The following is a 72,089-nucleotide window of genomic DNA, read 5'->3' on the forward strand; positions in this document are numbered from 1 at the left end:
TCACTAATAACCCCCGGTGCACATCGCCGGCATTCGCATTGTTAATAATTGCATATGCATTAACATATGCAATTATTAACGCCAAAGCGAAGGCTGGCGATGTGCAGCGGGTTCCCCCCTCCCTCCCTGCTTGTTCCTTACCCGGCTGTGTGATGGCTCCTTTCCTCCTCCCTGCACTCGGAAGCTGTGCAGGGAGGAGGAGATCACTGGTCCGGGCAGCACAGCAGGAGGCTGCCCGGACACAGGTGAGGGGGTTGAGGCGCTGATCGGCGGGGGGCGCGCGGGACGGCGGGGATGCGAAGGGAAGCCCATAGGCTTCCATGGGGTTACGCCATCTAGAACTGGCGTAACCCCCCACAGTGAAGCCCCGGCGGTGGGGCTTTGCTGCATATGAAAATGCGGTAAAACCCCCGAAAACTGGGTTTTTACCGCATTTTCAGCTTGCTGAATCTCGCCCTTAAACAGATGGATCTATTATGATGTTCCTTGTACACCTTTAGTCTATTAAGCAGAACTACTCTACATAAAAAAATAATCTACAGTACATTATTGGACCAATATATCCAACAGTATATATGATTGGATGGATTTAAGGATACATACTAGCTTCTATAATATACCGCTGATTACACCTGTCTTACATTAACATACTACACTATGGTTTTTTTTACTATGACTGGCATATCTGTGTCCACAGATGGATTGGGTGATTGGAGCCCCCCATGTGGGACATTGTTCTGATGGAACTGCATATGGATAGTGATGGAACTCATCCATCAGGGTGCCTAGCCATGAGATGAGAATTTGGCTCTGCAGCTGGTGCTGGGATGGAAGGAAAAGAGATTTGGGTAGTAGTTGTTTCATTTCATCATGTCAGAATCTATGAGAGGATGCTCCAACCAAATTGGAGCACCCCTCGCATGGACACAAAGCAACAGGCACCACAATAGCTGCTGTAAGTACCAGGCTGTAGTAACCCTTAATCTCTCTCTGACCTCATATTATATAATGTTGGTGTGAGGGATCAGAGGATGCAGAAAAGAGGACCAGGACATGTTGTCTGTGAGGTATATGTGTATTGAAGGTATTCAGTATCAACATGATTACCAATATGCTATGGATTATAAATATGAGAATTATAAGATAGAGACAATATTAGTAGGAAATGTCACCGTTACTGTCTCCTGAAGAGGATAAGGTGCCAGTTTTGATAAAGGAGCTGGCAAAAAGTGTTATGAATTTCATATTAGTTGGGGATTAAAGAGGCGGATACCCAACAATGTAAGTATTTGACATTTAAAATCATTTACAAAATATCAAATGATTGTGTTATGATTTAATGGTAAAAGGTCGGACAAGTTATATTAGTGTCTATATATTTATTATTTATATATTTACAGTTTCTTATACAGCGCAGCATATTCCATTGCACTTTGCAACTGGAAACAACGGTGTTAAAACAAATTGGGTGATAACATACTGACAAATAAGTAGGAGGGCCCTGCTTGCAAGCTTACAATCTATAAGGATAATAGTCGGGATACACAAGGATAGGAATCTATATTATGGCAGTCCCAACGTGTTTTAAGACAGTCCAGATGGGATGCAATTAGATATGAATGCTACTCGAGGTTACATGGGGGTTCTGGAATATGGTAATCTTGCTTGAAGAGGTGAGTTTTCAGGGAATACTTGAAAGTTAAGGCTAGAGGAGAGTCTTAATGTGTGTGGTAGGGCATAGGACTTGGGGACAGGAAAGAGTGTCTAATGCTGGTGCACCTAAGAAACAAGTTAACTCATAAAACGTAGCTTTTAATGGTTCTTTGTAAAATAGTTGTGAAATAAAACCAAACATGTACAACATATAACAACACAATTTTAAAAAGGGGAAAAAGAACCCCTCACTTAGTGTGACCCCCTTTCCCACACTCCCTTTTTTTAGGGTAATATGTACTGTGTACAGCTTAAATTAATTTAATATAGGGGAATAACATTCCTCCCAATAAATAAAGACTCTATTGGCCTGTCTAAACTCCTGGTCGTAGGTTTGTTCCAGGCTAGACAGATGTCAAAGGCATGAGACTTATTATACAGCAATGTGTGAGTCAGGGAGAGCCCAACGGCAAACAGGCAGTGCTGGCAGACGCCGAACACGGGTAACAGTCCCGCTTCAGCGCTGCCGCCTGTTCCTGGAGCCGTTGGTTCTCCTGTCAGTTTGCTGCCGGTGAACTGAATCAGAGGTGTGCGAGCGTGCCCCTGCCTCTTTCACCCAGCTAAGCAAAATGTGAGAACACGGAGCTAGCGCCAGACCGCGTCCCTCACAGTAGGTCACGGTGTTAACCGGAGACCTCACTTTGCGCAGCAGTACAGTTCAAAATACAGTGGTATATGGGGAAGGGAATGGGGGATTTAACACACTGAGTGTGTGATCGGTCAGCGTACGCTTTGCAAGAACGCTTCCTCAGGACCTGGTCCCGTGTTCGGCGTCTGCCAGCACTGCCTGTTTGCCGTTGGACTCTCCCTGACTCACACATTGCTGTATAATAAGTCTCATGCCTTTGACATCTGTCTAGCCTGGAACAAACCTACGACCAGGAGTTTAGACAGGCCAATAGAGTCTTTATTTATTGGGAGGAACGTTATTCCCCTATATTAAATTAATTTAAGCTGTACACAGTACATATTACCCTAAAAAAAGGGAGTGTGGGAAAGGGGGTCACACTGAGTGAGGGGTTCTTTTTCCCCTTTTTAAAATTGTGTTGTTATCTGTTGTACATGTTTGGTTTTATTTCGCAACTATTTTACAAAGAACCATTAAAAGCTATGTTTTATGAGTTAACTTGTTTCTTAGGTGCACCAGCATTAGACACTCTTTCCTGTCCCCAAGTCCTATACTTAACTAGTGTCATTGGTAGCACACCCTCATCTGTGCTAAATTTTTCTGCCAAAAGAAATAAGGAGGGTCCACTACATGATATAAAATCCTTACTTTTTCCTGTGCGATTGATTAATTTCTTTCTTTTTGTGTGGTAGGGCATTCCATAAGGTGGGTGCTGCCCAAAGAAAGTCCTTCAATTGTGAATGGGATCTAGTAATGAGTGTGGAGGAGAGACCCAGATCTTGTGCAGAGCGGAGAGGTCCAGTGGGGATATATTGTTGTTTGTGTAGTCAGGTTAAAATATATAGTTTTGCATGCAACTCCATATTAACAAACTCATGCAATACTCAACCCAATTGCAGAATTTTAATGAGGCACTTCCTAACTATGCTTAATAAAATAAATGTCAATAAGTATTAGTAGGAGAAGTGAATAGGATAAAGAGCATTATTGTCCTTAGAAGCTGCAATTTATTACATGGCATTTAAAATCACTTGTTCCATTGACCTTTTCCTTAATGTATGTTAACTCTCTGGCACAACCACAGGCATGTCCTACAGCCTTCAAGAATTTGCAGATATATTTAAATAACATTTTCAAGAAGAAAAAAATGTGGCTGGCAGGTAAGAAAATAAACCTTAAATGTAAGAATATATAACTTATGTCCACTATCCCCATAGGATGTACTCTTTATCTTAAGTTACAGGCCTTTCATCTGGTGAAGATAAAAAAGTAATATTTAGTTGATTGAATTATTTTTGAGAATTTAAAAACCAACAATAATGAACATGATATTTAATGATAGATAACTGAGATCATTTTCTATTTTATTTTAAAGAATGCCTTGGAATAATAATACAGTAGCCACAGAATTTATTCTTCTTGGACTTTCCAGTGATCCCAGGACACAAGTTATACTTTTCTATGTCTTCCTACTTGTGTATGTGATCATATTAATTGGGAACATCTCCATCATTATTCTGATCCTGTCTGATGTCAGCCTTCACACCCCTATGTATTTCTTCCTGGGCAACCTCTCGTTTCTCGATCTCTGCTACTCATCTGCTACTGTGCCGAGGATGCTGAAAGATCTGATGTCAGTCAAGAAAACTATCTCATATGCTGAGTGTGCAACACAAATGTATGTTTATCTCTCCTTAGGGGAGACAGAGTGTGTTCTACTTGCTGTTATGGCTTATGACCGTTATGTAGCTATATGTTATCCATTACATTACACTACCATCATGAGTAAGACGGTCTGTGTAAGATTAGCCTCCGGTACATGGTTGTGTGGGTTTCTACTTTCTATTTGCCATGTTGTTCTAACACTCAATGTAAATCGTTGTGGCAATAATGAAATTAATAATTTTTTATGTGAAGTTCCAGAAGTATTATCACTGGGCTGTGAAAACATTTTGCCGATTGAATTAGTCATTTTTGTTGTTGGTGTGATTATTCTCATAGCACCAGTCTCATTTATTGTAATATCTTATGTTCAAATAATTTTAAGCATTTTAAAAATCGCATCTGCAGCCGGGCAGCGGAAAGCTTTCTCCACCTGTGGGTCTCACATGACAGTTGTGATAATATTTTATGGCTCATGCATGGCTGCCTACATGAAACCTCGGTCAAGCTCTCTGGCAGGAACAGACAAATTCATTTCTATTTTTTACCTAATTATTACACCAGTGCTTAATCCTATGATATATACACTTAGGAATAATGACGTAAAAGCGGCCTTTGTAAAATGTAGAAATAATTTCTGCTTACTAAATTTTAGTTTTTTTTAAACATAATAAATTGTTCCCTACTTTTTATAGAGCAAAACTGTTTTGAAAAAAAAAAAAAATACAGTAAATATGTTTTATTTGTACATAATATTGACATAATGAAATCTAAATTTATTTTAATTGCCATTTTAAATCTGTTGGTAAATTCTACCAATTATCATTAACTTTGTCAAACAGCGTCTTAGTAAATCTACCCCTAAATTTAGATTATGATGCTTCTGCTGAATGAGGTTTTCCAGGATGAATTTGTTGTAGCAGTAAATTATTTTTTTATTTACAATGAACTAAAAGCAGATAGTTAAATATATAATGAAGATTGCCATTTTTTTTAAATTAGAGAACTTTATACATTAAAGCCTTTTAAAAGATGCCATGTGCATGGTTCCCCCTATGAGTCTGTTAAGCATGACATAGAACATTCACCTGCAGGCAGACTTGTTTTGTCCATCTGTCTATTTTCTGATTTAGTGCAAATTGAGTTTATTAGTTAACTGTAGTAAAAGTACACAAGTAATCTTTAGTACACCCATATCTCAATTCACTTATTGGCAGACATGAAAAAAAAAAAAAATGAAAGTTAAAAGAAAAGCGTGAAGGAAAAGTATAAGGGATAAAGAACAAAGAAAAAGAGTGTGTTTGCTGATTTAGAATGTTTAAAATTCAAATTGTAAATTGGAACTTGAATGACAAAAACTGCTGAGATCATTCATGTTACTTTGTTATAGTAACAAATTTGTAATAAAAATTGGATAATATGCTTTTATTATCTACACCCTTTAAGTCATTGTATGCTGTTGTCGATTATATTGTATATAACCTTGCAAAACTTTAATGGTTATTTCTGCATTCCATGTAGTGTATTTTGTACTTTATCGTATGATGTAGGTTATTTTCTTTTGATAATAAAAAAATATTGAAAAAAAATAAATAATTGGAATATATAATGTTACATTATCCTTAAAATAACAGTTAAAATTAAATTTTATTAGAAATAGCCATTTTTTCCCGCATTTTGTCCATCAGTTTCCATTGGTCCCAATAATAAAATATCATATAATGTGTGAAACATATTGTAGGCATAACTTTAAAGTGTATGAATTAATTGGGATTATTGAGCTACATGTGCTTGCAACATGCACTGGCCGTGCTATTCTTGCACAATCTTGAATTTGATGTTTTATACTGACATATTAAAATATTTAATTTAAGACATAATATTGAATATACAGTGGTATTAAAAACAAACTGGTATTTCAAAAGTGTGAGGTGCAAGGAGTGTGAGTGTAAGTTACAAAATAACGAATATCAGGGCAGTTATAAAAAATTGAAAATTTAACATTCCACAAATTTTTAAAACCTTTTGGAGTAATATATACACATAGGCTGATTTTTCCATATAAACTAAAATATATATTGTAGATGTGACCAGTCACCTTCTCAAAAAGGCAATTTTGGAAGAAGTGGGGTTATATAAAAAATGGTAACAAAATACCTTAAGAAAAACTGTACAACTCTAATAAAAGTTCAGAGGGGGCAGTTTAAAGAAATTCAAAGTTTTAGTTTCTAAAAGGTCAGTCTGATCAATAGAGGTGGAAACATTTATTATTGAAAATGAGGCTCAAACAATCTTCCTACTGAGAAGCATGGCTCCCAAAAAATACAATAAATATAATACTAATTACAACCTAACAATCTACATATGACTTTGACAAGCATAAATCATTCAACCCACCTAAAGTAGGAAGGTACAGAATAAGAATACTATAGAAAGGCTAATAACCATATGTAATATATAATTCAATTACGGATAATGTCATTTACCCTGTGAATGCCAATGTTGCTGTAAGAGATGTAAAAAATATCCTTAAACAATTCCAGCGCCATAGTCATTGAATATAAATCAATTTAGTTATTGCTGCCAAATGATCTGAAGTCAATTAATTGAGGTATATTCAGCGACAGGCTGGTCCACCAAATCAGCCCTGGCATTTGTGCACACATGCAACCTTTGTCATGCGCATGCTGCCTCTCCCGACTTGCAGGAGAGAGAGGGAATACCGTCACTTGATGCCTCCCTCTCTCCTGAACCTCAGAGGTGCACAGAGAGCCACCAGACCTTCTGCGAGTCCAGCTGCTCTCTTAGCATCTGGACTCACCTCTATTCATCAGACTGACCTTTTAGAAACTAAAACTTTTAATTTCTTCAAACTGCCCCCTCAGAACTTTTATTAGAGTTGTACAGTTTTTCTTAAGGTCTTTTGTTACCATTTTTTTTATATAACCCCACTAAATTTTAGTTTATATGGAAAAATCAGCCTATTTGTATATATTACTCCGAAAGGTTTTAAACATTTGTGGAATGTTGAATTTTTGCACATCAAGGTGGCAGCCGGTGAGGAACGAGTACTTCCTTGTGTAGCGAAGTGCTCACACTTTACCGATGTGCCTGCAAAATTTTGGTGCCCAGCAAAAGGTGGCCTTGTCCAGTGCTAGGTGCCCCCCTGTTGCCTGCAGCTACAGGTTGTCTTTTAGTGAGTCCTCACTAAAATACAACCCACTCTGTATTAGGCCCTGAAGCGATTGAATATAATTGTAAAAGGAAACTCACCACAAAAAGGTATATTAAATACGAAATACCAAAACTGTATCCTTTACAAAAGCTTAAATGATCCAAATGATAATCAGTAAAAATCAGTACTTTAAATCAGCTTTATTGGCCAGGAATACTTGCGTATACTAGGAATTTGTTTAAAAGTTCAACAGTGACGGTACATACATACATAACACATACAGGTATACGCTAGATGTGCTTTGGGGGTAAAAGACACAGGGGACATATATACACTGAGTAGCACTATGCCTAGGCAGCCATCAGCGGCGCCACTGGTCACCGCAACAGCCAGATATAGATGGAGCAGGCTCCATCTTTGGCCGGCGCTCGCCAGATGCCTTTCACTGGTGAGCGCCGGTGATAGAGACTGGGACGCGCCAGCATCTCACCTGCACACGCGTCCCAGTATCACGGTGGCTGGGTAGCATCTCCCTGCCCATCTCCACTTAGGGAGATGCTGCCCAGTTCGGGGGGAGGGGGGGTCAGTGTCGGACGGTGAGGCGGACCAGTGGTGACAGCAGGGGAAGCAGCGCCAAGCTCCGTTGCCACTGGGCATGCGTGCGTCTCATGCGCTCGCGCCCCTGGCAGTAGCCGGCTGCTAGCGGTGGATGCCGGTAGAATCTCCATCCACTGCAAAGATGGAGCCGGCTCCATCTGTAGGTGACAATACCAGCAGACACAGTACAGCATACAGGGGAAAATATACCCACCAAGAATCCCAGTACCTAGGCAGCCATCAGAGGCGCCACTGGTTGCTGCAGCAGCCAGGCAGGTAACAATGCAAGCAGAGAGAGTACAGTTATCACACAGGGAACAAATATCTGCCGAGCTGCACAGCGCCTAGGCAGCCATCAGCGGTGCCACTGGTCATTACAGCAGCCAGGTGGGTAGAAAAAGAAAAAAGAGACAGTACAGTTATCACATGGGGAACATATATTCACCGAGCTGCACGGCACCGAGGCAGCCATCAGCAGTGCTGTGTGATAACTATACTGTCTCTGAGCAGAGACTGTATAGTTATCACACAAACGGGAGACATATTTGGCTGCGCTGCACAGCTCGTAGGCAGCCTTCAGTGGTGCCATTTTAGTTAAAGTTAATTCCAGTTCAGCAGCAGGGCCATTTTTTGTTTCATGGTGTTGTTATGGTCCCGATCACTTGGAAGCTGGGGGGAGGCGAATGTGTCCGGGGGGCTTGGTTGGACGCCACGGCTGACCAGTAGGCCAGAGTGTGGGGCGGGGGTCGAGGCTTAGCCTGCAGAGAAGGGGGCCACTGCTGATGTCTCCTGGGGGAAGAAGTCCCAAGTCCGAGGTGAGGCAGGGGGCCGAGGCTGGGCCTGCAGGGATGGGAGCCACTGCTGGTGTCACCTGTGGGCATGGGCCCCCTATCCTAGAGACGAGCCTATGAGGAGGGTAAGCAAGCCATGACCCGGCCAGTGCTGGAGGGGGGGGGGGGCTGCTTGTGCCCACAGGCAGCTTCACTTCAGCTCTTTCACAGTGCCTGTGGCCCGCTCAGCTGGAGGCCACTTGAGGGATGTTGGTGTGGGGGCCTCCGCTAGGCCAGACCACCGCTGCCCAGGGGATGCCCAGCCCTCTCTCCTCCATGATGATATATATATATATATATATATGTTCGGGATGCGGCGGCACTCAGTCAAAGAAGAAACAGCGGTACAGCCTTTAAGACGCCAACGTTTCAATATTTAATCATATTTTCGTCAGGGCAGCAATTACATATAAAAAACTCACCATACTTATAGTGCAGACCATCACCAGATCCTCCCTCGAGGCAGACGCCGACGCAGTCGGAGTCGCCAGCGGAAGTCATCACCCTGTGATACAACCACCACCATCTTGGTTACTGGAAACAGAGCATAGGAATCAATATCAAAGTACTGGCAAAAAAGTATTCATAGAAAAAACGTATTCATAGAAAAAAACAGAGCAACTGCATCGCAAGAATAATGCATAGCAAGCATACAGTTAGTAAAAAACAATTTATAAAAAGCATTGAAGGCCCATAGTCTAATTGAGTCCCTTTGGACTCAATGTATCAAGTAAATAGATCCATTTGGATTCTTTTTGGAGCAAACATTTTGATCTGTTCCCTCCACGAGATGAGGGAGGGACATGATCAATAATGATATGCTTCAATGCCGTAGGGGAGTGTCCGGCTTCAGCATAATGCCTAGCAACAGGCTGTGTACTATTGCCAGACAACACAGCGGCACGAATTGCCTGTCTGTGTTGCGCCATTCTAGTTTTGAATTGGCAATTGGTTTTACCGATATAATATCTGCCACACGGGCAGATCAAGGCATAAACAACAAAGCATGAAGAAAAAGTTAAGCGATGATGAATTTTAAAGGATTTGGGCAAGAAGGGATGTTTGATGGAATTGCATGTGAGCATATAGCCACAGGTCGTGCAGCCAGTACATTTCACACATCCCGGTTTAGGGGTCCCCCAAAAACCGGATGACAACTGTTTGCCCATACCCGTTACATCAGTATGTACGAGGTGGTCCCTCAGATTCCTCCCTCGTGAATAACTTGTCATGATCTTTTCTTGTTGAAGGCAGTGAGGTTAGGGTCTGATGTTATGATGGGCCAATATTGTTTCACTGCCTGTCTAGCCAATCCACTAGAGGTATTATATCGGGATGGCCAGATGAGTGTGTTGGCATGATTAGTTTTGGCTTTTTTCACTAGAGTACTGGCTCTAGTTTTGTTCATAACCTTATGTTTAGTAGCCAAAAGATCGGCTCTGTCATACCCTCTCACTGCAAATTTGTCAATCATTAAATCAAGATGCCGATTGGCTTCACCATCATCATTGCAAATTCTCCTAACCCTTAAGAATTGTGATAAGGGCAAGCCCTTTTGTACTGGCAAAGGGTGAAAACTCGAAGGGGGTAGGAGAATATTGCGATCTGTAGGTTTGACGTACAGAGTAGTTTTGAGCATGTTGTTACTTTTTCAATTCTAACATCAAGAAAATCGATCATAGACAGTGATGCTTTGTAGGTCAATTTGACAGGACTGTCACTAAGATTATGCTGACAAATAATATGCTCCAGTGCATCACTGCCACCACGCCAAATGAGAATCATGTCATCGATGAACCTGGAATAATATATTATATCGCGTGAGATGGTCTCAGAGGAGAAAAAAATATCGCGCTCAATGCTAATCATGTAGGCATTGGCATAGGCTGGTGCTACCGATGCCCCCATTGCGCACCCAGCCAATTGAAGATAAAAGCTCCCATCATAGAAGAAATAATTTTTAGTGAGAACCATCTCCAATAATCCGCAAAAAAAATCAATGTCAGGTCCTATATAGACAGGATTGTCTAGGATCAATTGGCAAGTGGCAGCAATGCCCTGGGCATGAGGAATGCAAGTATAGAGTGAGCATACATCAATACTTGATAATAAACAGTCGGAAGGAATGTCTAGCAATCTGTCAAGGTCCAACAATAAAGCGGTAGTATCCTGTAATAAATGGCAGGAGCCCTGGACACAGGGCTGTAAATAAGTGTCAAGGTACATAGAGACAACATGGAAAATTGACCCCCTGGCAGAGATGATGGGTCTGCCAGGGGGATCCACGAGACTCTTGTGTACCTTAGGTAAGGTATATAACAAGGGTCTGGTGGGATGTTCGGTCAATAACAGCTTCTGGATATCAGCATTTATAATGCCGTTCTGGACAGCATTCTGGAGATAACAGTCCAGGTCCCGCTTGAAAGTAGCCGTAGGGTCTCCAGACAGCCGCTTGTAGGTGTTAAGATCAGTGAGTTGTCTCTCTATCTCCCGCTTATAGTCAACGGTGTTTTGAATGACTATAGAGCCACCTTTATCTGATGCCTGAATTATAATGTCCTCTCTTTTTTCCAGTCTTTTGAGGGCTTTCCATTCAGCGGGCGTAAGGTTAGAGTGATGTTTGTTGGATACAGCTTCAGTGGTATTTAAGGAATTTTCTACCAAACGAGAGAATGATTTGATAGATGCATTATTGACTGGAGGGTCAAAAGATGACTTCTTCTTTAATTTTTGTAATTCCTGTGGTATTGGATTGACATTGCCTGGTGTCATACGATCCTTAAAGAATCTTTAAGGATCGTATGACACCAGGCAATGTCAATCCAATACCACAGGAATTACAAAAATCAGACAACTCACTGATCTTAACACCTACAAACGGCTGTCTGGAGACCCTACGGCTACTTTCAAGCGGGACCTGGACTGTTATCTCCAGAATGCTGTCCAGAACGGCATTATAAATGCTGATATCCAGAAGCTGTTATTGACCGAACATCCCACCAGACCCTTGTTATATACCTTACCTAAGGTACACAAGAGTCTCGTGGATCCCCCTGGCAGACCCATCATCTCTGCCAGGGGGTCAATTTTCCATGTTGTCTCTATGCACCTGGACACTTATTTACAGCCCTGTGTCCAGGGCTCCTGCCATTTATTACTGGATACTACCGCTTTATTGTTGGACCTTGACAGATTGCTAGACATTCCTTCCGACTGTTTATTATCAAGTATTGATGTATGCTCACTTTATACTTGCATTCCTCATGCCCAGGGCATTGCTGCCACTCGCCAATTGATCCTAGACAATCCTGTCTATATAGGACCTGACATTGATTTTTTTTGCGGATTATTGGAGATGGTTCTCACTAAAAATTATTTCTTCTATGATGGGAGCTTTTATCTTCAATTGGCTGTGTGCGCAATGGGGGCATCGGTAGCACCAGCCTATGCCAATGCCTACATGATTAGCATTGAGCGCGATATTTTTTTCTCCTCTGAGACCATCTCACGCGATATAATATATTATTCCAGGTTCATCGATGACATGATTCTCATTTGGCGTGGTGGCAGTGATGCACTGGAGCATATTATTTGTCAGCATAATCTTAGTGACAGTCCTGTCAAATTGACCTACAAAGCATCACTGTCTATGATCGATTTTCTTGATGTTAGAATTGAAAAAAGTAACAACATGCTCAAAACTACTCTGTACGTCAAACCTACAGATCGCAATATTCTCCTACCCCCTTCGAGTTTTCACCCTTTGCCAGTACAAAAGGGCTTGCCCTTATCACAATTCTTAAGGGTTAGGAGAATTTGCAATGATGATGGTGAAGCCAATCAGCAGCTTGATTTAATGATTGACAAATTTGCAGTGAGAGGGTATGACAGAGCCGATCTTTTGGCTACTAAACATAAGATTATGAACAAAACTAGAGCCAGTACTCTAGTGAAAAAAGCCAAAACTAATCATGCCAACACACTCATCTGGCCATCCCGATATAATACCTCTAGTGGATTGGCTAGACAGGCAGTGAAACAATATTGGCCCATCATAACATCAGACCCTAACCTCACTGCCCTCAACAAGAAAAGGATCATGACAAGTTATTCATGAGGGAGGAATCTGAGGGACCACCTCGTACATACTGATGTAACGGGTATGGGCAAACAGTTGTCATCTGGTTTTTGGGGGACCCCCTAAACCGGGATGTGTGAAATGTACTGGCTGCACGACCTGTGGCTATATGCTTACAGGCAATTCCATCAAACATCCCTTCTTGCCCAAATCCTTTAAAATTCATCATCGCTTAACTTGTTCTTCATGCTTTGTTGTTTATGCCTTGATCTGCCCGTGTGGCAGATATTATATCGGTAAAACCGATTGCCAATTCAAAACTAGAATGGCGCAACACAGACAGGCAATTCGTGCCGCTGTGTTGTCTGGCAATAGTACACAGCCTGTTGCTAGGCATTATGCTGAAGCCGGACACTCCCCTACGGCATTGAAGCATATCATTATTGATCATGTCCCTCCCTTATCTCGTGGAGGGAACAGATCAAAATGTTTGCTCCAAAAAGAATCCAAATGGATCTATTTACTTGATACATTGAGTCCAAAGGGACTCAATGAGACTATGGGCCTTCAATGCTTTTTATAAATTGTTTTTTACTAACTGTATGCTTGCTATGCATTATTCTTGCGATGCAGTTGCTCTGTTTTTTCTATGAATACGTTTTTTCTATGAATACGTTTTTGCCAGTACTTTGATATTGATTCCTATGCTCTTTTTCCAGTAACCAAGATGGTGGTGGTTGTATCACAGGGTGATGACTTCCGCTGGCGACTCCGACTGCGTCGGCGTCTGCCTCGAGGGAGGATCTGGTGATGGTCTGCACTATAAGTATGGTGAGTTTTTTATATGTAATTGCTGCCCTGACGAAAATATGATTAAATATTGAAACGTTGGCGTCTTAAAGGCTGTACCGCTGCTTCTTCTTTGACTGAGTGCCGCCGCATCCCGAACATATACAGGACCCCTGCATGCTTTGCATTAGGTGTTCTATCGGAAGGCACCAGGACCGTTATTATCTGTATGCAGTGAGTGCCAGAATCAACGTTATTATATATATATACAGTATATATATATATATATATATATATATATATATATATATATATATATATATATATATATATATATATATATATATATATATATATATATATATATATGCTTTGGCAGTCTGGAGAATAAAGACAACTCCAGGGGTGCCTTACTGCAAAATAAGCAGAATTTAAAAAAAAAAATTAAAAAAAGAAGTTTACAAACAACAACTGTTGATACCGAATTACTCAGAAAACTCTTTGAATTAATTTGATGTCAACTATTATTATTTATGATGAAATTACAATATAGTTTGACAAAAAACTAATTTCCACTCACTTTTGAAGGGATAAGTAAAAACATGTTAACAAATCCAGACAATGAAATGAGTACTACTGTATGTAATTTTACATCTTTATTTATCTTGAAAAATGTAAGTTCCAGTTCCTAACTTTATAAACTTACAACTAAATGTGTGTTTGTAGAAAGCTATTGTGTTTGCTTACCAGATAACAATATCGCTGACTAATGAGCAGGTAAACGCCACCTCTCTGAATGCACGCCCCGCTGTCGAGCTAATCCCCACACTAGCATGCCTGACTGGCTGTAGTCATCTCCATAGAAACACTTAGGGAGTTTTTCTGGTTGATTCGCAAGGCTGTGAATTCGCAGCCTTACGACTCCACCAGAGCCCGCCCTGTGAAAGCATGGCCACCCCCCACACACCGCAGGTTCACAGGCAAGACATGCGAATGGATGTTTCACATAAACATCCATTCACAGGCCAGGAGGAACCTCCCACATCTTTCAATGGTCACCGACCATCGAAAGATGTGGTGCATGAATGCATATACAAAGTGACTCTCAGATCATTTATATATGCCCGCACATTCAGGAGGAACTCAGCGGGCAGCTGATATCTGGTGAGGTCAGCTGCCCGCCCCCGGCAATGCCTTCACCCGGCGATTTCCATGGGAACGTTCAGCATTTTCATGGGAACGCCGATGGGCGAGAACTCCAGCCTGTCTTCCACGCCCACAATGTTGTGTGGGTGCACATGGTGAACAATCTGTTCGCCATGGCCGGCTCCCTGTGTCTGCACATATGCAGAAATGCGCATGTGCAGACGTACACCATCGGACCCCTAGTGAAGGAAAGGGTCCAAATAAATGGACATGAATAAGGTCCTAAAAGCCAATCAGGGTTGAGCAGAGTCCCTGTGAAGGAGGTCAGTGGGAATCCCTTTGACTGATGTCTCAGGGATTCCGGTACAGGAGAGGAGCCGCTCCATTGGGGGAACGTGGATAGTATGTGTGTTTGTGTGTTAGTGTGTGTGTATTAAAGTTATACTTTTCTGTGTCTTTTTTTTTACATTTTACATTGTTTCTACAGTAGAATACAAGTCTAGACAGGCAAGTCAGCCCTCTACCCACCACCTAGGGGTTGTGGGACAGGTGAAGCCTGGGGGGAACCCTTTATTGGGGGTCCCCATTCCTCCAGGTACCCCATCAATGGCTGACCAGCCACGGTAGTCCTGTTTCGGTGGGGGGACCTTGTATAAAAAGTGTCCCCCAGCTGTGGCATGATGCTGCTTGTTGTTGGAGCCCAGTGATGATTTCAAAATACAGGGGAATCCCAGTTTTCTTGAGGCCAGGTCTGGTTATGCTGGGGGGGGGGTCCCCATGCCAATTCTATTTTAATTAGAAAAAAAATCTGCACACTTCTGTTACAAAAAATGCACATGGCTAAAAAAAGCACACATTACCATTACTAAAGAATTTCCAGAAATTGCAAGTGATTTCTGACTTTGTCTAAAACCCTATTAAATCTGCAAATTGTGTAAAAAATTGCACATTCGATATGTGCAATATGGTGCGATTTTACTTAGCTGTCTAAAAAAATCGCACCATATTACATCTTTCCGCGTGTATTTCCATATACAATTAATGCAGCCATCAGGAGATATATGTCCATGAAGTGCCTGCACTTCTCATCCACTCCTCGTCACCACCTCTTAATGGCCACTTCCTGTTAATCACTCTGCAACAAAGCAAATACATCCTCTTGCATGCAGCCGAAGGGGAGAGAAATTTCTCTCCCTTTCAGAATTAAAAGTCAGTCTGAACTCACTTTCCTTTCCATCGGAGTCCGCCAAATAGAGGGGGTGGGCGCTGATGTCAAACGACCTCGTTCCCAGGGGAGTGGCCAGCGTTTTCATAGGGATGCCCATAAAACACTGAGCATTCCCCTGATCCGGCCATGCCCATCCCCCTACCTTCCCTACCCATGTGATACTCACCGAAGACGTTCACACAGGGGGGCTGCACATGCGCATGATCGCACATGCGCAGTCCCAAAAACATTGCAACAAGGTCAAATTCAGCCCCTTCCGAGTGATCCTGAATCACCCTCAATGTTACTTTCTCTGTTTTGTTGTACTCCCAGCTCAGAATGTGCCGCTAGTCTACATCTCTACCATATAAAGTCGATAAATTGATATCACCGAGTAATTGGCTTCAGTGTGAGTACTGTATATTCAGCCTCACAGATTACATTTAGCACTTCGCTATCCACCTGATATATATCAGCTGCATTTATTTTGGAGTAATAAAGGGTAAAACTAAAAATCATAAAAAGAAAAAGATTGACCATAAGCTACAACTTGAGAAATCTCCCAGGAAGACTTTACCCTGGTGACCAAGACACATAGGGATCAAGTTATTGGAGTAATCGTACATGTGAGACATATACTCTATGGTATAACCCACCCAGGAATACTATTGCTGGATTATTAAGGGCTCTGATAAAGAGGAGAAATTGGCATTAGACAACTGCTCGCATTTGTAGCAGTAAAAGGTACCGTACCTTCTGTCTTCTTAGCATACAGTATTCACAGCAATCGATATTCCATTTATTTATGGGCCTATATTCTGTATCATGTACTCATATGATCTGCAAATTGTTGTATATGTTTTAGTCAAGTATTTAAACATTTTCTAGCACAATTTGTCACTTATTAGTTGTCAGCTGAAAGTCAACCAGAATATTTTGATATATTTAAATACATTCCTTGAAATAGGTTTATTTCTGTACATTGTATTAAGTTAAAAATCATGCGCATACTGCATTACTAAGTTTTTATAAAATGTAGATAATATAAACCAGGTTTAATACAGTAAGGGAAGGTATACTCATTTAAAAGTTAAAAATTATTATTGCACACACATTTATTTATTAAAAGTTATGCATGGGTCTTCACATAAATAGTATTTTTTACATACTGTATATAGGGTAAATAAGACGTTGGTGAATGTACTATATGGAAATATATATAAGGTGTGCCTAAATGAAAAGGAGACTTCTGTTGTAGCGGCATTGTACAGTATCTAATCGCATTCGGTTAATGTGTTTGCCGATAGATGGCGTGGCGTTTTTTCCAGTTGCGCATGTGTAGTGATCGGCTTCACTTAGGTTTCTTCACTTCTTGAAAGTTGCGTGGATAAAACGCTGCTACTGCCAACGTCTCCTTTTCATTTGGGCGCAACTTACTGTATATATATCAGAAAACATTTTGAGAGCCTATTTTTCAAGTCACAGATTTTTTTTTTGTTCTTGCTCAGACATCTAGCACCATCCTTATCAAACTGGTTTGGCCTCTTGTTGCAGGAAATGCTGATAACAGAGAATACTAGCTCATCCCCAGATGCCCACACAAATGCAACCCTTTCCATTTATTTTTACATTTTAGAAGCTAACACAGATATTTTTGTTACACTGTTATTAGCAGCTTATTTATGAGTTGTATATAAGTTTACAAATCTCTTATTTAGAGACTTGCTGCATTGTTGACTAATTCAGTTTGTATAAATCAAACATAATGGAAAACGGTCTACAGGGATAACAATATTTATCTGTCATGGATTTGACTCAAAGGTGAAAACTGGTTGCCCATGGCAACATCCCATCTTATATAGAACTCCAACCTTCATAAATTTCTTCCAAAGGGATTTATTCACTAAAGTGGGAGTTCTATTAAAGTTGGAAGTTGTCCACAGCGACCTTTTAGAATCTACTTCTTTATTTAGAATCTTCTAGATAGAATAGAATAGATAGCATCTTATTGGTTGCCCATAGCAACATCCCATCTTTAATAAAACTCCCATCTTAGTAAATTACGTTCAAGTTACATTCAAGGGAATGTGAAATGCATCCATGCAGATAAGTACCTATACTCAGGCCTGACATCAGGGGGGAACAGAGAAGGGGTTCCTTTGGCAGCTGGAGCAGAGAGTGGCAGCCAGTTAGAGACAGCACCGGCAGCTTTTGGCACAAAGCCAGTCACAAGCTAATCAGAGCAACTCCTTATTGGTTGTTGTTTTGCACTCTCCGATTGGCTCGTGGCTACTAGCGTTGTCTCTGCCTGGCTGCCACCCATTGCTCCAGCTGTACTAGGGATGCCAATCCTGGGGAATTTTTTTTCAATCTCGGGAATCGGGATTAAATAATGCTCAATCCCAGGATTCCTGGAATCTAGGGATTGGCATTTACTTACATGTGGGAGTGGGGTAGGGGGAGGCATAATTTTATAATAGCTTATCCCTTGTTGTATAGTATGTTCTGATATTTTAAAGACCAATTCTGTTTCTTATTTGTACCCTTGGATGTTTTTAACCAATAAATGTTTATCCAACCTTATTTTAAACATATTTATAGTGTCTGCCGACACCACTTCTCCAGGAAGAGAGTTCCAAAGTTTGACTGCTCTGACCATAAAGATTTTTTTTTCTTCTAGATGAACAAAATCTGTTTTCTTCTAATCTAAACTCATGCCCTCACGTCCTAGATTCCTTTCTAGCAGAAAAAAGGGTGTTTGACAGTTCCTTATATTGGCCCTTGATATATTAGTACATGTCGAGCATGTCCTCCCTTAAACGTCTCTTCTCTAGTGTAAATAGTCCCAAATTGCTTAATCTCTCCCCGTAACTTAAATTCTCCAATCCCCTAATAAGCTTTGTTGCTCTTCTTTGGATTTTTTTCTAATTCTATGATGTCCTTTTTATAGTGTGGGGCCCAGAATTGTACTGCATATTCTAAGTGAGGTCTAACCAATGCTTTGTACAGTGGCATAATTACGTTTGAGTCCCTTTTAATACATGCTAGAATTTTGTTGGCCTTTTTTGTTGCTATATTACATTGAGCACTGCACCCCAGTTTGTTGTCTATTTGGACTCCTAGATCCTTTTCAAGTTCTGAATTATCCAATTCCTCCCCGCTTAGGTTATAACTAGCACACTGGTTATGTCTCCCAAGGTGCATAACCTTGCATTTATCCACATTGAATCTCATCTTCCACTTTTTGCCCACTCATCTAGATTGTCAAGATTCCTTTGAAGCGTGGTGACATCTTCTGATGATTTAATAACTCTGCTCAGTTTTGTGTTGCCGGCAAAGATGGATACATTGCTGAGTAACCCCATCCCAATATTGTTAATAAAAATGTTAAAAAAAATGGGCCCTAGAACCGAACCCTGTGGCACTCCACTTACATATTTGATACAGCACTGTTCACAACCACTCTTTGTTCTCTATTACACAGCCAGGTCCCTACCCATCTACAGATATTTGCCCCTAATCCCAGGTCCTCCATTTTATTTATCAACCTCTTGTGTGGTACTGTATCAAAAGCTTTAGCAAAATCTAGGAAAATCACATCTACAGCCTGTCCATTATCGAGGTTTTTGCTAACCTCCTCATAGAAATCTAGTAGATTAGTTTGGCATGAACGATTTTTCATGAACCCATGCTAGTTATTACTGACTAAACTAAGAAGGTCTAAATAATCCTGGATACTGTACCATCCATTAAAATCCTTCAAACGGTTTACCCACTATTGATGTTATACTCACAGGTCTGTAATTAGCGGGATCCTCCCTGTTTCCTTTTTTGAATATTGGCACTACCTCTGCTATTCTCCAGTCTTACCTGATGATAGTGAATTATCAAAGATGTAATGTAGAGGGGTAGCTGCAGTGGCGTAACTTGTGTAAGGCAGCCCCCGCCACTGCTTGGAGGAGCGGGGGCTGCGTGGGCGCCGGAAGCCTCTCACTCTAACCTGCAGAGCTGAGGTAAGGTCCGTCCTGTCTCACTCCGTCTCTCTCCCTCCCTTCCTCCCAGCAGCAGCAGCATTACAGGCAGGAAGTTCGTCTGTGTACACAGTACACACAACCTCCGTCCCTCCGCGCAGGCTGGGCAGCTGCAGAATCATCCATCTCCCTGCTTTCTGTTCTATCTTCACTGTCCTGCTCCAGCGGCTGCCTTCTCTTCCCCTGCACTCTGCACTCCGGTTACAGAGCCCTCCCCTTCTACAGGCTTCAGCAGAGGAGCTGAACACAACAATAAGGTTAACTCTTTCAAAACCTGGTTTTCTACAGTGGTATGCAAAGCATTCAGTGTCTGTGTCATCACATGTCAGCATGTTTGTGTCAGTGTCTGGGTGTCTGTGTTATGTCTCTAGATGTCAGCGTCTGTCAGCATCAGTGTCTCTATGTGCAGTCCGTCTGTCAGCGTATCCCTGTGTATAGGCGTCTTTCAGTGTCCATGTGTCAACATATGTGTCTGTGTCGGCGTCCATGTATCAACTTGTCAGCGCCCGTGTTTTAGGATCTGTCCATTTGTCAGTATCTGTCTGTTTGTCGCCGTCTGCATGTCCATGCGTTAGCATCTGTCTGAGGGGCTGGGGGCATGCCAGAAGCTCACAGAGCGCTTAGCATGCCTCCATAGTGATGAAAACGGGAGGCATGGCTCGTGGGAGCATTATTCCCAATAAGCCTTTCCCCCTCTCAGTGAGGTCACACCCTTTTTCTGGCGGCAGTGCGACTTCGTCGACCGCGGACATCTCGCCCGAGTTCAGTGCAGTGTGAGATGTCCGCTGAATTCTGACGTTTTTTTAAAGGGGAATTAACTTACAAGGCAAAACCATGCCAAACCATGCCAAACCATGCCTTGTAAGTTAATTCTCGTTTAAAAAACATCATAATTCAGCGGATATCTCACACTGCACTGAACTCGGGCGGCATGAAATTCAGGCCATAGTGTAAGGTGCATTTAGATTTGTGGAGTATAAGTTTAATGACGGCATGTGGCATATAGTGCAAGGGGCATTATGATGTGTGACGTAATGTTTAAGGGGCATGGGGGGGGGGGGGGGGGGGGGCGCCAGAAACTTTTTTGGCTGGGGGGAGCAAAATTTCTAGTTACGCCACTGGGTAGCTGGTTCCTCCCTTAATTCCATTAGTACCCTAGGATGAATCCCATCTGGCCCTGGTGCTTTGTTTGTTTTGATTTTGCTGAGCCTTAATATTATTTCCTTGGTCGTGACATCTATATTGAGATCCGGCTTGTTCATCCCATTTGTGATACCTGTGCATTCCACTGTCTGCTCTCCCTTAGTAAATACTGATAAGAAGAACTCATTTAACAGTTCTGATTTTCCCTTATCCTCCGTAACACTTTTTCCATTGAGATCGGTTAGTGGGCCTATGTTGTTCTTAATTATTTGCTTGCTATTTATGTATTTGAATAACTACTTGGGGTTGGTTTTGCTTTCAGTGGCTTTGTGCTCTTCATAATCCCTTTTAGCTACTTTGATTACCCCTTTACAAGTTTTGTTTGATTCTTTGTTTTTGTTGAATGCCTCCTCATTTAAGTTATTTTTTATAGAATTAAAATGCTGTTGTTTTATTGATGATTATTGAATTTACCCTTATTTACTTTACGAATGTATTTAACAGTTAATGGTTCGAGCACATTTTTTAGAGTATCCCACATTTCCCCTGCATTTTTCCCCTCAAAAACCATTTCCCACACAATTCCTTTTAGGGCTTTTCTGAATAATACGAAGTTAGCTTTTCTGAAGTTTAGTATGTTTGCCGATCGTTTATGATGTAATTTAATGGAGTTGATTTCCAGTGAAACCATATTGTGGTCACTGTTCCATAGATGTTCAATGACTTTTGTGTTTGAAACTAGATCTATGTTATTTGTTTATACTAAATCCAATATTGCCTTATTAGGATTTGGAGCTTCTACCATTTGTGTGATAAACTAGTCTTTGAGTAAGCTTAGGAACCCACTGCTTCTTGCTGCTTTACATGTTTTGTTATTCCAATCAATGTCCGGTAAATTAAAATCCCTCATAATTAATATCTGCCCCTGATCTGACGATTGTTTGATTTGGTTTAATAGAAGAGACTCATCCCTTTCGTTTATGTTCAGCGCTCTATAGCATACCCCTATTAAAATTGTATTATTAGGTTTTATGTTATTGTCGGTTATCTCTGCCCACACAGCCTCCATGTTATCTTCCTCTGTACCCGTGCTCATTTTTTTCTCACACGATGTTAAGTTATTTTTTACATTTAGGCACACCCCCCCGCTCCTTCTATTTTCCCTGTCTTTTCTGTAGAGTCTATATCCCTCCATGCTTGATGCCCAGTTGTGCGACTCATTACACCATGTTTCTGTGATACCAATAATGTCGTAATCATCCCTAGTGACCACAGTTTCTAGTTCCCCGATTTTGCCTGGTGAATTTCTTGCGTCAGCCAGTAAGCATTTTAGTTTATGTTTATTTTTAGTTGCGTCCCTAACAATGTGTTTACTTTCTCACCTAGACTTATTTGTAATATTTACTAACTTACTCGCACCCCCCCCCCCCTCAATAGACTCTACAGCCCTCCCCACCATGTCCACTGCCCGACCTATTAACATTTTTTATATCTCTTCCTATCTCGTTCAGGCCTTCCCATACTCTAAGGTCATCAGTACCTAAGAGCTGTAATGAGGTAACATAACTGTTATCACATGACATTCCTGAAGCACCCTGGGAATTACCCATGATATTACCCTTATTAGTACCCCGGACATTGCCTGTAACTCTTTCCTCCCCCCATCTCCTCCCCCAAATTGATTCTTAACCCCAATCCTACTATTCTCACTACAGGTCCCATTGTATCTAGCTACCCCCACCCCCCGCCAATGCCTAGTTTTAAATTGCACATACTGTACTGTAGATTGTGCAACAGAAGAACGTTCACATCAGTAAACCACTACTACTGTATGGTTTCAATATTGTAATTGTATATTGACACAACCAGGTTAGCATGCACAAGAATGACATTTTAAGTTAAAAAACCTCAGCTGGGAACTGGAATGGGGACGGAAGATATTTGTAATAAATTAAATGATTTTCACATGAATATTAAGTTAACTATAAATGAAATGCAATGTCCCTGTTACTGGTACATGTACTGTATGACTAACAAACTATAAATATACAACTACAGAATGTACTGTATTATAAATACAGTAGATAATACATACACAATAACTGGATATTCACATAAACCTTACATACAGTAATAGGCATTCTGCTTACACACTTGAAATAATGGAGGTCCTTTAACCAATGTCTAAAACACTATACATTGTGATGAAGATAATCTGTGTCACACCTTGTATGTTATAACACTTAGAATACATACTGTACTGTATGCAACTAATAGTCACATAGCAATGTTGCAGCACTGATATGTACCAAGTTTTTCTGTCCCTTATATTATATATTAAAAATCTGTAAAATTGCAACACAAAGGGTTGGGATGGGAAAGGTGAAGTGTAGCAGTCCATTGGGTTGGGACAATATGCCAAAAATCCATGATTCAGGAGGCTGCAGGACAAATGGGGCATTGGTTTTGTAAGGTCATTTAGGATGAGTATAAATGCCGTAGGTTTTATTATTTTATTTTAAAACCCTATTTTTACCAAGTTATATGTATAAATGAACCAAACATGGGCCTAATTCAGACCTGTTCGCTAGGCAGCATATATTCGCTGCCTAGTAAGCAGTTAAACGCTGCTCCGCCAAAAGCACGCCCCCCCCCCCACCAACCGAATACCCACACTAGCCTGGGAGCGGATGTGTACAGTTACACATCATCTCGCATGTGGCCGTAAGTGGGAGAAATCATTTGATGCTCTAGCCTTTGCTCTGAAAAGTAAGTTTATACCTACTTTTCAGATGCCCACTATCTGGCAAATTGGGGGTGGGTGCTGATGTCACCGCCCACCCTGATGTCACCGCCCACCCTAAGCAGACATGGACACGCTTGTGTTCACGCTTGTGTTTCTATGGACACAACCATAAAACACTGGGTGGTCCCCTGCGTTCACCCACTTGTGACCTTTCTCCTTCTGGGTAAGTATAAACTCTAAACTTCGTATGGGTCACAGCATAAACGTTGCACAATACAATAGTTTCAGAAATTTTATTACAACTGGAATACCATGCAGATCGATACTTTCACTTCATAGCACAATTATTACAACAGTACTTTTATAAACATTGGCATATACATATAGCATAACAATCATGACAATAGAGTAACAATTTTATTGTACTGGAACATGTGCTTGCTTTTTCAGACATCTGGCTCCTTTGCCTATAAACACAATATACTTTATGCCATATAAATATCCGTTTCAACAAAGATATATACTTATATTTCTACTCGCTATACTTATTCTTCCCTATTTTTACTTATATCGGTTAAATAGTAGGCTAAACCTTCTACCTGTGCAATTACTACTAAGACTCTATTTGGTAACAGTATTATAGGTATATTTGTATATTTACTTTACTACTCTTATGTTATTGCGCAATAACCTAACACTTACTATATACCCTAAAGCGCTTTATGTCTCTCTACACAGTGTCTCTCTCTGTGACCACTGTCCTGAAGATGACAAGTCCCAGTTAAGATTCCGGATGTACTTGCAGGTAAGTAATGTCCTTTCCTAAGCCGTAATCAAGAGCTGTCTATTACTGTCTCACGATCCCTCTAGGGGATGAGTAATCTAGCTGTCTAGCTTTCCGTTGTACTTCTTGCTGTACTATTCACTAAGTTCACAGAGGAGTCCCCTGGCAGTATTACCGCCGGGTTTTGCCTCTGAAATATGATGATGTGCACAGTTATATCATATGGTGCAGGCTGGAATGGTAGGATTTCTATTAGGCGTCCCCTGACTTAGGAGAAGTCGGGTTTAGCCGCAGTGTGTCTGCTGTCACTATTATGGAGGCGTGTGCCGGGCGTTGCTGCTTCTCTGTCTGCGCTGCCTGCCTGACAAGTGGGTGGGCTACACACTCACCGCGTATAGGCCGAGCGTTATGGCGGCGCCGCCTCCAACTCCGCCTTCCCTTGATCTCCGCCTTCCCGATGACGCGCCTAGCTCTCTCTCGTCGCGTCCGTCCTCTCTCCTCTGTCAAACGGATAGCCGTGCAGGATGCAGCTCCGTGGGACGACACCAGCTCGGTTTCAGGACTCCGGTAAGTATATTGTCCTTATACCTCCGGCACCGCTTACCGCCGCAGCCTCTCTTCACTCACGATCTCTCTCTTTCCCAAAACTACCTGCGTCACTCCCAACGGTCCCTTCCTCCGGGTGCTTCCACCACATCTCTAGCTCGTGCCCCTGCACCGGCCTTCCCTCCTGCCACGCTCCAGGCAGCTTTATTGCTCCAGGGAGCCGCACATTAATCTGTCCCAAGTCTGTGGGTCATTAGGGTTATGCGCCCAGAGAATCCTGGTTAGTTCTAGGGAGCAGATGCTGTGGCTAGTACTACCTAGCTGGCACAGCTATTATCCATAAGAGACTTCATTTCTAGTCACTAATTACATATATATATATATATATATAATCTTATCAGGGACCAGTACCATTAGATAGAGGATATCACACACTGTCGGCCCCCAGTCTATCCATCCTGGAGAAAATGCCCCGTCAATTGTGAAACTCACTGAAGGCATTTGCTTCAATAGCTTGCAAATGCACATATTCGCAGATGCACAAAACCCACCAACTGGAAAGGGGTCGAATTGGTACCTGACCGATCAGGTCTGAATCCCCCCCTTCCCCACACACACACCTATAAAGAAATCTTTTATGATATTCCTGCTCGCACATTAGTCCAGTAAGCCATCCTGGCCAGGACTCACCTGCAACAGACCTGCCTCCCTATGGAGACGAGTCTGTATCATCAGAAACAGCCATGGATTGTTGAATCCGTGGCCATTTTTATTTTACAAAACGGCAGCATTTTCCCCGATCCACAGACTGTGTCGAGAATCGAAAGTCGAAACAATAAATTCCATTTGTTGAGTTAATCTTGGAACCGACAAATAATGGCCGAGATTCCAAAGATCGGATTCTCGGATTGAATACCCTTATATATTTTTTTATATTGTTTATCTCTTTTTATGTGAATATAACAAAAAGCAAATCCAAATTTAGTGTACATGGTGGTGAATGTGAACTGAAATTTTAGGCAGACTTTGTGCTTATTAACTCTGCTATGACTGGCACATATGTGTCTACAGATGGATTGGATGACTGGAGCTCCCCATATGGCACCCTGATGAAACGGCATATGGATAGTGGGGAAATGCAGTTTCATCAGCTGGTGCTGAGATTGAAGAAGAGGATAGTTTGGTAGAAGTAGTTGTTCTATTCCATCTTGCCAGTCTATGAGAAGATTCTGCAACCAAATTGGGGCACCCCTCTCACGGACACCAAGCAAAAGGCATCACAGCAGAAGCTGTTAGTACAAGTCTGTAGTAGACCATTACCTCTTACTGATCCCAGATTATATAATGTAGGAGGATCAGAGCATACAGGGAGGTCATTCAGGTCAATTGAACACTCTAGAGACCAAGTGCTACAGCTGTTAGCCATCGGAGAAATTGGTGGAATCCAGTCTAGGCCAGTTGTTTGTTCCACAAACAATCTGAAAGTATTTAATGTCCTGCATTAACTTATTTATTAGAAGCTGGTAATGTTTGCATTTGGACGAGTGATTGTAAGGTTAATTAATATAATGTTGTTCGGAGCCTGATTTATAAGTGTAGATGACTTTATGTATTCACCTTGTTGTGGTAGGTACTGTAGATATAGTTTATGGAACTTGGCCACTAAGATCCCTATGCTTTTAGTACAATTTGAAATAATACTTTTCCAAAGTCTAATATCTGGTTCATGATTTGTGCCCCTCATTCACTTAAAACAGATTTAACAGGAAATTCAGATGAGGACAGTAAATAAAAAACAATCCCATGGCGTGTGGTTTTTCCTCCATGCTATTCGATTAGAGGACAGAACAAATGCAGCAATTGGTATTGGCAAAAGAGATGGAGCAATTGGAAGTTTACGATTGGCTTTATTAGTCTTCACTTACTCACCTTCTGAGGCAATGTCTTCTCCAGCTTCCAGTTCGCAACTCCAGCAGCAATGGTAAGAGTAGAAATGTGTGAATTTTCAGTAACTGTGTGTATATACAGTATGGGAATAAGTGAGTGTGTATGTGCATGCATGTGTGACCAGTGTGTGATCCCCCCCAGATGCAGCAGAAGTGAGAACTTCACCTCGCAGCATCTGCAACTTTTCCAGCAGCCCTTACCCTAGTAGAAAGATACATGGGAGACAATCAAGAGCCCTGGATACCACCTAAGAGGTAAGTATCAGCCACCCAGCTCCTAACTGTCACGTGAGGCTATTTTTGAAAAAAAATATTGTTGGGAGCTGTTTGGTTGGTGCTTTAACTCTGTCCACTGTATCTCTATCCAAGTCTTAGTAAATAGAACCCTGAGTCAATTGACTCTTCCAGACTAAAGTATATATAGAATTTTTTCAAGATAGCCCTAGATTACTGATATGTATCTAACTATACAGGTGTAGAAAATAGAATGTAAAGTGTGTTCTCACAGTGTTGATTTTGATGGTCATCTTCTCTTAGCACCAATTTTCTCAACATTGGATGATTACAATTTTTTTTTTTTTAGCCAATCAGATTTTGGCTGGAGTCCATCAGTGTCCCCTCGATTTCTCCTTTTTATACTTATAAAATTATGCCAGCAGTTCAAGGCATAAAAATTGGATTTAAGTTACTTTGAGCATGGAATTATTATTGGTGCACTGGTGGTCAACAGTTAGTGGTTCCCAAATGTTCTTGAATCACAGCACCCTACAGTTACATTGTGTGGCAATTATCAGTAGTTTGCCTATCACTTTGCTCATAAATTATTTAGATGGTCCTGGACCAAGTACACAAGTACACCCCTAGAGGCTTGCAGAACCCCAGAATGCCTAGGCACACAGTTTGAAACCACTGACATAGTTTCTGCAGGTGCAGAAGATGTATTTGTTATTGAGACCACAGCTAACATGGGTGGTACATAATGGACCTTGCAGTCACATGTACTGTAGCTGATGTTACCAACAAGGAGTCAGTAAAGCCCGCCAAAGAGTAATAGATATGGCAAGAACAATGGTACATAAATTCACTTGGTCAGAGAGTTGACCTACATAATGTACTCTTTATTAAGTTACAGACCTTTTATTTGTTTCACTATAGTGAAGATAATTAAAAAGCAATATTAATCATTTTTTTTATATAATTAATTAATGACATTAATGAGCATAATATTTAATGACAGATAACTAAGATCATTTTCAATTTTATTTTAAAGAATGCACGGGAACAATAATACAGTAGCACCAGAATTTATTCTTCTTGGACTTTCCAGTGAGCCCAGGACACAAGTTATTCTTTTCTTTGTCTTCCTACTTGTGTATATGATCATATTAATTGGGAACATCTCCATCATTATTCTGATCCTGTCCGATGTCAGCCTTCACACCCCTATGTATTTCTTCCTGGGCAACCTCTCCTTTCTGGATCTCTGCTACTCGTCTGCCACTGTGCCGAGGATGCTCAAAGACTTGATATCACTAAATAAAACTATCACTTTTGCTGAGTGTGCAACACAGATGTACATTGCTCTGACCCTAGGGGAAGCAGAGTGCATTCTACTTGCCGTTATGGCTTATGACCGTTATGCAGCTATATGTTATCCGTTACAATACACTACCATCATGAGTAAGACGGTCTGTGTGAGACTAGTTATCTGCGCATTTATATTTGGGTTTATCTTCTCTTCTTCAATGGTGACTCTTACACTCAATATAAATCGCTGTGACAATAATGAAATTAATAATTTTTTATGTGAAGTGCCAGAAGTATTATCACTGAGCTGTGAAAATATTTGGCTTATTGAATTAGTCATTTTTGTTGTGGGTGTGATTATTCTTGTAGCACCAGTGACATTTATTGTAGTATCTTATATTCAAATAATTTTAAGCATTTTAAAAATCGCATCTGCAGCCGGGCAGCGGAAAGCTTTCTCAACCTGTGGGTCTCACATGACGGTTGTGACAATATTTTATGGCTCATGTATGGCCGCCTACATGAAACCTCGGTCAAGCTCTCTGGCAGGAACAGACAAATTCATTGCAATTTTTTACCTAATTATTACACCAATGTTGAATCCCATCATATACACACTCAGGAATAATGACGTAAAAGCGGCCTTTGTAAAATTTAGAATTAGAAATTGTTTCTGTTATTAAAAATATATAATGCTACTGACTATAAATTCAATGCTACTTTATAAGAAAGGGCCTGATTCAGACCGGAGAGAGAAGGAAAAATTTGTGTGTAAATTTGAAAGTGAATTGGGAATATAATCTCTATTTACTATCCTGTCACACATTCTTATGCGATTCACAAACCATCACATTTTTTTTCCAGTCTGTGCAAATGTGAGTAAGTACTTCCACAACTCTGTAACATAGATAGTCTGACCAATGCCGGCACTGACGTCAAAGACTTTACATTAAAATGTCTGGCACATGTTTGTTTTTTCTGACAGTCCCAGAAAATGTTGTATTTGGGGTAGAAATGCGCACTCTGTGATTATGATCTGTGCAGCATGTGTGGACTTATGGTTCTGCCAATCACAAATGTTCTGGGAGACTGGGTAATGTGAAAGAAAATATCTTTATTGTAACTGATACAATCTTAGTTTTGAGTCTATCATCAAAAAGGGATATACTGGGTGGGGTAGGGGTGGTCACACTTTGGGTAGGTGCCACAATGACCAGCTGCGCACTGTGGATCTCACTTCTGTGTCTTCCTTTATTGCAACCCCTTATTTACATTTGACCACTTTTTTTTATTCCCTGAAGTTTCTGTGAGAGATTTTAAATCTATCATGCTGAATCTGCCATTATGAATATCTGGCACAAATCTGTGTGTGTGTGGCTCATTATCTGAAAAATTCAGTTTAAGGGAAATCTTTCATGCTGAATCTCTGGCACAAATCTCTGCATATGTAGGGCCCTTAAGAAACAAAGATTCTAATGCTAATTTAACTATATAATCTACATATTAGATTCACAACCATAGATCAGTCCAGCTAGAGTGGACTACAGTAGGTACTGGCAGGGCTATTTTTCTGCAGGCTCCAGCAGGAACTGTGGCCCTTATTCTAGTTCACTCTTTCTGACAAAATATTTAGTAGATGGACAAAACCATGTGCACTGCGGGTGGGGCAGGTGTTACTTGTGCAGAGATAATTAGATTTGGGTGGGGTTTTACACCTGCCTCACCTGCAGTGCACATGGTTTTGTCCATCTAAGAAATATATTGTCAGAAACAGTGATCTAGAATAAACGTACCATCGGCAATCTTTATGCCATAACACTTTAATAACTTATCTAAACTTATCTAACTTAACACTACAAATAAAGAGACAGACACAAGTGCTGGCGTTTCAAATAATGAATGTCAAATTTATTAATTGACAACTATATATATTAATCTATAGAAGAGGGTGGCGGCCCTAAAGAACGGTCATAGAGAAAAGGAGGGGTAAGATGACATCACACCATTCATACATCATTGGTGTTCAACTCTCCCACGCTACCCACTCGGGCAAGTGGTGTATCCCACCCCTGTCCAAGGGGCATGGGCTACAAGCGTATCATTGACGGGAGAGCGCACCCCACTATCCTCATAACACTTCATTTGAACAAGGACCGTTCTTTACCGCCGCCAAGAAAGGATAGAAAAATAGGGAGGGAGGGTGGGTGGGGAAAACCGGACCAGAGTGCAGATCACCTGACCTCTGGCTATTCCTACAACAGGAAACTCCTCCCTACTCCCTAATTGGCTATAGCTGCAGCATCATAGCCTAAACATAAACCACAACCAAAGTGCAGGCATCTCAGACTCCTTCGGTAGTTTATGTTACCTCCAGCTTATTCAGCCATCGGTTTTCTTAAACGTACCATCGGCAATCTTTATGCCATAACACTTTAATAACTTATCTAAACTTATCTAACTTAACACTACAAATAAAGAGACAGACACAAGTGCTGGCGTTTCAAATAATGAATGTCAAATTTATTAATTGACAACTATATATATTAATCTATAGAAGAGGGTGGCGGCCCTAAAGAACGGTCATAGAGAAAAGGAGGGGTAAGATGACATCACACCATTCATACATCATTGGTGTTCAACTCTCCCACGCTACCCACTCGGGCAAGTGGTGTATCCCACCCCTGTCCAAGGGGCATGGGCTACAAGCGTATCATTGACGGGAGAGCGCACCCCACTATCCTCATAACACTTCATTTGAACAAGGACCGTTCTTTACCGCCACAAGCCAAGCCTTAGGCTGCAGCACCGCCACCCTAAACGCTCAGCACTTACTAAACAACAACACATCCACTAAAAACCTCTAAACAAATCGTCCAGGAATATGGCCATTCCTTCAGGACTCAGATGGACACCGTCCGGCCTATACAGGGAACCCCGCTTATAGGTGATGGAGTCATGCCTGATGACCCCTCCCCCATTAGCCAACAGGTATCGCTGCACCGCAGCATTGACCTTTCTCCGTGCGCTATCCAAGCGGGGCCCTGACCTAGCATTCCTCCAGACTCGCCTAGGAATCATTGAGGACCAAATCAGTTTGCAGCAAGGGAGCGCCTGAGCCACAATATGCAGGTCTCTGATGATAATCGACCGCAGTTCTAAGGCGGTGCATTGGCCTAGATCGTTTCCGCCCAGGTGCAAAATTAGCACCTCAGGGACTCCAAAGTCCCGCACCGACCTCAGCAAAAGGCCCTGTAGCGCTCCCCAACGCATGCCTCGCACACACAACCAACGCACATTCTGAGCTTTCACTTGCATACTTTCATTCAAACTGCCGCACGCCATTGATGCCCAGTGGACAAAAGAGTGTCCCATCACCCACACCGTCTTGGAGTCCCTGCGACCTGAAAGATGTAAACAGGTTAGGACACATGCCATCAAAATCACACCTCACTTAACAGACCAACCACACCGGAGAAGGCAAAGATAAAGAAACCGTAACCGACCAGACCTTGAGGCACACTGCACAGAAAAAACCCCCGGAGTAAACTAACCAGGACGCCATGTCAGATTGGAATTAAGCCGAATTGTGCCCCCGGGGGAAAGTGGACCACCTCAAGACTCCCGCTAAAGTGAGACGAGTACTTATGCGTCCAGTCGGTTACAGTCTTGCAGATGGAGAGACAGGCCAGGCCGAATGTATCTGCGGAACGCTGCCGAGCGCCATCGACCCAGAGACTGTATCTCTGCGTCGGATTGACCCCCAGCAGCAGCAGATGTGGCCGCCCCGATCCGAAAGGAGTGTGTCCCAAACTCCCGCGGATCCAGGCCAAGAGATCCCAGGGCACGTCGCAAAACATGGCAGAACTGGTATTTTGTCAATGAAGAGCCGTCTTCATGCATTAACCATGCCCCAGGGCGGTCAGGACGCAGCAGGGCGTAGGCGCTTGCCATCACCACTGGGCAAATCCCTTCCACCGGGCACGGTTGCAGTGACAGCCATTGGCCTCTCCCAGTCTGATCCGTCTTGGAACGTCTTACCCGGCACCAAACCAAATCGCCCTGTATCAATACATCCTCTAACAACAGAGGAGGAGGTCGATGCCTCGATGGGGCTACCAGCTCGCCGACCCTGAAAGCTCCATGGAATGCCATGGCATATGCCAAGCGAAACAGTCGGACCTCATACTCAGAGTGACATACATCCCAAACCGCCCCCAATAAGGGAGGCAGCAGGGACACGTCAATGGGCCTTCTGCTATCTGGAGCCACAGGGGAAGCGCGCCGCCAGCCCCTCAGGGCCCGAGACACAAGAAAAGACCGACCGGGGTCCGATCTCCCATACAGCGATGAGAAGAACGACACGCCGGCCAACAGCCGTCTCACGGCTGACACAGTCCGCCCTCCGGAGTACAAACTCCACACAAACGCCAGCATGGCGTCGCCCGGGGCCTTACCTTGCTGTGACGCGGACATTCTGAATTGTTCCCATTCCAGCCAGCCAGCTTGGTAACAACGCAGCGTCCTTGGAGCAATAGCCCGCATGGCTAGTTCCTCCATGCCGGCCTGATGACCTGCCAAACATAAGGAGGACACGGCTCACCAACCAAATCCGCTCCCGGAGCTAGGGACCGGAACCTAGCCCAGTCACGCCTGGACAGGGCGTCGGCCACCGAGTTGTCCACCCCGGGAACGTGCCTGGCCACAAAATGCAGGTTAAGCCGCAGACATACCAATACAAGGCGAGAGAGCAAGCGCACAACGGGCAGAGAAGAAGAGCTCTGTCTGTTGATGGCCTGCACCACCCCCAGGTTATCACACCAGAAGGTGATGCAGGCATCACGTAGGCGGTTGCCCCACAGTTCCAGGGCCACCACAATAGGGAACAGCTCCAGCAGAAGCATGTTCCTGGTGAGGCCCTCTAGGGCCCATTCCTCCGGCCATGTCTCAGCGCACCAAGAGCCGTGCAGGAAGGCTCCAAAGCCGATTCCCCCGGCCGCATCGGTGTATAGCTGCAATTCCTCGCTGTACCGCGGAGGGCTAGGCCACAGCAACACACCGTTGAAGTCGCGAAGGAAAACATCCCAGACTCTAAGATCCCTTTTGAGCTCCGCATTCAGGCGGACAAAGAATTGGGGCCTATTTGGACCTGCCATGGCCAGTTCCAGTTTCCGACAGAACACCCTCCCCATGGGGATAACCCTGCAGGAGAAGTGAAACAGGCCCAGTAGGGACTGTAGCTGGCGTACCCGGAGTTTGCCGGAGGCCAGGGACTGGGAGATCGCCCCTTGCAGCCGTGCAAGCTTATCAAGGGGCAACCTGCAGCACCCGGCCCGCGTGTCAATCTCAATGCCCAAGAATGAAAGGCACTCAGTCGGCCCCTCTGTCTTGCCCTCCGCGACTGGGACTCCGAAATGTAAGAACAGCTGCTGCATTGCGTTCAGGAGAGCCCCGCAACGCGGGGAATCAGCCGGGCCTACGCACAGGAAGTCGTCCAAATAATGGGCGACCCCCGGCTCGCCCGTATACTCCGTGACGCACCAATGCAGGAAGCTGCTAAAACACTCAAAGTAGGCGCAGGACACCGAGCAGCCCATAGGCAGGCAACGGTCTACATAATAACCTGAAGGCAGCCTAAATCCCATGAACCTAAAGGAGTCCGGGTGCAGGGGCAGCAGTCGGAATGCCGACTCGATGTCCACCTTGCCTAGCAGGGCCCGCCCCCCGAAGCCGCGCACAATAGCTAAAGCCTCCTCGAAGGATTGGTACCGTACGTGACACAATTCCATAGGAATTGCATCATTTACAGACAATCCAGGTGGGTGGGACAGATGCTGTATCAGGCGAAACTTGCCTGTCTCTTTCTTGGGGACTACTCCAATAGGTGACAGTACCAAACCCTGAACCGGTGGTTCAGGAAATGGACCCACCATCCTGCCCAATTTTACCTCCTTCTCGACCTTCTCCAGGACGACATGAGGCATGTCGATTGCTGACTTCGGGTTTCTCGGGGACCCGGACGCCACCTCCCCCTGAATGGGGAGGAGGAATCCTTCCGAGAAACCCGCGGCCAGAAACTGCGCTTCATCTCGGAGGGGGTAACGCCCCAGCCAACTGGCTAGGCGGTCGCCCCTCACGGGAGACGGGGCCTTACTGAGGGGGAGCAGGGGCTGGGTTGGCCCCGGCATTTTGCCTGGGTGCCCCCCCAGCCTGCTTGCCACGCGTGCACTCCTTAACCGGGTGTCCTCCCCAGCACTTTGAGCATTGGTGACGAAACTTACAGCGGGAACCCGCTGCACATCCTGCCCCGTTGTAAGCAAAGCATCTGCCCGCCGACTGCCCCCCTCCAGAGCCCCCGCGAAAGGACGAGGGGGCCCTGCGTGGGGCTGACGCAGGTGTTGACACCACCGGAGCCGGGGCGGCGGAGGTCGAAACCGACGGTTTCTTACCCATCCATACCTCGACATCCTTAGCGCCAAGGGCCATGATCTCACAACCCGACTGCTTCCGTCGGAATTGCTCGTCATAAGCCCGCCAGACGTTCTCGCCGTCGTCCATATACATGGCGTGCATCATATGGATGTATCTAATGACATTCATATGCTCCTGGGGTCTGGTCTCCAAGTAGCATGCAGCAAACATAAACAGCCCCACCTGCCACCTCTGATACGTGCAGTAGGCTGCCTCGCCAATCCCCCCTTTACGCTTTGCCTCGCGGTAATCTTTCTCATCCTGCGCAGTCATGGTAAAGAAGCTGACGTATCTGCCCTCCCTTATCCTATCCCTTACGCTGCGCCTGAGGCCTCTTAGTACTGCCGTATTCTCGCAGTGGACCACCTGCCCCCTAGGAAACAACGGGGAGCCCGAGTCGCCACTGGAGGACTGCGAGCGCCTCCGGTGTCTCCTAGAGCGTCTGTGCCTGTGCCTGGATCTGCGTCCCCCCTCCTCGCCGGAGGTCACGGACTCTGACCCCGAGGAGGAGGATGTACGGGAATACCTGCGCCTGCGCTTCTTGCGTGCTCTAGCTGACCCACCTGACACAGCTCCCGCTGTAGCCGCACCTGCTGTTCCGGAGGGACCAGCCACCTCTGACGGCCCGGCAATGGCCTCCTCTGCCTGGTGCTGCGATGGTGTCGGCACGACTGCGTCCCTTGGCGGTGTGGAAGCCATATTCGCGAAAGGCGTGCCCAGAGCTGCCAGCACGTGTGCCGCAGGGTCCCGGATAGAAGGAACAGAAGGGAGGACAGTAGTAGCTAGAGTCCCAGGCCCTGACTGTATCGGTTGCTGACCCGCCCTCGGCGTCAGCATCGCCACCAGCTGCCGCACCACTGCCATATCTACTTCTGTGGAGGGCGCCTGCGCAACTCCAGGGGACACTGCCTCTGCAGCCGTGGCTGAAATAGCCTGCGCTGCCTGTGATAGCCTGACGCGCTGGGATAGCAAGCGCGCCCTAGAGAGCCACCCGCTCCTTGCCCTCCTTAAGGGAGTCATGGGGGACCCCGTGGAGGGGTGGCCCTGTGTGGGCAATGTAGGACTGGCTGACTGAGCAGGAGAGCCCCTGTGCTGTGTCCCAGGACCCGCAGCTCGCGTCCGGCGGCCATCTTGGATGGGCGCGGATGCACCTGTGACTGCTGCTGCGGGACCCTGAGACCGCGTGCGCCTGCCCCGCTGACTACCTCCGCCAGGGGTGCCTCCGCTACCCCGGGCAGGAGCGCTACTCGCTCTATTAGCTTGCGGCCTAGCACCGCGTGCCGCTGCGTCATCAGCCGATGACGCGGATCTCGCGCCCCGCCGCTGTGGACCCGCTCTCGCCGCCGCTCTGCCTCCCCGCCCGGCCTGCGTGACGCTAGCCGTTGGGGGATCAGAGGGGGAGCCGGGCTGTGCAAAACGGGAGGGAGGATGGATGTTTCTCCGCGGGCGCGGCATGGCTAGGCCTGGCAGCAGCAGCGTTACACTATCTGGCACCAAATCCCCCAAGGAGCAGCCTGACAGAAGAGAAAGAGGTATGTGGAAGGCAAAGGGAGAGAAGTAGCTTTGACAGTAGAAGGAATAAGTGAGGATGACAGAGGAATAAGTACAGGAGAGAGTCTGAAACCAACCTGCTCCTTGGAAAACCGGACCAGAGTGCAGATCACCTGACCTCTGGCTATTCCTACAACAGGAAACTCCTCCCTACTCCCTAATTGGCTATAGCTGCAGCATCATAGCCTAAACATAAACCACAACCAAAGTGCAGGCATCTCAGACTCCTTCGGTAGTTTATGTTACCTCCAGCTTATTCAGCCATCGGTTTTCTTAAGGGCCACAGTTCCTGCTGGAGCCTGCACAAAAATAGCCCTGGGTACTGTACATAATAATACAAGTTACAATTATATGCACGATAAAGGGCCAGATTCTCTAAACTTCAAAAGTGATAAAATGGAGAGTGATAAACAGCCAGCCAATCAGCTCCTGTCTGATATTTTTCAAACACAGTCTGTGACACGGCAGGTAGGAGCTGATTGGCTGGCTGTTTATCACTCTCCATTTTATCACTTTTGAAGCTTAGATAATCTGGTCCAAAATGATAGCCAATTATTGATAATGTTATTAACATCCAATCATTATATTTTTGATCTAGAGCGTTTGTAAAAACATACAGTTTCAGAAAATTATTCCAGTTCCTTCCTGTTTTTGGATACAAAATAGAACATTTTTCAGCCAAAAACAGCAGGAAATAGTAAGATAGGCTAATTGGATAACATCCATTGGATAACAACCATAGTTTTGAGATAAAAATTAAAGTCATGTACAAACATTGTAATCATTGTTAAATATAGATCCTAGGACACAACCACCCACCACATAAATATGATAATATCATTTACACCAAAAATATCATTCTAAATTAAATTTCCCCAATACATTGGTATTATCAAACAAAACATAAGTGTATACATAAACCTCACACATACTCAACAAACACAAATCCATACAGCACATACAAATAATGTAGCAACGCTTTCAACCAGTAATGCACATACAATACTCTATTTGACTCATTCATAACATCAACAAAAATGATGTGTTTAATAGCAATTTAAAACAATTTTAACTATTAAAATATTCATACATTTATAATATTTTTTGGTACTTATGTAGTATCTGGGCGTCCGATTTAGAAATCGGATCGCATCGCATCGCATGCGACCAAATCGTATGCGATGCGATGGTCAAGATTTTTCCATAGGATTCAATGTTAAAATGGTCTGAGTCCATTTTAACATGGAATTCAATGGGAAAAAGGGATCCTTTTCCTTTCCCCACTATCCAAGTGGGCATGGAGTTGGATATAAACCTGTGGCGAGCGTAGCGAGCCACCGAGCCCGAAGCGTGGCGAGCGTAGCGAGCCCCGCGAGGGGACACTGAATACTTTTTAAGAAATATGCGTTCGCTCGCCACGCTTCGGGCTCGGTGGCTCGCTGCGCTCGCCACGCTATATAAAATCAACTCTATGCCCACTTGGATAGTGGGGAAATGAACAGGACCTTTTTAACATTGAATCCTATGCAAAATCGCATCGAATCGCATCGCATCTGATTGTATGCCTTAAGGTAAGGCATACAATCACAAAATCGGACGCCCAGATACTACATAAGTACCTATTTTTTTTTTCTTTCTAAAAATACATTAAATTACATAGTTAGCCCACACATAACACAATCAGTACTGAAGTTCCAACTAAGTATTTGAGGCAAGTGCCATGGGGCAGCAACTGCTTGGGGCGGCAAAGATACATGAGGTGATGATTCATTTTTTGGTCATCATTGTGACTTGTTTTACAATACATATATACTCACACCTAACATGATTTTTAAACTTTAGCCTTGATAAAAATCATCAATTTGTAATATGGAGATAGCAATCAATTATTTGAGTTTTCCTCTATTACAAACCATTGCATAAAATGATTGCAAAATGTAGCTGAACAAAAACATTTTAATATTAAATTCCAGATTTCAAATAGTAACAGTACAAACTAAGACTATCCATTTGATAATCAAAATACTTAAAGTGGTAAGTGATAATACTGTAAAATAAAGGGACCATAAGTAGAAATGTAGAAACATAGAAGGTGACAGCAGATAAGAACCATTTGGCCCATCTAGTCTGCCCCTTTTTTAAACATGTTACCTCAAACCATATTTGATCCTTATTTTTTGTAAGGATATCAATATGCCTATCCCGAGCATGTTTAAATTGCTCTACTGTCTTAGCCTCTACCACCTCTGATGGGAGGCTATTCCACTTATCCACTACTCTTTCTGTGAAGTAATTCTTCCTCAAATTTCTCCTGAACCTTCCTCCCTCTAGTTTCAGCTCATGTCCTCGTGTTCTGTTGCTCCTTTTTCTGATGAAGGACTTATGTTCAGAAACGCATTAAGTGTGCCTGCCTCCTGTTATTTTACTGTTATCCCATGGTAGCCACGCTGGTCGTTTGTTGGTGCACCTCTTTGGTCCGGACCTGGAGCCTGCCATTCCCTTTTACATCTGGGACACATTTGACTGCTGTATTGCCTTGGGAAATCAGTATTATGCTTTTTTAAATGTCAACGTCTGTAAGTGCACATCCCTATTAAATGTTTCTATTTACCAAATATATTGCAAATATATTGCAATATATTGCAATGATGAATCCCGCACCAGTCCAAATTATTCTAATCTTGACACTCTTTCCTCCAATTAGTAACAATTATCTAGGGAAATTATTTCTTTCTAATAATATTTGGAGGTGCTACCCACGGATCCCTCCACGTAGACTACGGTACTTGTGGATTATCACGGCTCCCATCGCATGCCATCGCATGCCATATATAGTGGCATGCGATGCGATTGTTGCCGTTTTTGACAAAATCGCATGCGATCGCATCGCATGCGATTTTTCACTGAAAAGCATCCAAATGCATTGGAATTAGTATGAAACATGTTCAATGGCCCCCAAATGGCATTTTTGAGGCTGTACCACCCCCACTATCAACGCGAACCCGAAGCGTGGCGAGCCCGCAAGGGGCTGCGGTACGCGTCCTACGACCTTTTCATACCCCCACTATCTACGTCGGCGTGGAGTTGAGAATAGAAAGTGTGGCGAGCGCAGCGAGCCACCGAGCCCGAAGCGTGGCGAGCGGACGCGGACACCTGTGAAGCCCGTGAGGGGACGCGTATACATGTGAAGGTATCCGCGTCCGCTCGCCACTCTTCGGGCTCGGTGGCTCGCTGCGCTCGCCACACTTTCTATTCTCAACTCCACGCCGACGTGGATAGTGGGGGTATGAAAAGGTCGTAGGACGCGTACCGCTGCGCTCGCCACGCTTCAGGTTCGCGTTGATAGTGGGGGTGGTACAGCCTCAAAAATGCCATTGAACATGTTTCATACTAATTCCAATTTGGATGCTTTTCAGTGAAAAATCGCATGCGATGCGATTTTTTCATGTACGATGGCCATCGTGGGAGACGTGATAATCCACAAGTACCTAGACTCTCACAAGTGATAGAACACTGCAGCGTGTTTAAAGCAGAGAGCAACGGGGATAATTCAAATCCCTATAATAAGCGTGTGAGCGGAAACAGTGATATATATGATAGGCGGGATTGCCTGTAAGCTGAAAACTCTCCGGCTTCACCCACTCAGTTATACACACATTGCACAAATAGGACAATAGGAGAAATGATATAGCGCACAAGGAGATTAAAATATTGTTATACTCCGAGGGATAGACAGCAGAGAGAACACACGTTACAATAGGCTGTCACACTGCCCATTGTAAGTGTGGTTAACCCCTGTCTGACTCTAGCGCTATTTCTCCATACACATGCAGGAAACTGACATGGAATGGTTAACTGTGTTATAGACCACTGATTAGGAGTTTAGTACACCATTCTGTATATATATCCTGACATGGAACACAGTTCACAGTTATATAATTATAATTAAAGCTATCCATTAGGAGAAGGAATATAGTGCATATTGGGTCTGAATAATAATTATCATAAAGCACAGTCTAAAGGTGCGCACACACGGGGGTAATTTTGTGTAATATCGCAGGCAATATGGTCGTTGAGCGACCATATTGCCCGCGATGGGAGTGTGCACCGGCGATATATCGCCGGGTGCGCGCTCACGTTTTTACCCCTGTAGTGATCGCTGGTCGCAGGAACATGCTCCTGCGACCAGCTGATTTCCACTGCTGGGCTCCCCCCGGCAGTGGATTTTTCATCGGCGACCATCTCTGGTCGCTGATGAACAGGAGACACAGAGCAATTTATTGCTCGGCAATATATTGCTGAGCAATATATTGCTGAGCAATATATCTCCCCCATGTGTACAGGGCTTAAATGCGAATAATCCCTTTTCAACTCTAGCGCTGGTTCTCCATAATGTTAAATGCATGTATTGTCTAATTGTGCTATAAGAATACTCAATAAAAGTGAAACTTGTTGCTCTCTGGGACAGTAGCAGTGAGCATACAAAGATACAATTATCCTGCTACATTCTGGGCCTTATTCTGGTTGGAGCGGCCGGGCCGTACGCGTACGTCCCGGTGTTTTTCATGATCTGCGCATGTGCAGATACGCTAATGCGCCGGCGCGAACACTCCACAATGCTTACGGCCGGGTCTCAACGTGCGAAAAAACCTGTACGCGAGTGTACGGGTAATGGGGGCGGCATAGGGGCGTGTTGATGGGAGCGGCCGAAATAATGAGGGAAAATGGGCGTAAATATGGGCGTACACGGGGGTGTGCACCAAAAATGAGCGGTGCTACTACCGCACGATCGACTAAAGCACCGCTTATTTCGGACACAAAACAGGCGGCCGCCAACCGACATCTCAAACCACCCCTACAGATACCGCATGCCAGCGTGCGCCTGGGTTAGCTAATTTACGCGGATTACTACCAAACACATACACCTGAATGTAATAAGCAATGCTGCAGTCTATTAAGTCAAAACCATGAATTCACTACCTGCAAGCCACACACAGCACTCTAACACATTGGAAGGTTATCTTTCTATACTTCTCTACATTTCAAGGTTTGTTTAATTTAAGGTAAGAATCTTTGTAAGACCTGCTTATATATGCTAAGGTAGGTATTTGTTAAACAGGTCGACACATTCACTACGTGCTTTCATAGACTTTACACAGTAGCACACTCAATCTACACAAGTCGACATGTGTCAACGTGTTCACTCTAATACAAACATAGGTTTTGTATTTATGATACAATAACATAAACCACATCTAACACCTACAAAGGATGTTTCAGCAATGTTTTAAGCCCATGGCCACTATTTTGCACATTAATTAATTCAATCAATTAATTAATTTTCATAATTAGAGTTGAAAGCCAAGATTTGCAGGTCCATATATATGAAGGGTATGTCAGCGTACACGGACGTACGCTCACTCTCACGAGCAGGGGCGGGCTGGGCCGGGGGGCAGGGGGCCATGTGTCCCCCGGGCCGCTCTAACAAGTAATGGTGCGGGCCGCCTCATTACCTCCTCCTCCAGTCCTGTACTCCTGTGTATACGGCGCCGCGGCTACATGAACATGGCCGCCGGCGTCCTGCATGAGGACATTGTCTCCTATGTGCAGGGCAGGGCCCGGCGCCGACACCACCCACCCGTGCGTCTAGGGGTGGAAGGGGAGGAGGATGGAGGAGGACAGTCAATATACTCGGAGGACGGAGCGAGAGCTGCGCCTGCGAGAGAGAGAGAGGCAACGCGGGAATGCAGGACAGAGTCAGACAGGCAGGAGCCGCCGCAGCATTGCAGCACGGACCCGGCCGGCAAAACTTCAAAGGCACTGAAGTGCCTGTGACAGGCTAGTGAGGTGACATTTATTAGAAGTTTTTATGGGGGGGGGGGGAAGCCTGTGGTGTCCAAGAAATAATTATACAGGGGGAGCAGCCGGTGGTGTCCTGATAATTATACCAGGATACCACAGGGGGAGCAGCCTGTGGTGTCCTGGTATAATTATACAGGGGGAGCAGCCTGTGGTGTCCTGGTATAATTATAATTATATCAGGACACCACAGGCTGCTCCCCCTGTATAATTATACCAGGACACCACAGAATGCTCCACCTGTATAATTATTATCAGGACACCACAGGCTGCTCCCCCTGTATAATTATACCAGGACACCACAGGCAATAATTATACAGGGGGAGCAGCCTGTGTTGTCCTGGTAATAATTATACAGGGGGAGCAGCCTGTGTTGTCCTGGTAATAATTATACAGGGGGAGCAGCCTGTGGTGTCCTGATATAATTATACCAGGACACCACAGGCTGCTCCCCCTGTATAATTATACTAGGACACCACAGGCTGCTCCCCCTATATAATTCTACCAGGACACCACAGGCTGCTCCCCCTGTATAATTTTATCAAGACACCACAGGCTGCTCCCCTGTATAATTATTACCAGGACACATACAGCCTGTGGTGTCCTGGTATAATTATACAGGGGGAGCAGCCTGTGGTGTCCTGGTATAATTATATCAGGACACCACAGGCTGCTCCCCCTGTATAATTATACCAGGACACCACAGGCTGCTCCCCCTGTATAATTATTACCAGGACACCACAGGCTGCCCCTCCTGTATAATTATTACCAGGACACCACAGGCTACTCCCCCTGTATAATTATTACCAGGACACATACAGCCTGTGGTGTCCTGGTATAATTATACAGTGGGAGCAGCCTGTGGTGTCCTGGTATAATTATACAGGGGGATCAGCCTGTGGTGTCCTAGTATAATTATACAGGGGAGCAGCCTGCGGTGTCCTGGTATTATGCAGGGGGAGCAGCCTGCGGCGTCCTGGTATAATTATCCAAGGGGAGCAGCCTGCGGTGTCCTGGTATAATTATCCAAGGGGAGCAGCCTGCGGTGTCCTGGTATAATTATCCAAGGGGAGCAGCCTGCGGTGTCCTGGTATTATTATGCAGGGGGAGCAGCCTGCGGTTTCCCGGTATTATTATGCAGGGGGAGCAGCCTGTCAAAGTTATACTAATAAAGTGTCTTTGGTATAATTAACTCCAGGCCTATTTTTTTATTAATACATATTTTTTAAACGAAAAACCTAAATTTAACGATGCGCTGTTCTTATGGGCCAGTACTCTGGACTTGCCCCCCAGGCTAAAAGTTGCCAGCCAGCCCCTGCTCACGAGCGGTGACATAAGCTGACTTTTCTATTGAAAACAATAGGGACCCGTCCGTGCAAACTGGCGTACGCTCAGATCTCCGCAAGAAGTCGGTGGGGAGACGGACGAAAGACGTCCGTAAACGGCGCCGTACGCTCAGTTGTACGCCTGTTGTCGGAGTGCAGGGGCTGGGCCGTCCGCGTACGTTGCCGTACGCTCATTTGTTCGCCACTCCCCTTCTACGGTATTTCTGCCCGTAAGTAAGCGGCTGATTTGTGGGTGGACCTAACCCTAACGGCCGCGTACGGCTAGCGTACGTTAATGGCGAACGTACGCACGTTTGGCCGCTCCGATCAGAATAACCTCCTCTGTCTGAAGAGATACTGTACCAATCTGATACATTTAAGCATAATATTAAGCACATTAAAGGAGAAACAAATTGTCCTGGAATTCTCATGAAGATAGGCAGTGGTTACTTGTATTTTAAAACACTTTTTTCTATTCTTTCTTTTACCTACTGTTTTTAATATTTCACATTTTAATTGGAAATAATAAAAGTTATATCTTACTTTTCATTATATGACTCCATAGTGCACTCACACAATTGCTTACTTTTTTCTCTAGTGTGTGTTTCAAATATCACACTTTTCTTTGTGTCTCTATTTAGAGCATATGGAATTGACGGTGACCTGTTTTTTTGATTAAAGACATCTTCCCAAATTTAAAGGGATATTTCCCCTGTTTTTGTGACTTTATCATTTATATTTCATCTCCATTCACATTGGGTGTATGAAAGTTTGTGAACACCAGTGGTGCTAGTAACGTATTATTTTGTCTATCTTGTCCTTTTCCTGTGAAGAATGTCTCCCACCTATACCTTGTTAAAACCCTTGATATATTTGAAAGTTTCTATCATGTCCCCCCTTTCCCTGCTCTGCTCTAAAGTATACATATTAAGATATTTTAGTCTTTCCTGGTACGTTTTGTGATGTAGGCCATGCACCATTTTAGTTGCCCTTCTTTTAATTGCCCTTCTAATGTATTTATATCCTTCTGGAGATATGGCCTCCAGAACTGAACACAGTACTCTAGATGAGGTCGTACCAATGACCTTTACAGTGGCATTATTACTTCTTTCTTTCTACTGCTGATACCTCTCCCTATGCAACCAAGCATCTGACTTGCCTTCTTCATTGCTTTGTTACATTTCCTACCTGCCATTAAGTCCCCTGAAATAGTGACACCTACATCCCTCTCTTCCTCAGTAGTTTCCATTATAGTGCCATTTATACTATATGTAGTCTTTGATACCCAAGTGCATAATTTTGCATTTGTTGGCATTAATCTGTAGTTGCCATGCTCTTGACCATTATTCTAATCTACCTAGATCATCAATCTTATTTTTACCCCTTCTTGTGTGCCTACCCTGTTGCATACCTTTGAGTCATCTGAAAAAAGGCACATTTTACCCTCAATTCCATTTACAATGTCACCAATAAAGATATTTAAAAGCACTGGTCCAAGTACCTGTGACTGTTCTCCGTTTACTACAACTCTCTGTTTTCTGTCCTGCAACCAAGATCTTATCCATTTAACCCTCATAAAATCCAATCCCAAGCTTTCAAGTTTATTCAACAGTCTGCGATGCTGCACAGTATCAAAAGCCTTATTCAAGTCTAGATAAGCTTACAATCTTTAAAATATGAATTCTACCACTATATACATATGCATTGTATATAAAGATATCCGCTATAAAACACTAATAGACACACTGATGAACACATATTTTTTCTGCATTTTAATAAGCAAAATCATAGGTAATTAGGTACTTGAGCGTCCCTGTCAGCATCAGTGTCATGATCCCATAGTCAGCATAGTCAGCGCGTAGTCAGTGTAGTGAGCTTGTGTCTGCAACTGTGTGTACATTTGCGCCTAACTGGAGCTTATGCAGTTAGCGTAGTCAGTCAGCATTATGCAGTTAGCGTAGTCAGTCAGCGTTGTGTCAGGTGTGAATGTGTTCCTGAAACACCCCCACTATCCACGTCAGCCCACGCTTTGTAAAATTGACTCCATGCGTACGTGGATTTTGGGGGTTAAGAACAGGTCGGGAGGACACGTGGATAGTGAGGGTTTGAAATGGAGGCATTTGCCAGTATGTAACATAGAGCACTGGCAAATGCATCCCTTTTAGTGCATAAGACGCACTTGTACCCACCCCTCCTTTGTGCATGAGATGCATGCGCTACCGAACCCCAAACCCTAACCCTAAGCTAATATTAACTACATGGTTGAGCATACAATAAAATATCACATTGCATTGGATCGCACGCCGTGTAAGGTGCCATGCGATACCATGCGATATTTTATTGTATAAGCACTTAACATTAACTAAAAAGACATTGTATTGCATCGCATCGCATCTCACAGCTCCATACACGGCGTGTGATCCGATGTGATGCAATTTCACTACGTAGAATAGCCCAGTACGCTAAGAGCAAAATACATAAGTACCTAAGAAACAATCACAATACCTACCACAGCTCAATTTTCCAAGAGATCTGCTCTTGAACAATAGATTTTGGGACAGCGTCGGGACCCCTACTGATCCTATCACCTACAGTATACAGGGCTGCCAGTAAGAGAGGAAGGAGCACATACAGAATCTGCACAAGTGCCTCCTCCTCCTCCCTAGAAGTGCCCATTATCGTTGGGTATGATCCATTGGGTTGACCCTATTTAGGTCAGCATGCACTGAGTCAACTATTGAAGGTTGACAAAGCTTAGGTCAACACTTGAAATAGGTCAACATCGGTAAGGTCAAAAGGTCAACAAGTTATAGGAATGTTGGCAGTCAAAAGGTCGACCTGAGTTTTTCCAAAATTGTTATCCTGAATATCGACATGGACACCGCGTCCCCTCGCATGGCTCCCTGCATTTGGCATGGTTCGGGCATAGTGCTTTGCTGCGCTCGGCACACTATTTTATTCTCACAACATGCCAAATGGGATGGCAGGGCGTGGAATACCGCCTGTTGGCACATGTTGGCTAAAAAACAACGTGAATTCTTCATGTGGACCTTTTGACTTTTGACCTTCCCATTGTCGAACTATGCTTGTGTCAACCTCCCAACCCTGTCAAACTTACCCATGTCGTCCTAATTCAGGTGTCAACCTAAGACCTGTCAACTTTCAATGGTCAATCCAATGCATGTCAACCGAAATAGGGTCAACCTTGTGACTGTATCCCTTATCTTCAAACTAAATTTTTAAATTAAATAATTCTTTGCAACCACCCTTACATGCTGTCATCTGCCGTTATTTTGGAGTTCTAAAAGTATAAACCACAGTAAAGTTACAAAAGTGATCATAAGCAGCAACTTAAAAGAATCACCTAGGAAGAACCTCCCTTGGTGCAACGGAACACAGACGGGTTGTTTTTCTGTTTTTGTAGAACATTGGTCTAATTGTACATGTGAGACATAGAAAATAGGCTACAACACACTCAGGAATAACTTAGCTGTATTATAAATCTCTCCTCTGAATGATGATGATTCAGTATTGGACATTTCCAGGCATCTGTACCCGGTATAAGGTATGTCTTCTTAACATTGCCACAGCAAAACCTTTAGATATTTTTGAGTCAAGATATAAAATCAGTTCTTTAGATTTATCCAAGTGTCAGATAATATTTATAGGCTGAAGGGCAATTAGATGTTGGGAGCAATAAAATTAATACAAGTTTGCTTTGGTTTATTTCTGAAACATGTTGGTGACTTAACAAAAAATGTTTTATGTAGAGGATAAGAAAAAATATTTGGCATGAATAAAAATATATGATTAAGGCAGTAAATTATTTTAATAGTGTAGAAATATTGTAACTATTATTTAACATACAAATAAGGGATGAGGCTTAATTTCATACGCACATGTTCGCGTGGGCACACACAACCACACTTACAGATGAGTCTTCCCCAGGTGATAACAAATACAATAATATCAGAACCTACATTCGTTAAATGTGAGGGTATCTTCAAAAGATTATTCTAATGTGTTTACTTAAAAAGGTAATAATAGCAATTGTAAAAGCATTACATAAGAAAGCATTTCTGGAACTTTATAAGAACTTTTCTGAGTTAGAAACATAGAAACATAGAATGTGACGGCAGATAAGAACCACTTGGCCCATCTAGTCTGCCCCTTTTTTAAACATGTTACCTCAAACCATATTTGATCATTATTTTTTTTGTAAGGATATCAATCCCAATCCCAGGATTGCCTATCCCAAGCATGTTTACATTGTACTACTGTATTTGCCTCTACCACTTCTATGGGAGGCTTTGATCCACATATAGAGTTAAGGCTTTGGCCCACATATAGGGCCTTATTCAGGTTTGTTAGCAATACCTTGCTGTACTGCAGCATACCTCCCAACATGACCCTCTCCAGGAGGGACACAATGCTCTGTTCCTAGACGTCCTTCTTAATTTAGGATTACCATCAATTGTTTTAAACAAGTACATTGTTAAGAATGGTGTTTCAACACAGGAGATGGAACTCAGTTCCACCCGGTCCCCCCTCACTTTAACCCCTGATTGTAAGAAATATCACGGAGGGTCACTGTATTTAGTCTTCAGCCCCTTGTTGCTACATTTCTTTTAGTGATTCACATATTGAGCTGTAAAATCCAAATGCCAATTACAGTACCTTATACACTGGCAATTAGTAATGAGTGAGGGGTCAATCTGCAAATTATCAATCAACTTTAGTTGCACACTGTAATTTAGTATCATCAGCAAAAATCTTTGCTCCGGAACTCTGTTACTTTTAAATATATACCTCCTTTCTAATGTAAGTGTAGCCTTTTATTGAATATAATGTTCTGGGACTAATAGCAGCATTGTATTATGATGTGATCCCTATGTCACTACTTTAATTTTATTGTGTGGTTGTATTTATATGCAGTTATGTATAGGACAGTTTTGAGCAATGTTTATTGTGTAGATGTGAATGTAAGAAATGTAATTTAAAGCTGTGTACACAATGGGAAATATGTCATTAACGATATAGTTGATATTGATATAATTAACAAATGCCTCTTATAAGAAGAGAGACTTGTGACGTCTGCCATGTCTACTGAAGTGAAGGGGGAGCTACATTAACTTTATCATCAAAGCAGACAGAAAATGTGGTGGATACCTGGATAGTTGTAGAGAGTTCATGCATTACAGACACCGTATACACAGTGCCAAGTAGCCATAAATCTTCTCGTAAAGTACTCAATCACCTATTCACTAATAGTACATTAATTCTTATACTGTTCCAAGGGCGTAACTACCATAGGTGCAAGGGGTGCAGCTGCTATGGGGCCCAGAGCAGCAGGGGCCCATCTTTGCTGTTTAAGTAATATGTTTTACATATATGTATCACCATCAGTTGCTAAATAGGGGGCCCTTACAAACTTTTGCTATGGGGCCTATGAATATCTAGTTACGCCACTGTACTGTTCCAATCATATAAGCAGTTCCCCCAACAAAGAGTCTTCTATTATCCAGGAACCACTACCAACCCATGTTTTAAGGCACTTGCAAAGAGTATTTTACCCATGGAATTTATTTTGCTAGTTGGTAACTTTGAAAATACCTCGGGATAAAGCTTTATATAACATATTGCTGTTTGCCCATCTTTTTTTCAAGTGCAGGATCAAACCCTCTTTTCTCTCTCTTTATTAAGTTACAGACCTTTTATCTGTTGCACTATAGTGAAGATATTTAAAAGTAATATTAAGGTGATACGATTTCAATTTATTAGATATAATTAACAACATTAATGAACATAATATTTCATGACAGATAACTAAGATAATTTTCAATATATTTTAAAGAATGCCTTGGAACAAGAATACAGTAGCACCAGAATGTATTCTTCTTGGACTTTCCAGTGATCCCAAGACACAAGTTATTCTTTTCTTTGTCTTCCTACTTGTGTATATGATCATATTAATTGGAAACATTTCCATCATTATTCTGATCCTTTCTGATGTCAGCCTTCACACGCCAATGTACTTCTTCCTGGGCAACCTCTCATTTCTGGATCTCTGCTCCTCCTCTTCTACTGTCCCGAGGATGCTGAAAGACTTAATGTTTGTAAATAACACTATCTCTTTTGCTGAGTATGCAACATGGATGGACATTGTTCTGTCTCTATGGGAAGATTGACTTTACAGTTTCAACAATTTAGTAACCAAACTTAATAAGCACATTATGTTGTAACAGATGAATTAAATAATTTTTTATTTTATTTCTAGAAATGTCTTGGAGAAATAATACAGTGGCAAAAGAATTTATTCTTCTTGGACTTTCCAGTGATCCCAGGACACAAGTTATTCTTTTCTTTGTCTTCCTACTTGTGTACATGGTCACATTACTTGGCAACATCTCCATCATTATTCTAATTCTATCCAATGTCACCCTTCACACCCCTATGTATTTTTTCCTGGGTAACCTCTCGTTTCTGGATCTCTGCTATACATCTTCCACTGTGCCGAGGATGCTGAAAGATCTGATATCCGTAAAGAAAACAATTTCTTATGCTGAGTGCGCAACACAGATGTACATTGCTCTGGCCCTAGGGCAATCAGAGTGTATTCTACTTGCCGTTATGGCTTATGACCGTTATGCAGCTATATGTTATCCATTACAATACACTACCATCATGAGTAAGATGGTCTGTGTGAGACTAGCTATCTGCACATTTATATTTGGGTTTATATTCTCTTCTTCAATGGTGACTCTTACACTCAATATAAATCGCTGTGACAATAATGAAATTAATACTTTTTTATGTGAAGTGCCCGAAGTATTATCACTGAGCTGTGAAAATATTTGGCTTATTGAATTAGTCATTTTTGTTGTGGGTGTGATTGTTCTCATAACACCAGTTACATGTATTGTAATATCTTATATTCAAATAATTATAAGCATTTTGAAAATCACATTTTCAGCTGGGCAGCGGAAAGCTTTCTCCACCTGTATGTCTCACATGACGGTTGTGATAATGTTTTATGGCTCAGCTATGGCCGAATACATGAAACCTCGGGCAAACACTCTAGCAGGAACAGACAAATTAATTGCTATTTTTTACCTAATTATTACACCAATGCTAAATCCCATCATATACACACTTAGGAATAATGACGTAAAAGCGGCCTTTCTAAAATATAGAATTAGATATTGTTTCTGTAGTTAAAAAATTTAGGATTTTATTGAAAATAAATGCAATGCTACTTTATGGGAAAGGGCCTAATTCAGACCTAATCACTAAAGATGACTTCGAGTAGATAGCCACCTCACAGAGAGAAAAAAATCGCCCTGTATAAATTTGAATTGCAAATAAACTACCTATTTGCCACCCTGTCACACATTTATATGCAATTCACAAACCATCTAATTGTTTTCCAGTCTGTACAAATGTGAGTACAGTAAGAATGATCCTTCCACAACTCTGCGACATAGGCCCTTATTCTGGTTGGTGCGGTCGAGCCGCATATGCGGCTCCGACCGCACCAGACGAATCCCCGCCTACAAGACGGATCGGCACGGCCGTCCGTACACGGACGGCTGCCGATCCGCATGAAAATGGCGGGGTGTACGCCTCCACCATGTTGGGAGCTGCCCCCTGCATTCGATGGTCGATGACCATCGAAGGCAGGGCCGCACGCTCCCCCCGCTCACGCAAGCTTAGAGCACACGGACAATCGTCCGTGTGAAAGCTTGTATTGGGGCGGGCAGCTGACATCCGGCGATGTCAGCTTTCCGCCCCCATCACTGGCGTCATAGCCTCATTACCATGCATACGCCCCGCGTTTGCATGGGAACGCCCATGAAACGCTGGGCGTATACATAGGGTAATGAGGCTATTAAGCCCCTCACACCCCTATACGCCCCCTTTGCGGCGTCTAAATTTTTTACTCGGCGAATTCCCCTGCACATGCGCAGAGTGACCTCTGCGCATGTGCAGAGTGTAAACATCGGCGGTACGGCCGCACGCGGTCCGTACCGCTCAGATCAAAATAAGGGCCTTAGAGAGGCTGACCAAGGCCAGCACTGACATCAAAGACTTTACATTAAAATGTCTGAGCACATTTGCATTTTTTCTGAAAGTCCCAGAAAATGACCAGTTACCAGAACCAAACTCCAACTTCCTGTCAATCAAAATGCCAGGGTATTGCAATTAGATCCATTCTCTGGGGGTTATTCTAGTTCATTCTTTCTGACAAAATCCTTCTTAGATGGACAAAACCATGTGCACTGCGGGTGGGGCAGATGTAACTTGTGCAGAGAGAATTAGATTTGGGTGGGGTTTTTCTTCAAAGTGAGATCTATATTGCAGTGTAAAATAAAGCAGCCAGTATTTTCCCTGCACAGAAACAAAATAACTCACCCAAATCTAATTCTCTCTGCACATGTTACATCTGCCCCCCTGCAGTGCACATGGGCCCTTATTCTGGTTGGTGCGTACTTTCCCGTATTCTTACGGTGCGGTCCGCATGCCACGCTGTGCGGTGGCGTAGGGGCAACGTCCGTAGAAACGCCCACGTGTCCTCTGCATTCGGACGGACTCACTCTTTAAGAACAGGGCGTGTGTACCGTGCGTGTGTGGTGGACACGTACAGATTCTGCACGGTCTTCCCGCGTAAGCACGGTCTTACCGCGTTAAAACGGACGGGAAGCTGTCCGTACGCATCGATGCGGAGTGTTTACGCAAAATACAACCCTTTTGTACTGAGTACACACAGCGATCACATGACCCACTTAGGCAATTAGGCAACCTAATTAAAAAGTGATTGTTAGCTATTTGAATCAATTAAATCCTAATATCTACTGAAACACATTCCTACTACATTCATTACACACAGTAACCCTTACATGATGTGAACCTAACATACATCTATATACAGTATGTACATTTTACAATTTTAAAATAATCTAAACAATTTACACATATACTGTTTAATGTAAAAAAAACACACAGACAACTTCGAACTATTGGCAACTATTTATTATTATTATTATTTTTTTTTAATTCAAATATTAAACAAAATTTAAGTTAGCAGGTCCGTGAGGTCCTATATAGCTGCAAGGGCCAGCTGCATGTGTGTCCTCACGCGTATAAGGGCCCCACGGATACCCTCATCTGCTTGGGGTGGCTCATCTGTGGGCATGTTAAAAAGGGTACAATTAGTAATGATAATCATGCATACATTTAACATAGTCATACATCAATACAATAATCTCAGGAATGCACAGTACATTTGTGCAATCAAGCATGGCTTGCCTGCTGATGGTCTGCTCCATAAATCATTGTCATATTGCCAGTTCGGTGAAGCTGCATCACTAACCCACTCCCATGCACAAAATCATTATTAAAACAAAATCAACCAACAATTATGTTAGCAAAAATACATTCCAACCACAGGGGGTGGCTAGCTAGGGGAGCGCCCAGGGGCACTGACCACTTGTGACTGCAGGGCCGGCTCTACCACTAGCCAGCTTTAGGCAGCTGCCTAAGGTGCCAGGATCTAGGGGGGCACCACCAAGTCTGGCTAGGGAAAAATCAAGGATGTCTGTGAGGATCCTTGTTGTACTTAATGCAGGAGGTTGCTGTGGAACATCTACGACCACACCTCCATACTTCCTCTTGAGGCATACTTTCTTATTTTGCTACCTTCTCTTCCTGTACTCTGTTGTGGGTGGCAAAGGGGAGGGTGCTGGGGGCCTCCAGAGAAAACAGGGGTCTTTCTCAACTACCAGAGGGGCTGGGCAGACCACTCAATTGTGGGAGGCTCCCTGCCATTACAGAATGTTAGGCAAGTATGCTTTGATGTTGGAATATGGTTATTGGTGGCATTATGGGGGGGGAGGGCAGTAGTTTGAACTTTTGGCTAGGGTGATGAGGAGCCTTAGACCGGCCCTGTGTGACTCCATTATAAGCCACGCCTGTCCATTTATGTCATACTTAATCTTGTTTAGAAATAACATTCCACTATAAACTCTAATCACCTATATGAGGCTACAGATTGCACGCTTGCAGCAGGGCCCTCTAACCCTAAAGTCACCAACTCATCCCTTTAATCCAGGATACAGATGAACTACACAGGATCTGTGGCAGTTTCAATGGTGCTGAAAGCCATCCCCCGAACCTGTGTCATTAAGATGTGTCCCGGATGAAATGGATGACTTGGTCACCCTATCTGACCCCTAAGTGTGTATGTTGTTACCCACTTTGTTTTTTTACTGAATACTATAGTAATACACAATTGATTCTGCAGTGCTACATTACAAATAATTGGTCTACTAATTATTAGTGATGCATTATGTATACCTACCACTTTCAGCCACCTGCACCTCACAGGCCTCCTCCTCCGTCAGCACCTCCTCTCCCACTTCCTCCTCTGCAAACTCCACCTCTGCAGCCTCCTCCTCTACAACCACCTCTGCAGCCTCCTCCTCTACAACCACCTCTGCAGCCTCCTCCTCCACAACCACCTCTGCAGCCTCCTCCTCCACAACCACCTCTGCAGCCTCCTCCTCCACAACTACCTTTGCAGCCTCCTCCTCCACAATATATTCCTCTGGCACCTCCTCCCGGCCCTGCTCCTCCTCGGCCTCCTCCCGGGCCTGTCTTGAGCGTTCACGTGCTGTAAAAAAAAAAAATGAAGAGTGTTAATGAAGGCACATGATTTTTACATGCATCATTCCCTAAAAAAAAATACATATACCTACATTACAGCATGTCAAACAGGAAGTCACACATATATAGTGAATGATTTTTCTAATCATTACCAGCCATTTACCCACATTAACTGAAATAATCTATTAAAAACATTCACTGGTTAATATGTAATATTTGCATTAAAACTCACATCTAGCGATCTGTAGCCTGAGGCGTTGCAGTAGCTCAGGTTGCCGCCGCCGCAGATCTGACCACCTTCGCTCCAATTGTGCCACAGACCTCCGCACCTGTGTGCGTGCGAAGATCCGTCTGCGGGCTGTACGATAGGCCTGGCGCTTTTGGGCATTTGTAATAAAGGGCCCCGCACGCCCTAGCCTGGTCTCCATTACAGACACCAGGACCCTTAGCTCAGCAGTACAGAATGGTGCTGCACGATGGGAGGTCGCCATTTTCCCAATGGGGCACCACAAGCAATCATGGACTGTAATTGGTTGGTAAGATTGTTATTTGGTATTAACTTTATTGTTCATTTTTACAGTAACAGCGTGTATGCGCCAGAACAGACGGCTAACCCATTGCATCGCAAATCCACACTTGCTGTACCTTTGCATAGTTTAGCAGACCATGCCATTACTTACTGTCTCATAAACAGACAGTGTAAAATAAGATTGGAACCCATTATATATAATCTATTACATTCACCAAACATGGGTATAAGCAACAGGTGAAATAGTCAGCATCACTTGCCACTTACACCTAACTCAACAAGGTACTAAACAGCTTTTTTATAGTGAAAGCTATGCAGCAGAAACATAGCAAATAGTGGCAGACCTTTACCCAAATATTAGGCCATGCTGCCATGTGTACACTTACCTTCTACTGGGCCACACTAGAGATGTTGAATGAAAAGTAGCTAGCATCAAGGCTGAATTTGGAGACCTTTCACATGTGATTTGGATGCTAGCACTGATTACTATTGCCTAAGTGGTGGACTGGATTTACATATGGAATGGTTAGTGTCATTTGTACTACATACCAAACAAGTGCTCAGTACAGATGTACATTCACATATACATTTCATGTCTGTCCTCAGTTTTATTTGGCCATTGGTGTTGAAATCTGCCTTTACCTACTAAATCAGACTTACTAAGTTTGCCTGGTTTTTTGAAAAATATTTTCCGCAGCTAGGGGCGTGGCATATGCGCCGCACGGTTGACGCTGCCGTACGGAACGCGGCCGTACGGAACGCAGGGTGTCGCTGATGTACGCCAATTACAGAAATAGTATAAAAAGGTGTGTTAGAGAAATGCAATGTTGTTGCACACATGTCTGCAGCTCAATCTGAGGAAGAGCAGGAGTGTCAGGAACTATTTGCCCGCATGGAGTCCAGCACCAGCTATGTCCCCCTCAGCACAGACCAGCCAGGGGCAGAAGAGCAGCCTGCTGGGCCATCCACATTTGGCCAAGCTGCAGCTGGCCCATCCTCAGCATCAGCAGAATCATTGGGAACACAGCAGGTGGCTTCCCAACAGAGTAGCCTGGCCAGCACTTCAAGTACAGCAACCGGTGCCAGTGGCAGTGGCTGAATTGTCCACGTGGGGGCATGTGCTTGGGAATATTCAGCAGCAGGGAGAGTCGGCATCAGAGCGGGTGCGTAGGACCGAGGAGGTGTTGCAGGGTTTGATCAGCAGCCAGCAGAGTATAGCTGAGAGCCTGCAGGCTATGAGTGGCAGCCAGCAATCTATTGCTGCTAGCCTGCAGGTGCTGGCGGATCAAGCCCTGCGGCAAAATGAGCTCCTCCTCCGCCATAATGATCTTATGGTGGAGCTAGTTAACAGCAATAGGGTCCTGATAGCATCCGTTTCTGGTGCATTACCAACATCAGCACTCCCTGCTGCCAGAGGGGGAAGAAGATCCACCCCCTCCCCAGCATGTGCTTCACCTGCCCCACCATCTGACCGTGGCCGTGGCGGAAGAGCTGCTTCACGTGGCAAGGAGCCTGCCAGGGGCAAACGTGCCCGCAAATGAACTTGCGTCCACATTAATCTCCACCGTTATGTCTTCCCAAATCTTTCATTGAGCTGTGTGTGTCAGCTTCCTGTGTCCAATTCCGTGCAGAGGGTACCCACATTTGCCCTGGCTTCGAATGTCATGTTTAGTTCCCCTGTTGCCCTGTTTGGGCTAGCATTACTGTGTGCTGTACTTGAAGTGTTGGTGCTATACTTTTGTTGTGAAGCCACCTGATGTGTTCCTAATGATTCTGCTGTGGCTATGTATGTCTATAATACATTTATTATATATTATTTACGTTTATTGCTGGTATGCTACCTTTTATTTTGTGATGATTTCAAATTTATTTTATAAGAAAGTTCCTTTAATAAAAGTTTTGTTGTTTCCCCCTAATGTGTGATTTAATTGTTACATGTAGAAGTGACATGTGTATTTGTATTATTTATATTAAGTTGGGTTCATTATTTTCAGTGTAAAAGTGTGTGACAAGTGCAGCATGTAATGTTCCCTTTAAGCTGCAATGGTTCCATTTGGAGCAGTGAGAAGCGTGTAATGAACAAGTAATGAGTAAATTAGGTGATTGTATTGTGTTCAGCTGACATTGGTTGAGGTGCGTCCGTCCTGATTAGGCGTTCCGATTGCCTAGCGCATGACCGAGTGGTGTCCGCAAAGCAATACTTGCTTATGGACACCGCACATTTCTTGCCTTTTTGTTCGCGTGCATTCGGCGTGCTGTCCGAATGCACGCCCAGCAAAATAAGTGCACTCCCCCATGTCCGCCCATGTTTCCGCCCTGTTTAGCCCACTTTGAAACTACGCCCCTGTGTCATTCCGAATGACGCCCATAACATGCCCATATTTCCCGAGTGATTGCGGTGCACATTTCTGTACGGTATTAGTGAGAACGAGTACGGAGGCCGTGCGTGGCACATGCGCATAGCGTTCCCCACGCATGCGCAGACGGCTAAAAAAACGCCATCCGAAAGAATACGGGAAAGTACGCACCAACCAGAATAAGGGCCATGGTTTTGTCCATCTAAGAAGGATTTTGTCAGAAAGAATGAACTAGAATAAACCCCTCTATTTCTTTTGCTATTTTGGCTCACACATGCGCACTAGGTTTCGTTCACATACGCAGACATTCGATAACGGAACAGATTGCAAAGTCAGTGATCTATTCTGAATAATCCTCTTAGTTTTCTTGATAAAAATAAAATAAGAAAACAATGTCTTCTTGTACTCAATAATATTGACATAATAATATATATGTACAGTATACATATAGCATTCTATAAAGTCATCTTTCTATTTGCTCTAAGGTATAATTTGTTAAATCCTCCAATCATTGGTGGTTTTAACCATTTTATAAAATAAATAAGATTGGATTCTATCAGGGCCGGTCTCGCCATCTGGCACTTTTGTCAAATGCCAGAAGGGCCGATGGCCTTGTGGGCCGATTTTGTGCAGAAAGTTGCATTCTCCCACTGGCAATTATGAGGCAGAACCCCGGACATTGAGACTGCCACAGACAGCCAGTGTGACCGGATTCTCTCTCTGTCACACTGCAGGTCACATCACATGTGGGGTCTAACTGTGGCTTTCGAAGGAAAGGCTAGCAGTTGGCGGCCATCTTGGCATAGTCTGAGAGCTAGTTACTGTAGTTGCTAGATTCTTCCCATCTGGCAGCTCTGGGGCTACAGACACTATATATTTGGGAGGAGGAGAGTTGGGGCCGGCTACTTCTTGTGCACATGTGCGGCATGTGTGCGAGTCTCTGCTGGCTGCATGACCCGTGGTATGTACTGGAGTCCCCTGACTGAGCTGTGGGGTATTCTTGTGGGGATATGTACCAGGGTGCCCTGCGGTGTGTGTGTAATGTGGCAACCCAGGGTGTGCGAACAGGAGGATATACTGGGGTGACCGGTTATACAGAGCAGATACCTGGGTGCTATGCTGTAATGTCACCATTATCCAGCTGTGCTGCAGGTATTCCCAGGCTGGTGCCTAAGGCCTCATACCTCTCCCCCCATGTACCCAGTGCTGAATATCCCCTTATGCTGTATTATAGCCTCAGTGCAGCCACAAGACCTCCTCCCAGCGCCCCCCTCATACCCACATACAGCTCTGCCCCTGTCCTGCTAATGCTGCCCCATGCTCCCCCCACATCCCCATCTCACACCCTCACTCTCTGTGTTTTCACTGCACCCTGATACACACATAATAATCAGGGCTGCCACTAGTAATTTTAGGTCCCGGGACTGATTTCCAGTACGGCACCCCCCCTCCATATCTCTTCCCATTAATTCCCCCCTCACCTCCCACTCCTTTCTTCACTTACTGCCTGACTCCTGCTCCCTCATCCCCTCATGCTGAATGCAGCAGGTTCTGAAGTACAGGCTTCTTCAATGCAGGATGCTTACAGCCAATTAATATGCAGCACCGGCTAGTGAGCCAATCAAAGCTCATGTACTTGTAGCCGTTCGGATTGGCTAACGGTACATGAGCTCTGATTGGCTCAAAAGCTTGTGCAGCATTTTAATTGGCCGCCGGCGTCCTGCATTGAAGAAGCCTGTACTTCGTTCAGTGCACCGAGCACAGTGCAGGCAGCACAGCGGAGGGTTGCTGTGGGCAAAATGAGCTGCCCGGGCCCTTCCAGAGGCTAGGGCCCAGGACAGATGTACCCACAGCACCCCCCTGTCGGCGGCCCTGATAATATTGTGTAATGGGCATAACGATTGTGCCATATTCTGTAATGGGCGTTACGGTGTGTGTGTCATAATGTGTAATGGGCATAATGCATTGTGTCATAGTCTGTAATGGGCATCACGGTGTGTGCCATAATATGTAATGAGCAATACAGTGTGCAGCAATGTGTAATGGGCATAACGGTGTGTTCCTAGGGTTACCACCCATCTGGGATTACTCCGGACAGTCCGGTATTTAAGCCAGGTTTCCGGAGTCCGGGCAGGTGTTATTCCTGTACTATGCAATGTCCGGGAATTCTGTACCCCCTGCAGCTGTAGCTGCAGCTTCCGCCCACCTGCGGCCTGGACAGCCATTTTCTCACTGATGAGTGACACACCACTTTGCTGCGGGATATGCTGGAGGAGGAGGGACAGTTTATGTCTGTGTGCCCTCCTGCTCCAGTGCAGCGGTGTGTGATGTGACTGACAGTGGCGCAGAGTCCGAGCAGTGTGACACTCCTGTAGTCCCACTGCCCGCACCTCACTGTGACCCGTCCAAACCACGTGCCCTGGGCAGAGACCAGGCCCCAGCCAGGCCAGCAGCAGCTAAATGTACTGAGGAGAGCTCAAAATTGAAAAAGGGGGGACAACAGCACCCAGGCCCCAGCCGACGTGCCCAGGCCGTGGGGATCAAGGCAACCAGCAGCTGACCTCAGCTCAGTGAAAATTGAGGGCCAGGGGGACAAGGATAGCCAGAGTGACAGAATCAGACCATCAAAGCAAGGAGTGGCATCCTTCAGTTCTTTCCCCGGCTGCCTGGCACAATCTCTGCTCACCCTGTCCGCACCGCTCACCCTGCCTGGAATCACCTCTCACTCCCCCCTTGGCAAAGAGCATGTTACCCCTGGCATAGAGTATGTACCCCCTTGGCATAGAGCAAACAACACCTGGCAGATCATAGGCGAATCTAAGGGGTGGTCGGGGGGTGCACCGGACTACCCATTAGCCTGCCCGGTGCCTGTAGCTTTAAATATTAAATGTGCCCGCCGCAGGCTTGCCTACCCTCCCCCCATGGCTGAGCTGCTGTCAGCTGTAATGCTGCCGCTGACAGGAAGTCATCGGAAGGAGAGAGGAGAGAGCTGACAGCCAGAGCTCTGCTTCTTCCTGGAGGCTGACCCCGCCCACCTCACTGTCTGAGCTCTGTGAGGCCAGCTCTCCCTGCTCTTCATGGCTGCTTCTGACTAAGCCTGCGGTGAGCTGCCTCACCCACCACACTGCCGGGTCCCTGAACCTTCCAGGCTGGAGCAACACAGCCAGGTGAGTGCTGTGTATACTGGGGGAGTGGGGTGTGTTTATAATGTGGGAGGTGTATATAATGTGGGAGAGGGGGTTGTATATAATGTGGGAGGTGTATATAATGTGGGGGAGTGGGGTGTGTATATAATGTGAGAGGTGTATATAATGTGGGGGAGGGGGGTTGTATATAATGTGGGAGGTGTATATAATGTGGGGGAGTGGGGTGTGTATATGATGTGGGGGGGTGTATATAATGTGGGGGAGGGGGGTTGTATATAATGTGGGAGGTGTATATAATGTGGGGGAGTGGGGTGTGTATATAATGTGGGGGGTGTATATAATGTGGGGGAGTGGGGGGTGTATATAATGTGGGGGGTGTATATAATGTGGGGGAGTGGCAGCAGTCACAGTGAAGTATCAGCGGAAGCTCCAAGCTGGACCCAACAGTGGGATCCTGGCAGCTGCAAAGCACAGTAATATTAAAATGCGGGTATATACCCTGCATGTTGGGGGGATGAGTTTCTATACAGTCCACAGGTTTTTTTTTTTTTTGTATATGCTTTTATGCAGTGGGATGGGGGAGGGGTGTATTTACAATTGTAAGTTCATCCCAGATACTGCCTGTTATGGAGTTTTATGCTCCCCATCGCAGGCAGAAACTGGGATGAACTTGCACTTGTGAAGACACAGAATAACAGCATAACAGAATTCGGTACTTGTTTCCTAGCACGGCGCCCCCGATTTTCAGTCGTATGGCATCTTATGCATTGTATCGCATCGCATGCCATATAGCCGCATGCGATGCAATGCGATTTAAGCTCCCTATACGATTATAAATTGTATAAGCACCCTAATGGGTGGTTACAATGTTAAATGCACCCCCACGCCACCCCCACTATTAACGCCAACCTGAAGTGTGGCGAGCACAGCGAGCCCGCAAGTGGCGGCGGAACACGTCCACCGACCTCGCCACACTATCTAAAATCAACTCCACGCCGACGTGGATGGTGGGGGTATGAAAAGGTCGGAGGACGCGTACCGCCACCGCTCACCACGCTTCGGGTTGGCGTTGATAGTGGGGGTGGCGTGGGGGTGCTTTTAACATTGTAAGCACCCATTTCGGTGCTTATACAATTAATAATCTTATAGGGGCCCATTTAACATTGAAAACACCCATTAGGGTGCTTATACAATTTTAAATCGTATACCATTGTATATGGCATACAATGGCATACAATGCGATGGTATATGATTTAAAATTCGGCTGCCATCGCGTTACATCGCATCGCATTCCATTGTATGGCTTATGGTATACGATGCTTTGTCGCCGTGCTAGAAAACAAGTACCCAGAATTCCCTTTGTCAGAACATGAATATTGTCTCATTCCCTGTGTCAGAATGTGATTTTTTGTGAATTTCGTGGCACATTCCCTGTGTGTCACAATGTGAATTTCGGCTCATTCGCTGTGTCAGAATGTGATTTTCGGCTCATTCTGTGTGTCGGAATGTGAATTTTGGCTCATTCTATGTGTCGGAATGTGAATTTTTTTTTTGCTCATTCCCTGTGTCAGAATGTGAATTTCGTTCACATTCCCTTTGTGTCAGAATGTGAATTTTGGGCTCATTTCCTGTGTCAGAATGTGAATTTTGGCTCATTCTCTGTGTCAGAATGTGAATTTTGGCCACATTCCTTGTGTCAGAGTTTTCTTCTGCCACTGCAGGTCACACCCCTTTATGGCAATAGTTACGCCCATAGGTGAAGTTAGACACACCCTCTCGGTGGCAAGGCGCATTCTACTAGCAGCTAAAATCTCCCTAAAGCTAGTTTTTAAAAGTAGGCAAGTATGGCCCGCAGCTGCCCAGATTTTACATTATAAATATGCTCACAGGACCCGGAAGGGCTGCGCGCATGCCCGACTGCTTGCAGCTCCACCCATGGTCCTTTGCGGAGCATGCGCCGCCACGTGATCTTGGGCGGCGCCGTCTTCCTCCTCCTCCTCCGTCCTCCCTCCCTCCTGCATGTGCTGCTGCGGCGGGGGCTAGCGTGCATGTGTGTGTGTGTGGCGCAGCAGCCCTGCCAGCACAGGACACGTGTCGGCAGGAATTGGCGAACTCCCACTGACTCCCATCGTGCAGCAGTGAGAGTGACCCACTGGTGTCTGTGATTTCTATTATGCAATGTGAAACCTCCTGCCCAGTGCCAGCCCAGCAATGACTTTTATTTAAAAAAAAGGCTGTAATCTTTCCCAGTGCCCTGCCCAGTGCCCAGCAATGGCTTTTATTTAAAAGCCATTGCTGGGCACTGGGCATCCCAATGAATCTGTGGACATGGCACATACCCCCACAGCGGTGAAAAAATGGAGGAGTGACTTGCCCCTGTTAAGCCACACCCCTGAAATGGTGCCACACCCCTTTTAGGCCACGCCCCTTAATTTTTAATCCATTGTCTCTAGTCTGGGACCAGCCATTACCATATTTCTAGATTCGCCTATGCATGTAACCCCTGGCAATGAACATGTAACCCCTGGCATAGAGCATGTAACCCCTGGCAAAGAGCATGTGACCCATGGCATAGAGCATGTAACCTTGTGGCATAGAGAATATAACATGTAATAGGCATTAGTGTGTGTGGCATAACTTGTAAGTGGCATTACGGTGTGCAAAACCAAGAATAGAATTGGAGCAAAGGTTAAAAAAAATTGTGATAAGGTAAGTCAAGGGGCAGCGCTTGGGTGGGTCAATGGGTAGACTGTGGGTGGGTCAAGGGGCAGGCAACTGTCTGGGAATCTCTCAACAAAAAGGTGGTAACCCTATGTGTCCCATAATGTGTAATGGGCATTACGGTGTGTTCCATAATGTGTAATGCCTCCTTTTTGTGATGCCACGCCTCCTTTCCTTGAGACTACGCCCCCTTTTCACTGTGCTGATTCGTCGCGCAAGGGTCCCGTCTGCTGCAGGTGGGCTTGTGTGCTCAAAATGCCACGGACGATTTCTGGTTCCAGTCCGGCCCTGGATTGTATATAAGAAAAGGTTTAGTGTTCATTTTGCCATTTTAAATCCACCAATAATCATTGACTTTGACAAACCGCTCCTTAAGAAATCCACCCCTATATTTACATTATGATGGATCTGCTGAACCTGGTGTTCCAGGATGAGTTGTTGCTGTTGTTTATTTTTCTTTTATTTATAATGAACTAATAGAAGATAGTTACAAATACCATGAAGACTGTTGTATATTTACCTATAGAACCTTATACTGTAAGCGTTTTAGAAAATGCCATGGACATGGGACTCCAATGAGTCTGTAGAAAATGACACCAAACACTCAACTGCAGGCAGACTTGTTTTGACCATTTTGATAAAGCCGTTTTTGATACATCGAAAAATGTCAGGAGCTCCCTGCCCACACCTAAGAAAGTGGACTGACTCAAACTAGCACCAGACGACACCAGATTTCAAATGCCCATTTCTTCTGGAACAGACAACTTTGCCAGCCTGCTGTGCCACAGCTATTCAATCATTTTCCTCCATGGTGGACATCATTTATGCTACAACCTGTCCAGATACCAACTATTAGGAGGCATATGGAAACGTTGCACCAAATTCATGGAGGACTGTAATTAACCATTCCATTATTCTGACTTGGCACTTGTTTAGAAAAACTCTGAGGCATACTAGGAATGGACAGTCCTATCAGATATTCACATACATGTGTGAGGCACTATTTTAGATGAAGCATATGCAATGCTACAGATGGGTCAGGTCCCATCTTTGCAGGGGATGGCGCTGGCGTCGCCAGCCGCCATCCCCCGCCAGCTTCCATCCGTTCCCCGGGTCCCCGCCGCCTGCCCGCACCCCCCCCTAACCCCCCCTAACCCTGTCCGTCTCCCTGAGGCGGAGACGGACAGGGTTTCCGTCGCGCTAGCGACGGAGACTGAGACGCGCGTGCGCGTGAGACGCACGCGCGTCTCAGTCTCCTCGCTGGCGTGGCTGCTGGCGGGTCGCCAGCGCGTACGTTCTGGCGACCCGCCAGCAAGGATGACAATAATAACATACTGTAGTTGTTTTTATTGGCCACAAGTGTGGGTTTTATTGGTCACAACTGTATGCCCGTGTATTAAAATTGTAAAATCAGTCCAACTTCCTTGTTAATTGTTTTTTTTTTTTTATTGTGTAATTTTTTATTGGTTTTATTGGTTTAAGTGTGAATCATAAACATACAAAAGAAAAGAAAAATAAAACAGACAAAAATGGGCATGAACATTGACATCAATAATAAAGAGACTTTGATTTGAGTACATTTGCAGCATTTTCATTCCAACAGAAATATACCAAGTAATTGCGCTAAGAATGTTCTATTAACACGGCAATTATAGGGGTGCAGCAGTAACAATAATTGATACGTATCAATATAAGCATTACAGTATGTTGAAGAAGCCCCTTAAAGCCTCTAAGTGGGCGAGCCATTAGCCAAAATGGAGTCATTTCATCTGTCCCACTTAGCATGGTAGTAGGCAAGGGAACAGCGTGTCTGGTGAACAAATTTTTCATGTCCCGAAACATCGTTGACCAGTGCCCTCCAATGATGAATACTAGGGGATGTGGTAGCGAACCAGTTATGTGCAATTATCATTTTAGCCAAAGTGGTGAGGCACAGGACGTATTTGTATATCATAAGGGAATGTGTTTCCTCCATGTCAAGGCCAAACATACATAAGGCAGGTGACAGGAGAGGAAGAGTAGGCTCCGACAGAACCATATCCGCCAAAACCTCCCCCCAAAAAACAGGTATTGTGGGGCATTCCCACAACATATGCCAGTAGTCTGTATCTCCCGTCCCGCACCTAGGGCAATTTGTATCCGGCCTCAGACCTGCCCTATGAAGAGTCACAGGGGTGCGATAAGACCGATGAAGAATATAAAAGAATACTTGTTGGTATTTTATACAGGGGGTGGTAAACCTTATCGAACCCAACATCTGCACCATTGAGTCTCATCTAGGGAACCAATATCGGACTTCCACTTGGCCCTTAGTCCAACTGAGTTGTGAGAGGATACATTAGAGTTAAGTGTAGCATAAATACTGGAGATCTGCTTAGTCTGGCCCAAGCTTCTGACCAACTTTTTAATCGGAGAGGGCGATATATGTGGAGTGGTTTCACCAAATTCCGACTGTAGTGCATGACACAATTGGAAATACCTTAAAAAAAGCCTTATTAGGAACGTGAAACTCTTCGCACAACTGTTGAAAATTTTTTAGGGTATTGTCCGTATAGGGGTAATAGCTCCCTAAATGTAGCATTATTCCATAGGGGGGTGTCATCGTCAATATCTTTCCATGTGGTATATGAATGGGACTGTTTCCATACAATCCTGATCTGCCTGAGGGTATGTGGAAGACCCCTAGGTAAAGCACCGGTTAGGAGAAAATGTAGTGGTGTCAGCGAGGGGCCCACCCTCAGTAAAAAAAACAACAGAAAAAGTAGGGCTATCCCGTCCCTGTACCCAATTGGATATGTGCAATAACTGATTAGCTAAATAGTACATACATAGGTCAGGCAGGCCTAGACCGCCATCGCACTTGGCTCGCATCAGAGTTCCCAAGGTGACCCTAGGAGTCCTCCCACCCCAAATAAACGTTGAGAATATACTTTGTACCTTAGCAAAAACTTTCCTTGGAATGTAAATAGGGGAATGCTGAATAAGTAAAGATATTTGGGCTGTATTACCATTTTAAGGAGAATAATTCTGCCTGTCACAGTAAGGGGAAGCTTCTTCCAAACATGTATTCTCTTTTGGAGATTTGCAGTGACTGGGTCCAGATTCTGAGTTACATATTCTTTGACCACTGGTGTGACCCATACTCCCAAATACTTAAAGTGGAGGGTCCATTGAAGTGGGGAAGCTTTGGGGAGGCTATTAGGGATATTACCCCCTAGTGGAAAGATGCTGGACTTATCCCAGTTGATTAGTAGACCTGGGAATGTGCCAAATAAATGAATTGTTTCAAGCATTGCTGCTAGGGAAGGACCCGTATCTTTCAGGAAGAGCAACATGTCGTCAGCGTATAATGCAATGACGTCAGTACAGCCACCCATGGAAATACCCTGGATGTTTTCTAATTATGCAGGCCAGTGGTTCAATAGCTAATGCAAAAACGGCTGGCGAGAGTGGGCAGCCTTGCCTAGTGCCACGGCCTAAGGGGAAGTGAGAGTTAACAAATCCATTTATAGATAGCCTGGCTCTAGGGGAGGAGTAAAGCAACTGGAACGTATAAAATTTGGGCCAAACGCAAATCTGCGCATAACCCCCCACAGATACAACCCTTCTACCGAGTTAAAAGCCTTGGTGGCGTCCAAAGACACCACCACTGCCCCCGACCCGGCCACATCCCCCCACTGCAGATGACAAAATAGTCTGTGCAGGTTCTGGATGGTTGACTTCTGATCCCCATGCACTATGGTGGTTATGACTGAGTTCAGGTGTACTGCAAGAATCTTAGCTAAAAAATTTATATCCGTTGATAGTAATGAGATAGGGCGGTATTTATCAGGGATGATAGGGTCCTTACCCGGTTTCGGGAGTACAATTATAATCGCTTCCATCATAGATGGTGGCAGACCTCTGCAATGGAATAAAGCATTAAACAGATTCAAAAGATAGGGGATAAAAAAAAAAGGGTACTTCTTTACTTTCACGGCGCCAGCATGGCGCCGCGCGTACTTCCGGGTTACGCTCGCCACAAACTAAGTAATAAAAATTAAGTTAACGCCATGGCAACATGGATAGTTCATACCTCCACTATCCATGTTGGCATGGAGTTGATTTTAATTAGCGTGGCGAGCGTAGCGAGCCACCGAGCCCGCAGCGTGGGCGAGCGAAGCGAGCCCCGCAAGGGGACTCTGACGTGCGGCGCCATGCTGGCGCCGTGAAAGTAAAGAAGTACCAAAAAAAGTCCCTGTATTTTTTGTATACATCTATAGGGATACCATCACTCCCCGGCGCCTTCCTATTAGGGAAGGAGGCTATGGCTGCCTCTATCTCTGCTGCTGTGATGTTTAGTTCTAGTGAGGCAATAGCAGAGGGAGACAAACAGGGGAGCTGAACTAGTGACAAATATTCCTGCAGTTGACATGGGGTATATGAAACCCTGGATGCGTACAAGGAGGAGTAGAAGGAGTAAAACACCAGAGCTATTTCGGGGGTGGAGGACTGCAGTGCACCAGAATGATCTTGAATCTTCAGAATTGAGCCACTATTACGATCCTCTCTAGCCAAATAAGCCAAGTAGCTACCCCCCAAATCTGCCTGCGAGTAAAGTACATGGTGTGTTGGTTGAAAAGTAATTTATGCTTGGACTTCTCTAGGATATAATTCAACCACTCCTTCCTGGTCTGATCCCAATGCACATGATCTGGGGGGGACCCCCAGATCGTGTGCCTCCTACACTCCCCCTCAAGGAAGAGCTCCTTCTCTCTGCTACATCACTTAATCTGGGACACTCTTTTAATAAATGAGGCTTTAAAAGCATCATGTTTTATCAAGGCAGACCCCTTGCAAAGTGGCATTGCAAACCTCAAAATCTCTCCACTCCTCAGCCACAACCCGTCGGACATTAAAGTCAGCCAGAATGGGTTGAGTTTCCATATGCGATTATTGAGGGGCAATTGGGTATCTAATGTCACACTCAAAGAGGAGTGATCCGAAATGCCACGCTGTAAGTGCTGAACATATAGAATTTTAGGAACTAAATCAGGGGATTCTAGTACCAAAATCTATTCTTGAGAAAGTATGGAAAGTGGAGGAGTGGCAAGTGAATTGCCGCTGCAATGGATTACGGACTCTCCATACATCCACCAACCCCAGATCCGCTATCAGCGATGCAAAGGGCGTCGGGGATGGCTGAGGGGGAACAAACGGGGCCACTCCCCCACCCCACTTGTCAAGGGTTTTATCCATGTTGTTATTAAAATCACCTACACATAGAACGGGTGTGTCCGGGAATGGAGAGATAAATGCAACTGCATGTTTAAGAACCTCATTGCTATATGGAGGTGGTATGTAAACAGCAATAATATGAAGGAGCATATGATTAACATGGGCCCTAATAAAAACATTTCGACCATAATGATCAATTTGACTATGTACCACATGAAAGTTTACTGACTTCTTGACAAGAACCGAAACACCCCTGGCGTTATTAGAAAAAGTGGAACGAAACATGGAGCCCACCCATGGTTTTTTGAGAGCTTGTGTCTTACTCCCTACCAGGTGGGTCTCAGAGAGACATATAATGTCCGCCCTGTACTTCTTCACCTGTGCAAGCACCAGAGCACGTTTGACATGACCCTCTGATGTTCCAGCCATGTAGCCCTTTAGGGTCTATCGCCATAGCATTACATAGTGACAGTGGAGCCGGACCAGATATAGAGCATACATTTCACATTGTGAAACTAGAGAACGGTACATAGCAAAATACCTGATAGAGTCAATAAAGAACCCAGACGCCTCCACACTATCGTTTAGGGCAGAAATATGAGTATATCCAACCCCTAAACATTGAAGTAATAGCTGCAAATAGCTGCACCACATATAGCATCCACAGAGACACAAATACATAAAAATAACAGTGACAAAAATCCCAAACATCCCCAACCAGCCCCCAATCTGCATATCCATAGAAACTAGATACACCTGTTATCCCAAATAACTAAACTATAAAAAGTTACAACTTAACCCTAGGGGTACAGGGAAAAATCCCTGTAAACTATATCCTAACATCTAGCTCCCTAGAGGCAGGATGAAACTAATAAACCCCAAGAACCATAGGCACACTTGGATAGTTAACACACGATAATAATTACCAGTCCACATATGTGTGAATATTAAGGCCGAAGCTGCTCATTCAGTCCAATAGACCAATACCTAAATTAAAAGGAGAAAAGGACAAGGAACAGAAAGCAAAATAGACACAATTAGGCCCCGGGCTAAGCCTGGCGGTCCAGCCACTCCTCCGCCTCCCGCACTGAGTTGAAAAAATGATTTCCATCACAGCCGGGCTGGAGATATCATAGAATATTGGATCTGACGGTCCCTATTCCTATTCTTAACATTCAGGAATAAAGACCTGGACTACTGCACCTCCATGGCAAAGTCAGGGTAGATAGAAATAGTATGGTTATCCAATTTCAATGGCCCTGTGTCCGAGCCAGTCTTAGTAGAGTATCACGATCTTTGTAGTGCAAGAAGCGAGCTATGAAAGTACGTGCATGTGCACCCGGTGGGGGTGGTCTAGGAGGCAGTCTGTGTGCCCGCTCGACAGAGAACTGTGGACTAAACACCTCCCGGGTAAACGACTTCAGTAGCCAGTTTTCTAAGAATTGCTCGTCCTCAACTTTCTCCGGTAAACCAATTATGCAAACATTATTATGCCTCAGGCGTCCCTCCATGTCGGATAGCTTAGCTTTAACAGCTGACATCTGTGTCAACAATTCATCAACCTTACCCTTCAGAGGGTTTGTAGCATCTTCCAGGTCAGATATGTGGTGCTCGGCTTCACCCACTCTCTCCCGTAGCTTTTGCATGTCATGTCGAATAAGTGAGATGTCTACCTGTACCTGACCTATTTTATCCATAACATGTTGCTTGGATGACATTATAGCAAGGAAAAGTTGTTGAGTTGAATGAGTTGAGTTATCTTTGTTGGTGGACCCCGAGGGTTCAGGCAATGGAGGGGGGGTCACCAGGGGGGATTGTTGGGCTGGGATCCCCTCCTTGCATATTTCTCCAGCTTTGATCCCGCAGCTGCATTCCCAGTTTTCACCATATTGTGACATAAAAAAAATTCTGTTCAGGGAAATTAGAGAGAGGGGGTAGCAAAGGGGGGAGAGAAAAGAGAGTAAGAAGAAAGGAGTAAGAGGAAGGTACAGTACAAGGACAAGATCAATTATTTAGACATTTGGTCGGAGATCAAGTAAGCTCGGTGGCAGGGTCAGTAGTGAGAGAAAAAGCATATTAATGTGTGGACAAAATTATTGTTGGAGTTAGTTGAGAGGGAGGTGTAGCCATTGGACGTAGCCAAGGGTCCCATATAAGGTTACATTTATGAGGGCAGTCATGTAGGTGGTATGTCATTTTTTCCATATTTGCTATGAACCATACGTATTTGTGTAGGGCAGCTATAGGTGGGGTGTTTAGGCATTTCCAGTTTCAGGCAATTACTGATTTTACAGCAGTTAATATATATGGGAGAAAAGAGGGGAATGGCCGCGGAGAGCAGGGAGTAGGTTGGAGGACACTGTACTCTCTTGCTCCATTATTATGGAAAAATCCTGTAAAAAACAGTGACTTTTAGTCTCACCGTTTCACCAGAGGAGACATTCTCCTGGCTGGTGGGCTGACTGCAGGGACAGACGTGCTATAGTGTGGTCCCGGTGATGGCAGAAGCTAACGGGCAGAGTGCTCAGGTGCTGGGAGGAGAGGTGAACTGCCACTGACGGAAGTTGGAGGAGGTTGCTGCGAGTCAGAGCGATAGGGCGCAGCTGTATGAGAGCCAGGATCAGACTCTGTGTCAGGAGGCAGAGAGAAGCTGCCCAGTGGGGGAGACACAGCTTAGTATGGGGGTTTGGAGGACCTGGATGCTGGACAGAGGAGGAGGATGCCGGCCTGTAATGCTGGGTGTGGGATCAGGCTCCCTACTGTTTGCGGAACTGCTGGGGGGGAGAAGGGAGAACACTTGACCCTGGAAAAAGCTCAATGTATTCCTGGACTGGGCCTGTGACTTAGGAACAAACTAGACTGTAAGCTCCTCAGAGCAGGGCCCTCTTCCCTCCTGTTGTCAAAGCCCTCTTCTCTTCACATTTCACTCACAGCTCTCCAATACTCAAACACTCAGTGACCATCTTTGTCCGCATACTTATCGCCATCGTTGGCCACAAGCCTCAAGTCCTCACTACTTATATTTAAGCTGTAAGGTGTATTGAACTGTGTACTCTACAGTATTTTTGTTATTTATTCAATGTAATGCTAAGTTTTGTCTCCCTGTACTGTTGCATTGTACGGCGCTGCGAAACACTTGTGGCGCCCTATAAATAAAATTATAATAATAATAATAATAATTATTATTATTATTACTAAGCTGATGTTCATTGAGACAGTTGAACTGAGCCCCCCTGAGTGTTGTATTGGGTCACACTTTGTTGCAACTGCTGGTGTTGGGTAACTCAGGGAACCATCAACCTAACTGGGTTCTTGGAAGCAATTAGCTTAATAAAGCACTATTAGATTGCGGCTATGTGTACAATTTCTACAAGTTAAGCATTGCAGAAAATGGGGAAGACACAAAATGCCACAACTACAAATTGTGTTGCTAAATATGCAAGAACTCCCATAACTTCAACAACCCCCAATAGAGGAGAGAGCTCCTCCCAGTTACCGCCCCCCCCCCCCCCCCCCAAAAAAAACAAAAAAAAAAACAGACTGACCAAATAAATCCCTCTATACAAAAAGGTTTGGATGCATTGGCAGCAAGTAAGGGTCACCTGGCTAATAAAATTGAGAAAGTCCAGGAAGATTTAGACCGAATCCTCTGCAGGAGCAATCTAAGATGTGTGGGCCTGTCTGAGAAAATAGAAGGGGGCTCCCC

At 44.3% G+C, this 72,089-nt stretch overlaps 3 protein-coding genes across 3 annotated transcripts; all 3 read left to right on the forward strand.

The window, feature by feature from the left end:
* Nucleotides 1–3,717: 3,717 nt before the first annotated feature.
* Nucleotides 3,718–26,262, forward strand: LOC146021267 (olfactory receptor 5AR1-like). Its single transcript, XM_083155062.1, has 4 exons — nucleotides 3,718–4,627; nucleotides 12,969–13,026; nucleotides 24,484–24,550; nucleotides 26,095–26,262. Exons 1-4 carry the CDS (start codon nucleotides 3,718–3,720, stop codon nucleotides 26,260–26,262), a joined length of 1,203 nt encoding a protein of 400 aa, XP_083011188.1.
* A 2,030-nt stretch (nucleotides 26,263–28,292) lies between these two features.
* LOC146021268 (olfactory receptor 5AR1-like) lies at nucleotides 28,293–29,231 on the forward strand. Its single transcript, XM_083155063.1, has one exon. The coding sequence runs from the start codon at nucleotides 28,293–28,295 to the stop codon at nucleotides 29,229–29,231; it is 939 nt and encodes a 312-aa protein (XP_083011189.1).
* Nucleotides 29,232–50,030: 20,799 nt separating this feature from the next.
* LOC146021269 (putative olfactory receptor 2B3) lies at nucleotides 50,031–50,969 on the forward strand. The gene has a single exon (XM_083155064.1). The coding sequence runs from the start codon at nucleotides 50,031–50,033 to the stop codon at nucleotides 50,967–50,969; it is 939 nt and encodes a 312-aa protein (XP_083011190.1).
* The last annotated feature ends 21,120 nt before the right edge of the window (nucleotides 50,970–72,089 follow it).

Source organism: Crinia signifera, chromosome 7 (genome assembly GCF_055691185.1).
Source record: "Crinia signifera chromosome 7, ASM5569118v1, whole genome shotgun sequence".
Classification (NCBI taxonomy): domain Eukaryota; kingdom Metazoa; phylum Chordata; class Amphibia; order Anura; family Myobatrachidae; genus Crinia; species Crinia signifera.

Coding starts and splice junctions, on each gene's coding strand:
- LOC146021268 (XM_083155063.1), top strand. CDS start 28,293: ATGCACGGGAACAATAATACAGTAGCACCAGAATTTATTCTTCTTGGA.
- LOC146021267 (XM_083155062.1), top strand. CDS start 3,718: ATGCCTTGGAATAATAATACAGTAGCCACAGAATTTATTCTTCTTGGA. Junction 4,628..12,968: donor AAAAGCGGCCTTTGTAAAAT/GTAGAAATAATT, acceptor CCCGTGTGGCAG/ATATTATATCGGTAAAACCG. Junction 24,551..26,094: donor GATTCCGGATGTACTTGCAG/GTAAGTAATGTC, acceptor CTGAAATTTTAG/GCAGACTTTGTGCTTATTAA.
- LOC146021269 (XM_083155064.1), top strand. CDS start 50,031: ATGTCTTGGAGAAATAATACAGTGGCAAAAGAATTTATTCTTCTTGGA.